At 42.6% G+C, this 71,172-nt stretch overlaps 5 protein-coding genes and 1 long non-coding RNA gene across 17 annotated transcripts in view; 4 read left to right on the top strand and 2 right to left on the bottom strand.

Annotated features, from left to right (window-relative positions):
• LOC147200776 (uncharacterized) overlaps positions 1–787 on the bottom strand; it is a 4,803-nt gene extending 4,016 nt beyond the window's left edge. The window contains exon 1 of the long non-coding RNA XR_015101770.1: positions 1–787. This exon is cut by the window's left edge and continues 3,322 nt beyond it. This is a non-coding gene — a long non-coding RNA (uncharacterized LOC147200776).
• Positions 1–4,509, top strand: part of smarce1 (SWI/SNF related BAF chromatin remodeling complex subunit E1) — a 15,750-nt gene extending 11,241 nt beyond the window's left edge. For 2 of the 3 annotated variants that reach the window (XM_086119369.1, XM_086119368.1), the window contains exons 7-11: positions 784–955; positions 2,390–2,562; positions 2,664–2,765; positions 3,152–3,404; positions 3,518–4,509. In XM_086119369.1, coding sequence (XP_085975495.1) covers positions 784–955; positions 2,390–2,562; positions 2,664–2,765; positions 3,152–3,404; positions 3,518–3,723 — 906 coding nt within the window. In that variant the 3' untranslated portion in view covers positions 3,724–4,509. The remainder of the gene's footprint in view (positions 1–783; positions 956–2,389; positions 2,563–2,663; positions 2,766–3,151; positions 3,405–3,517) is intronic. The other variant, XM_086119370.1, reaches the window with a different exon arrangement.
• A 7,440-nt stretch (positions 4,510–11,949) lies between these two features.
• ccr7 (chemokine (C-C motif) receptor 7) lies at positions 11,950–18,187 on the top strand. Its single transcript, XM_086121133.1, has 3 exons — positions 11,950–11,984; positions 12,610–12,659; positions 16,500–18,187. Exons 1-3 carry the CDS (start codon positions 11,969–11,971, stop codon positions 17,559–17,561), a joined length of 1,128 nt encoding a protein of 375 aa, XP_085977259.1. The 5' UTR covers positions 11,950–11,968; the 3' UTR covers positions 17,562–18,187.
• A 2,597-nt stretch (positions 18,188–20,784) lies between these two features.
• Positions 20,785–34,435, top strand: LOC147200773 (tensin-4-like). Of its 2 annotated transcripts, XM_086121127.1 has the most exons (13): positions 22,126–22,378; positions 23,530–23,806; positions 25,470–25,741; positions 25,836–25,931; positions 26,084–26,212; positions 28,307–28,402; positions 30,286–30,363; positions 30,684–30,743; positions 31,044–31,215; positions 31,286–31,354; positions 32,316–32,345; positions 32,480–32,612; positions 32,679–34,435. In XM_086121127.1, the coding sequence occupies exons 1-12, from the start codon at positions 22,126–22,128 to the stop codon at positions 32,610–32,612; spliced, it is 1,665 nt and encodes a 554-aa protein (XP_085977253.1). In that variant the 3' UTR covers positions 32,679–34,435. The 2 variants fall into 2 exon arrangements, with proteins under 2 accessions (XP_085977252.1, XP_085977253.1); XM_086121126.1 differs by having other exon boundaries at positions 20,785–22,378; positions 32,480–34,435.
• Positions 34,436–34,489: 54 nt separating this feature from the next.
• Positions 34,490–66,378, bottom strand: krt222 (keratin 222). Of its 8 annotated transcripts, XR_015101913.1 has the most exons (13): positions 66,310–66,378; positions 66,169–66,207; positions 61,002–61,083; positions 52,067–52,207; positions 49,406–49,488; positions 48,596–48,749; positions 44,285–44,557; positions 43,380–43,505; positions 42,553–42,773; positions 40,017–40,240; positions 38,729–38,831; positions 37,244–37,371; positions 35,685–35,831 (listed from the first exon to the last, which is right to left on the bottom strand). XR_015101913.1 is itself a non-coding variant. In XM_086121027.1 (12 exons), exons 1-12 carry the CDS (start codon positions 66,333–66,335, stop codon positions 35,618–35,620), a joined length of 1,683 nt encoding a protein of 560 aa, XP_085977153.1. In that variant the 5' UTR covers positions 66,336–66,376; the 3' UTR covers positions 34,490–35,617. The 8 variants fall into 8 exon arrangements, 7 of the variants coding, with proteins under 7 accessions (XP_085977153.1, XP_085977152.1, XP_085977154.1 ...); XM_086121027.1 differs by lacking the exon at positions 37,244–37,371 and having other exon boundaries at positions 34,490–35,831; positions 43,380–43,502; positions 66,310–66,376; XM_086121026.1 differs by lacking the exon at positions 37,244–37,371 and having other exon boundaries at positions 34,490–35,831; positions 66,310–66,375.
• A 4,326-nt stretch (positions 66,379–70,704) lies between these two features.
• The window catches only part of LOC147200771 (keratin, type I cytoskeletal 42-like), a 3,373-nt gene continuing 2,905 nt past the window's right edge, over positions 70,705–71,172 (top strand). Inside the window, exon 1 of one of the 2 annotated variants that reach the window (XM_086119795.1) lies at positions 70,705–71,172. This exon is cut by the window's right edge and continues 6 nt beyond it. In XM_086119795.1, coding sequence (XP_085975921.1) covers positions 70,792–71,172 — 381 coding nt within the window. In that variant the 5' untranslated portion in view covers positions 70,705–70,791. The other variant, XM_086119794.1, reaches the window with a different exon arrangement.

Genomic DNA, 71,172 nt, shown 5'->3' with positions numbered 1-71,172 from the left:
GTGTGAATAACTGCTCCAAGTGAAAAATGTTCATGTAAAATTGAAAATCGAAATTGTTATTTCAGTAAATATTTGCATTTTGCACATAGAAAACTGATTCATGATTCCATGTTGATGAGAACATTAAAATGGGGAAAAATAGGACAAAAAAATATAAAAGGAAATTCAGAAACAATTAAAAAATGCATGAGTAATCACGTTTAATTTTTAGTGAATTTGAGTTAATTATGACAGTTGCATTTTTAATTAGATTCAATATTTTAATCGTTTGACAGCTCATATATATAAAGCCTACGAGAACATCTGAACTTGATTGTGGGTTATTCAAAGGAACTTTAAATGATGGCAGATGTGTGTTGACTCACATTTATTGTCAGTTTAAATATGAATACATTACACTATAATACAATACATCTATAAATAGCGCTTTCACAGCAATGGTGAATTCTGAACGGGGTCACTCACCATTCGTGAGAGGGTATTCACTGTTTGCAACCACATTATTCTTCCTCTCTTATAAAATGTTTTTTCCCGCCTATTGTGTTGTGCAGGTTGTAGGTGGAAACACTTTTGAAATGATTGATAAAGGGTCTCCTGTTTTCTATCACAAAAACCTGGCATTTGAACAGGGCTGTATAGACTGATGTCTCCAGCAATTGTGGGTCCCTCCAGTCATCATTGCTTCCTGTGTAACAATCTTGCCTAACCTCTTTCCTTATCTTGATTTTAGCTGGTGTGTGCTTGCTTGCCTTCCCCTTGTAATTCCTATCATCTCCAACATAGATTGAATATAATGAAAGCATGAAGGCCTATCACAACTCGCCAGCTTACCTGGCCTACGTCAATGCAAAAAGCCGCGCTGAGGCAGCACTCGAAGAAGAGAGCCGTCAGCGGCAGTCTAGACTGGACAAGGGCGAGCCATACATGAGTATTCAGCCAGCTGAGGATCCAGATGGTAAGGCCATGCAGCGTAATTTGTTTTCCACCACACTTTACAGCACCATGCTGCAATTACTTCAGCGGGACCACACAAACTGTTGTCTTGTATTTTCCACTGGTACCACTAGTTTAACCAATTTTGGTTTGGTTTTGACAATTACATCTCTGTTTTTCAGCAGTCAAATGTCTTGCATAGCATGCAGGTTTTGCAAAATGGGCATTCTTTTTCCGACCCCCCCCCCCCCCACACACACACACACTAACAGAAAATGTTAACATGAGCTACGCCCATGTCAAGGAAATGAAGCTTGGCCAAAGTGTAGCTGTCTTACAGTGAAAGATAACAACAGTGAGGACAAATACAGATAACAGCATTTAGAAGCAAGTCAAGCCATAAAATGTCTGTGCCGTCCTGAGGGGTGTTGGTCACAGGAGATCTCATGCACACGTTGTTGACCAATTACAGTTTGAGCAAAAATATTTTCAGATAAAGAATTTAAATCTTGCACAAGTGTTTCCTGCTCCGATCATTTTTGCGAGAGAAATGTTCAAAGTTGAACCCTCTGACTAGTTCTACAGTACGTCACACTTTGTCATTGCAAGCACTGTTGCCACCAAAAGTAGGAAAATAGGTTTATGAAAAGTCAAATAAAATATTTTGATTGAAAGGATAAACAAATGTTCAAATAGTGTATGTATTCTGTGTAAGTTTTTGTATAAAATGCTTTCGTCAGCCTGGTCCTATTTTTATTTATTTACAAAATGCATTTTAAATTGCCTGTATTTGTAATTTGTAATTGATTTTTTTTCACGTTTAAACTACTCAGTCTGGCTAACACCACAGATTGTCAATTTTGTTGGCAATTCACATGAACTCTTAGATGTCCAATGCTTTTCCTGTGTTGCGAAAAAGGCACACTTTCTGGCAAATGTAAATTGCAAACCACAGGTATAGAGACAGCCAACAATTAATTTTTTCAAAGGTCAGTTTTGCTTATAATAATAATAATAATAATAATACATTTTATTTATAAGCGCCTTTCAAAACACCCAAGGACGCTGTATAATCAAAAAAGAGCAATAAAACCACAGATACAATGATAAATAATAAAAAAGCGATGAGTTTAAACTGGGTATACAATTTTAAATAGGTGGATTTTGAGATGAATTTTGAATATGGGAAGAGAGTCAATATTACGGATGTTGGGTGGGAGTGAGTTCCAAAGTTTGGGGGCATTCACTTAACCACTTATGGCTGTGGTTAAGTGAATTGTTTTACTATGTGCACACTGCAGTATACGGCAACGAATCATTGTCAATATTTCAACACTACTCTTCCGACATTCCTCATTTTCATCGCTGTTTGCTGAAACTGTTATGATTATTCTTTGCCCATCTTAGGCTTGGTTAACATCCAACTTTTTTGTTTTTTTTCCCCATGTTTTCCTAGATTATGATGATGGGTTTTCAATAAAGCACTCCGCAGCAGCCCGTTTTCAGCGCAACCACCGGCTGATCAGTGAGATTCTCAGTGAGAGTGTGGTGCCTGATGTGCGTTCTGTTGTCACAACTGCCCGTATGCAAGTCCTCAAACGTCAGGTCCAGTCTTTGATGGTTCACCAGGTATAGAGTAATTGCGTTTTAGACTTTGATACTTGCACACGTGGGTCATATTATGTTGGTAGTATTTGGTAACTGTTGTCTCTGGTTGTCTCGTACCACAGAGAAAGTTGGAAGCAGAATTGCTTCAAATTGAAGATCGCCACCAGGATAAGAAACGAAAATTCATTGAAGCCACAGATTCGTTCACAAATGAGCTCAAAAGAGTATGGCCTCTTTTTTTTTTTTTTTAAATTACAACAAACATTGTTGAAACACTTCCAAGTCAGGCTCATTTCACATGTTTACTAGCTGTTCAGTGAGCAGTTCTGGTAAAGTACCAGCCTACATCTGCCCCGAGGCATACACTTCCGTTAACTCCATCCACATGTTGTAGCAGTCACGTCTCTGAAATTAAACACAGCTTTTGTTGGCTGCGTTGTCAACATCTTACAACAGTATTGATGATGGCCTACAACAGTATTGATGATGGTATTATCCTCTGATCTACTACCATCAAACATTAAAACATGAAGCTCCATTCAGGAGTATGGGGTTTTTTGGTGATCCTGATTTGTTGAGTAATGCAAATATCTATATACATTTTTTTCAGCTTTGCTGTATGAAAGTGGAAGTGGACATGGAGAAGATATCTGCAGAGATTTCTGCAGCAGAAGAGGCAGCCCGCAAACGGCTGGCTGAACGGGAGAAAGATGCAGGCGACAGAGGAAGTAAAGAGGCCCCCACATGTGTGTCAGGAGCAGCAGCAGAAGAAGAAAAACATGGCAAATCCCAACCGAATTCTCTCAGTGACAGTACCAACAAGGGAGGTGAGAACAATGAGTTGATCAGCAAAGATCCATCAGGTGAGCCATATAACCAGTCATCGGTGACTAATTGAGATGTCTGGCTCACAAAACAAACAGTATAGTTGACCACTTTTTTTAACGTTCTTTTACCCACTGATTTCATATTGCAGGGAAGCAGAAGGCCGCAGAGGAACTTCAAGACCAGCCAGGCAGCGAAGAGGGGGCCTCAGAGGACAAGGAGAGTGTCCTCGAGGGAGCCATGGAGGAGGGAACCAGTGACAGTAACACAGGTTCAGAAACCACTTCTGCTCAGACAGAAGATGCTCTGACCAGTGAACCATCTGAGGGTTCCGGCAGGGCAAGATCAACCCACTGAGACGCTCGCCTGTCTCTGAACTATCGGACTGCCTTTTCATCTGCTGGACACTCAGGAAGTTGCCACCAACCATATCTTGTTTTACCCCAAAAGCAGACGAAACAAGTCTTTGCAGCTCAAGTCAACACAGCTGTCGTTTGTAAAGTAGTGAACCACAGGAGCCTGTAAGAGGTAGCCATATTTTTTTTTCACAGGAAGAACTGCCCTTAGCCCATTTCGGCAAATATCAATTCCTAACTCTCAGTCCACTGCAATAGAAATCTGATAACATGTGAAACAACCTCATGTGAATCAAGTGTTACATAGATGTAACAATGTTTTGTAGTGTGATAATTTTTTTGTATCTTTTTTTTTGTGCATGTTTCAATTCCCAAAAACTGTTAGTTCGTAGCAAGGAGCTGTGTGATCTTGGCAGAAAATGCTTTTTACTACTTTTGTTGGTATTATGGTGACTGTCTCTGGATTTTTTTCATGTCCTTAGTAGTATAGTAATATGAGTTATGTTAATTTCTTATATTGTTATCTTAGTCCATCAGAAGGTATTAGATATCTCACAGGAAACTGCTGTACAAAGATCAGATGAGAAGCAGTGTTCTAAAGATTGCTAGCTGTCGAATTAGTCAAGAGCTCAAAACCTAGACGTATTGAGATATTGTGCATACAGTGTATGAGGTTTGCATGAATAAGACGTCATTTTCTCATACAATAGTCCAGAATACACCGTTTTAAAATACATGTTATTGTACACGTTTATGCCAATAAACTTTTGTTTTACATTCCAAATCACATTTTTTTTCTCGTGGTATTTTATGTACAGTAATTACAACAACGGTGGCATAAGTGGGATTACTACATATCACTGATTCAAGAAGCCACCTACTGCGCAGCACTTTAAGGAGACTAGTTGGGACATGTTTAACTGAATCACTGCCATTTATTCGTTGGCACACCAGTTGGTTGAGCTGGATCGCCGGACTAATTTTAAAGAGAAGGGGTGTAGGCAGGATTTCTGTGTTTTGTGTGTGAAAAGGGGCGGGGGTTCACTTTAGACCGCTTTTAAGTATTGCTGCCTATTTAATTTAATCTACTTGCCTCTGTCGATCGTGGGTCCTTAGAGTTCCCACCCACGCACACCAACACATTTTACACGCCTTAAACTTGCTCACGACCACATGGTTCCAGTTGGTGATTGCAGGTTGGGCCGTGGTTGAGATTGGAAGAGCTTCACTTCTCACTGGCATACGTGTAAAAAATCTCATGGTATAGAATAAAGCCTTTTTGAGTCCTGTAATGGAGAAATTTAGGTTTTACAACAATTCAAAGCAAACAGTTGTATGCGACAATACATTACAGATAATCATCACCTAGAATTATATTGGAGGGAATTATGAGTATCAACTCATAATTTCAAGTCAAAAGGAAATGGCAGTACAGGTACATTGAAATGTATACTGTATAAACAAATAAGTGAGGTGTACCAAGGTGAATTCGTTTAAAATCAGCGTTCCTGGCCGGAGCATAAAAAGCGACGGACCCGGTCACAGCAACAGAATGTAAACAACGCCCGTACCAAGAACGGGTTGTTTTGTAAAAGTACTGCTGCTACAAAACACGTGCATGACTGGATAATCTAGCCCAAAGAGCCTGTTAGTAGTGATGGGTCCATGAGGCCTCATGAGGCGTGTCGACACAATGACACACTGTGTTGATACTGTACTGATACTGTGTCGCTGACCACTGCCACCTGCTGGACCTTCAAAATCCCTGCAGCCAACCCACTTGACAGACTGAACAAACTGATTTGATGATGACGTGTATACAATGCACTACCTCACTCTACCCACAATAGCCACAAGCGCCATTGTTTATGTTGTTTATGCTGTTTATATTGTTTATATTGTCTATACTGTTCAGATTACATGTCTTTTTTATACAGTGTAGCTGCTATCCTTTCTTAGCTGTGTGTGTTTAATGCACAGCATGTTTGCATGCATGTATGCACTGAGGATTGAGAGGAAGAAATTTCATCTACGCTGCATGTCATACATAAAGCATATTTGACAATAAAGATGCCATTGACCCTTGACAATATCATTCACATCCATGCATTCATATTGTATCATTCAATGTGTTTCAATAATGTGAAAATCATGTGAATGAGGATGCTTTTGGGCTTTGTCTTCACAAATTTTGATTTAGAAAAATAAGATGCTCCAGTGTTTTAAATTTCACTCTGTTGCGTTTAATGCATGCTATTTCCCCTGTTGTGGAGAACACACACACACAATGGAATAAGACATGTCAAAAATCCGAGAGGCACTTGGAGAGACAAGGAGATTTTAATAAATACCTTATTCTCCAAAAGGAGATCAACATGGCTCTACATGGCGGACAATTTGTATTTGTCCGGAAGCTGCTCCATAATATGCACATACTGTAGCAACGTCACTCGAGTGAAGCGCGTCTCAGCAGTCGATAGTCTGCTGCTCTCTGCTGTGAGCGCGTGAGCGCGAGCACATACTCGCGGCGCCGACCCAACCCACGCCACATATTAAGCTTTGAACTACGACAACAGCTAAACTAGCCTAGCCGATGTAATGATGGTCAGCAGACAAGGTTTACGTTTTATGTGACTTTTAATAGCAACGTGGCAGAGTGATCAAACATGCGGTGTGCTCACTCGCAGTCACTTTCTGGAACTCCCCCTAATAGGCGGGACCTCTCAATCAACTGGAGTATGACGTACAGTACAAACGTTCATAAAGCACTTCTCATATAATAATAGCCTATTATATGACAGCCGACATGACGCTCGAAGTCAGACGGACACATTATATGACAGCCGACATGACGCTCGAAGTCAGACGGACACATTTTTTCTGATAATCAGTGTGTTTTCCGTATTGCCCAAACATATATTTTTATTCGAGCGAGGGTGAGGTCTGGCTTGTTTCGGCAATCGGCATCGTGTCGCCAGACGCACTTCCTTAGGATACACTGTGCGGGCTTTTGCTGCGTCAACGCCCCCTGCACTGAGTCGACGCCCCCTGGACTAAGTGGCGCAGCTTGGACTGTGCCAAGCAGCCGATGCAGTCTAAACTGCACCGGTGCAGTTCACGTGTCAATTAGCAGCCTGGACTGTGTCAACGCAGCCGATGTGTCAATTAGCAGCCTGGACTGTGTCAACGCAGCCGATGCAGTCTAAACTGCGCCGGTGCAGTTCAAGTGTCAATCACGTGACGTAATGAAGCAGCACATGCACCGACACGTGGTTTGCTTTGTGAGCCCGGCGCAGGCGTCAAGGCATCGGTGTCGCTGGACCCATCACTACCTGTTAGTATAATATCATTTTAAGACACAGGCAGAGTGACGGTTTGCGTACTGGATGTAAATTACGTTGAATCGATTCTTGAGTGCCTGGGTTGCACAGTAAATACATGTTGAATTAAAAAGTTAAAACACAATTTTTTTTTGTGGTGATAGTGAAATGAGTAAATATATAAACGGGGCGTTGATTATGATATACAATTTCTCTTGCTGGGCGGCACGGTGTAGACTGGTGTAGCACGTTCCTGTGCCTGCCTGGGTTTTCTCAGAGTACAACGTTTTTCCTCCCACATTCCAAAAACATGTATGAAAGGTTAATTGATCACTCCAATCTGTCCCTGGGAGTGATTGTGAGCGCAAATGTTTGTTTGTCTGCCCTTGCTGCGAAGACAGCTGGGATAGGCTCCAGCAGACCTGTGACCCTCTTGAGAATAAAGCGGTTCCGATAATGGATGGATATGTGTTTGTGTTGCTACTTACTCTTACAAAAAAATATTTATATATTGTGTTATTTTTAGGGCTGCACGCTATGAAGAAAAATATCGAAATTGCGATATTGGCCCATGTAAGATGCATGTCATTTTGATTGTCCGTGATTGAAGTCGACTGAGATCACTCCCACAGCGGATCCGCCGGCCTGCGCTTGACACTAAATTACCAACATTGGGTTTAGCTCATTTCAGCACAGAGACATGCCACATGCCGCACAGGATTTCCAAAAATAGAGCCCTTAGTTGTCACTCATGTTTAAATATTGTATATATTTGATTAAAAAAAAATATCGGCACTGTACTTTGTATATCTTTGCGTGACTATTTAGCGTTGAGTTTTATCAAGTCGGTTGGAGGTTCGCGCTGTGGTGAACCCAATTCCTCAATTATTGTTGTTGACTGAAAATATGTGTGGTTATCATCAAATGATAAACAGCACAAAAGCTTAATATTTCAGATTTCATTATATACATATAAGTATGTACATTTGTATCTGCTGCGGTAGGAAAATCAATCCATCTATTTTCTGCACTGCTTATCCTGTTGAAAGTTGCAGCGAGCCGGAGCTAATTAGCTGACTTTGGGCGGAAAACAGACTACACCCATAGACTGGCGCCCGTGATCAATCACACGGCACGTATTACACTGTAGCCTGCAATTCTCTTCATCTCCCTCAGCAAACCTTCGTTAGACCATCTCCAACTAATGCAGCATTGTTTCCGCTCGGGTCTTCCATAATTGGATTGATCTCACATGAGATTAAAAAATAAAATTTATAGAGCCTTCTAGTTTTTTTGTGAATTTTGAAATGCACTTCCTGTTGAAGAGGCAAGATTGTGTGTGTGTGTGTGTATTGCAGCAAGAACACTCAACATCTGAACATCAGGTGATGAATGCATGATGATGATGAATACATGTTCAAACATAACACCAGACCACCAACAGGGGGGGGAACACAACCAGCAGAGACATCAGCTGGGAGAATTCACCTAAGATTTAGAGCTAAAGAAGGCTTTTGAACTGAATTAAAAGTGAAGTGTGTAGTTTTCCGTAATTAATTATTTGCGGACTTTCCCAGTTGGCCTTGGTTGAGCGGTGGGGCACACCTAGGAGCGGTTGCCACTAAATAACAAGATACATTAGACGAACAACATTACACTCTTACACCTATGGACAGTTTAGAAACTTCAGTTAACCTTACATGCATGTTTTGGGAGGAAGTTAAAGTACTCAGAGAAAACACACACAAGCATGGAGAGTACATGCAAACCCCAAAAGAGCGAGGAGGAGAGCCTAAACTGAGATTGGAATGCACACTGACGGTGGGACAGATGTACTGCATGTTTTAGACGGCTCCCTCCTTCAACACACGGGATTCAAATGATCAAGATCGTTCTGCAGAGGACGCAGGCTTAACTGCAACGTGCTTATATTGTATGTCACCTACACGCAAGGGACTTAGGCAGTCGAAGGAAGCTCGGGGTGACTTAGTTAACGCGATAACCGTCTAGCCAGCAACAAGCTTCGCTGGCTACCAGTGTGTCTAACACTGTTGCGGACTCACTGCCGAGTCAGTAATCATCACTTGCATGGCATAACCTACACATCTGACAACTATCGTTCTCACAATGGGATGACAAGGAAAGACGTAGTGTCACGTTTTGCGTGATGGTAGTTGTAGGACCCCAAAAAGCAGGGAGGAGCAGGCAGTGGCGGTTCTGGGGGGGGGGGGGGGGGGGCAACGGGGGCCAGTGCCCCTGTAGCACCGATTCTGGCCCCCCCTGTGGCCCCCCCTCCGAGCGCAGATTATTGTTTGTTTGTTTGTTTATTGAACATAAAACATACATACAGTAATAATTTGACAGAAAATAAGGTAGATAAAAAAAGTAAAAAGAAAGAAATCAATCTTCATTCAACACAGTTATTATGTTCAAGGGAGTAGGAAGAAGTAAAAAACGTATCTAGTCCTACCCCGTTATGTGATTGTATCTAATAAATCATTTTTATATCAATCAGAAAAGAAAAAAGTAAGAAGAAAGAAGTCTCCATTAAGGCTCATACTTTACCCTTAACCGTGATATTTTTACAATTTTTGGTTTGTATCGGGATTATATACATCCACATCCTGGCACTCTTGTGTCAATTTTCTCTTGTATTCATAATGGATATTTATATACCTTTCTCTATTTATCAACTTAGTTCTGATTTATCATTATATTTAATGTTTTGAATTTATCATTTTAACTGATTGATGTAGGTTGTTTGTACTATTTATTTGAATTTGTTTTTGAACAAATTACGCAGTCGTGCCGAGTCGCCGACGCGAAAGGTGGAACCAAAGTGCGTGATTTAACATTCTAGTCGGACCCTTTAGTGCGCTGCGCCATTTAAAAATGAGCGGGAAAATGAGAAGCAGTCCGCAGAGAAGGAAATTACCACGACACGAGTGCTATTTGCGTGTGAGTGTGTGTGTGTGTGCGCGCGCGTGTGTGTGTGTGTGTGTGTGTGCGTGTGTTTGTGCGCGTGTGTGGGTGCGTGTGCAACTTTTTTAGTCTCCCTTTTTATTTTAATTTTTATTTAACAGGATCAATATATAAGACATTGCCTTTTAAAATTTGGATAATTATATGCATGTAAAACATCTAGCTTCAGTGTATTTGCAATTTTTGTCCCCGGCAGGCTGGTACCATATCATCCCCTGGCTTGAATATTCTCAACAGACGTATTACAGACGCTTGCAGACATTTTAGCCTTCCTAATACTGTTTTTTTCTCATCACTGTAATGTTATGACTACAATTTCAAAGTCTGAAGAAATAAAAAGTCAAATAAGATTTCGAATCTGTCTTTTTAGCCCTGGGTTGAATGTGCCCCCCCCCCCCCCCCCCCATCAAAACCCCTGGCCCCAGCCCGGCCCCCTCAGTGAAATTGATCCAGAACCGCCCCTGGGAGCAGGGTGGATTGACCAAAATGTATTTAACAAAAAATACACACAGGAGTACAATGGAAAAAACACTAAGTCGAAGTACTCAAAAAAAAAATGCCTGGAAATCACAAGTATCAAACCAAACTACAACAGGAAACAAAACATGACAGGAGCACACGTATGCTCACATTCTCACAGCTCACATGACCCAACCAAGACTGGCAGAAACTCAGGAAACTAAATACAAGCTAAGTGACGAGACAACGAGAAACACCTGGACAACACACAAAGGGTTGAGGGAGCCAATTGGTTACACACAAGGAACACTGATAACGAGAACAGGTGGCGAAAAAAGGGCACATGGAGGAATCAAAACCAAACGTAACCAGATCGAAACATAACACGTAGAAGCCATGCGATTTGTTTGTTTTCCTGAGAGTCCTTAGTTTTGATTTTGACTTTTGAGGTCTGCCCATTAAATGTTCTCAAATTATATTGCAGTTCGATATTTCGCTTCTGTCTTTTTTTTTACATCAGTTTTGTTTTTCACGACAATAAAAATAGAATTTCCTATTTGTAAGAAATACAAATTCTTGATTATTTGTACATTCATTTGTATATTCAAAAAAACAATTGTTAATTTGTTATATTGCCATATTGTTTAATCAAGCCCTTGCTTCAGGTCCCTGGGATTAACCCCTACCCCCCAAAAAAATACTCTGTAAAATTAGAAAATTGCTCCTCAAATGAAGTCATTGATTCGCAAAACTGCGGCACAAAGAAAACAAATATTTAGAGCCTTGTATATGGTAAAATAAGATCAGCTCAGATTATCTTGATTTGACTACAGTACTTATTGCAAAATGGTCAACAGTTGATTTGTCTGGTGCACTTGTTATGTCTAAGAACTGCATTGCACCTTTTGTGTTTTGTACCTTGTGGTTTCGTGCTACCTAATGTGTAAGGCAAAAGCCACAACCACAGCGACAGGTGTATCACAATATGTAGTAGGTCACTGGGGAGAGTTGCAGATTTGATTTGCCTTCTCCTCTGTGCATTAGAAAAAGAGAAAAACTGATCTCAATATAAATCATTGCACTGAGCTGCATTATGCCTATACTCCTGAACTAATTTGCATAATAGTAACTTGCATTAACTTCCTAAAAAGACTCTCAGACTATCGGTTCTGCATCTTTGGTTCCCTATGGATGATTATTTGACTCGGACTGTCACTTAAAAACACAGATAGCAGTTATTGCCATTCTATGTTTTGTCACACTTGCTACTTGTCACGAGTGCTGCTTTTTTTTTTTAACACAAATATGAATAATATCTAATACGTAACTGTAAGACGATAGTTCATATTTTTTTGCGTGCCACTGGAGGGCTGATGAGAAGCTTATTCAGTCGGGGTTTTTTTTTTTTTGAAACCAAAGGAAACCACATGACATGGGCAAAAAGCTCATCTTGTTTAGTAGGTTTACCTCCTGCTCTCTGTCAACATGACTTTTGTCTGCTGTGAGTATCCCAACAATTCAATTCAAAGAATATTACTGTCGTTGTTTGTTGTTGTAAACTTTCACAACACAGGGAATATAAGAGTGTTCACAAAATGTTGATATTAATAGTCGTCATTTATTTGGTTCCAGAGGAATTTCAGATTTCGAAAAATTTTCAGGCACAGCCAAAAAAAACCCCCCAAACATTCGTGTTTGTTTATTTACTTCTTTATTTATTTGCATTGTAATATTGTAACATGCACAGGCATAATCAATTTATCTAAAGCTAGTTGTCTGAAGGTAACATCAGGTCTCAGTTCAAGGGTAGACTGTGGCTTCACTGACAAAATCACAATTATAATTCATGGAAAACGTAAAAATAACTCACAGAATTTGGCGGCTCTGCAGACTCTGCTGAACACCTTCGTAACTTTCTTCAGGCCAACTTGCCAGTCAGGTCACTAATGAATGTGCAATAGACATTTCATTATTGTTATTATTGCTTGAATTCATGAAATAAATGACATTGAGAGATACTCAAATACTTACAGGAGAGAGAGGAAAGTAGAGAAGTTGCATGCAAAAATAAGATCATAAAGAATCCCTGAATGCAGATGCTGAACGTACACACTTTCGATTTTCAGATGTTCAGAATCCTCTGCCTCTCTACCTCATCTGGTCGCTTATTTTTAAGGTAAGACGCATTCCAGATAAAAAAACAAATAGCACCCAGTCTTGAAAATGTGTTCACGAAGCTGACAACAATATTGAGCACTGTATTTGTTTTGTGTTTGTTTGTGGATCACACAACCAAATCATAGGTTTCAATTTCACCTGAGACCTTTCCATATGGAGTTTGCGTGCTTTTGCGGTGTGGGTTTTCTCTGGGTGATTTCTCCAACATTCAGAAAACCTACAAGATAAGATAATTGAAAACTTTAAATTGCTCTCTCTGTGAAATGTAGTTGTGAATGGTTGTTTGTGTCTACAACAGAGGCTCTCAATTATTTTCTGTTACCCCCCACACCCTACCTCAGGAAGAAGAAAACATTAACATTTTTATAAAGTAGTTATAACTACACCTGTGCATAACAAAAACAATAAACAAAAAAATTAAGAAATGTAGATCAACTTATAACAACGAATAACTTTCTCAAGCCCCTATTCCGCTGAGCAGCAAACATTTACTTCTGGCTGCTGCTGCTCACCCGCAATTATTCTTTTTTTTAGCGTTTTTATTTTATTTTTTTTAGCAATTATTCTTTTCTTTTAGCGTTTTTTTGCGGTTTGCTGTCGTTTCTGCAGTTTGCTCTCGTCATGGGGGAGTCCCTGCACTCCTGTCGCGGTTCGTTGGGGTTTTGGACCGTCGGTCATCGCACGGTTGTCCTGGGTCGGCTAGTGCTCCTCGCGACGGCGATGTTGCCGGCGTCAACTATTTAAAATCGCATATTCAGTTTAAATTCATCTCTCCTTTTATTATTTATAATTTTATCTGTGATTTTATTGTTCCTGTTTTGATTGTAAAGTGTCCTTGCATTATTATTATTTACGGGCGTTTGCAAAAGAAGCAGACGTTGCCTTCTCGTCAGGGTTCCTTCAAGGTCGCTTTGAAGTCAAGTCAAATCAAGTCAACTTTATTGTCAAATATGCTACATGTACAACATACAGCACAGATAAAATTTCTTTCCTCACGAGAGAGAGGAGCTGCTGCGGGCGCCTGCGCCATCAAAAGAACAGTTAACATAAAATGACAAAATAATACAACACAACACATAAGACACAGACAGTTGTGCAATCTTAACCACTTTTTCTGCATACACTTTGCTGTTGCGAACATTTACGACCTTGAACGAATCCTTATCTAAATGCACTTTTTTCTACGAGCGAATCAAAGTGTCCTTTTCAACGTGGATCAAAGACGTCATGCTGAAATGTGCACACATCTGCTACAAAAGTTTGAAAGCAACAAAAAGCTGTAGCATCCATTAACGAAAAAGAGATTGGCTCTTATCTCCTGTCCCATGTAAATCCGCTTCAATTCCAAGTCGCGACTCCGAGTTCCACATACGCATCGGCGCTCTGCCCTGACGCTCCTTTCTTCTCATCGTCTGCCCCTCAAGCCATCCATCCATCCAGCCGCAGACTGTCCAACAGCACCGACCTTTCCGCTGAACAAAGCGGGGCTGTGAAAATGCGCAAAACACAATCTCCCCGGGGCTGTCTAGCAACGACTGTCCAATGGCGCCGACATTCCTTACAATCAAAATCAGTGCTGGTACACGTGTGCTGCCGAGAAGGCGCAACCACCAAGCACAGATTCTTCTTCTTTGATGAATGTCGTGGCCAAAAATGCTGAAAACAATCCACATCAGGTCCACACAACGGAACAAAAACACCATGTGACAAAAGACAAAAACAACAAAAACGTAAGGCTCTTGAAGAGCACTTGCCGACGGCTGCCTACTCGGGTGCCTTCTTGGAAAAAAAAAATAATAATAATAATAAACAGAAGGGCAAAGCAAGAATGCACATTCGTGAGAGACATTCATGCTCTGTCCTTCTAATAGCCCACACACAAATCTAAGACAAAAACAGAAATAATATAGTGTGGTTATTTATGTTTTTGTCTTAGCAGCCGCATGTTTTGGACACTCGGGTGAAGAACTGTCAACTGATCACCACCTGGTGGTGAGTAGGCTCCAGTGGTGGGGGAAGATGCTGGTCCGACCTGGCAGACCCAAACGTATTGCGAGGCTTTGCTGGGAGCGTCTGGCGGAATCCCCTGTCAGAAGGAGTTTCAACTCCCACCTCCGGCAGAGCTTTTCCCATGTCCCGGGGGAGGCAGGGGACTTTTAGTCCGAGTGGACCATGTTCCGTGCCTCTATTGTTGAGGCGGCCAATCTGAGTTGCGGCCGTAAGGTGGTTGATGCCTGTCGTGGCGGCAACCCCCGTACTCGCTGGTGGACACCAGCAGTAAGGGATGCCGTCAAGCAGAAGAAGGAGTCCTATCGGGCCTTTATGGCCTGTGGGACCCCAGAGGCAGCTGACGGGTATAGACTGGCTAAGCGGAACGCAGCTTTGGTGGTCGCCGAGGCAAAAACTCGGGCATGGGAGGAGTTCTGTGAGGCCATGGAATCCAACTTCCGGACGGCTTCGAGGAAATTGTGGTCCACCATCTGACGTCTCAGGAGGGGGAAGCAGTGCACCACTAACACTGTGTACAGTGGGGATGGGGCGCTGTTGACATCGACTCGAGACGTTGTGAGTTGGTGGGCAGAGTATTTAGAAGACCTCCTCCACTGTACCAACACACCTTCCTTGGAGGAGGGTCTGGGGACTCTGAGTTAGGCTCTCCTATCTCTGTGGTTGAAGTCACCAATGTGTTCAAAAATCTCCTCGGTGGCAAGGCCCCAGGGGTGGATGAGATCCGCCCGGAGTTCCTCAAGGCTCTGGATGTTGTGGGGCTGTCCTGGTTGACACGCTTCTGCAGCATCGCGTGGTCATCAGGGAGAGTGCCTCTGGATTGGCAGACCGGGGTGGTGGTCCCTCTTTTTAAAAAGGGGGACTGCAGGGTGTGTTCCGACTCCAGAGGGATCACACTCCTCAGCCTGTCTAGTAAGGTCTATTCAGGGGTATTGGCGAAGAAGGTCCGTCAGGAAGTTGAGCCTCAGATTGAGGAGGAGCAGTGTGGTTTTCGTCCCGGCCGTGGAACAGTAGACCAGCTCTACACCCTAAGCAGGGTCCTCAAGGGTACGTGGGAACTCGCCCAACCAGTCTACATGTGCCTTGTGGACTTGGAGAAGGCGTTTGAGTCGAACCGCTTCTCCACATCGAGAGGAGACAGATGAGGTGGCTCGGGCATCTGATTAGGATGCCTCCTGGATGCCTCCCTGGTGAGGTGTTCCGGGCAGGTCCCACTGGCAGGAGACCCCGTGGACGACCCAGGACATGCTGGAGAGACTATGTCAACCAGCTGGCCTGGGAACGCCTCGGGATTCGCCGGGAAGCGCTGGAAGGAGAGGCTGTGAAGAGGGAAGTCTGGGCTTCCCTACTAAATCTGCTGCCCCCGTGACCCAATGCAGTGGAAAATGGATGGATGGATATTGTGTGGTACCGCAGGACAGCGGTCCAGACTGGTTAGCGCAGCGGCCTCACAGTGCAGAGGTGCAGGTTTCGATTCCGGCTCCAGCCTTCCTGTGCGGAGTTTGCATGTTCTCCGAGTGCCTGCGTGGGTACTCCGGTTTCCTCCCACATTCCAAAAACATGCGTGGCAGGTCAATGGAACACTCAAAATGTTCCCGAGGTGTGAATGTGAGTGCGGATGGTTGTTCATCTCTGTGTGCCCTGCGATTGGCTGGCGACCAGTTCAGTGTTTTCCCCGCCTACTGCACGAAGATGGCTGGGATAGGCTCCAGCATGCCCGGCGACCCGTGTGAGGATAAAGGGATCAGAAAATTGATGGATGGATAAATGATAATGTGTTTCAATACCATTGTAGACTTTATTTTAACCATTTAATCTGTTTTGATTGCAGCCTTGTGTGTGTCAACAAGAGGAGAATGTGACAGACTACATGGACTACAGCTCCTTCAGCTTTGATTATAGTGGCATTCCTCTGGCTTGTGACAAAGCGAACAACCACCACTTTCGCCTGTGGTTCATGTCAACCTTCTACTCCATCATCAGCTTCACGGGACTGGCAGGGAACCTCCTGGTTATCCTCACGTTCATCTACTTTAACCGCCTGAAGAACATGACAGATGTGTACCTGCTCAATTTGTCATTTGCCGATTTCCTCTTTGCATCGTCACTCCCCTTTTGGGCAGCTAATTCCATGGCTAACTGGATGCTGGGTGTGGCTATATGCAAGATCATGTACACTGTTTACAAGGTCACCTCTTACAGCAGCATGTTCCTCCTCTGTTTAATCAGTGTGGACAGGTACTTTGCCATCGCCAAGGCTGTTTCTGCTCACCGCCGCCGCTCCCAAGCGGTGTTCTTCAGCAAAGTGTCATCCGCAATTGTCTGGGCCCTAGCTCTGATTGTCTCCATACCAGACATGAAATACACCGCAGTCATCAAAGGAACCTGCACACCTTTCTCCAGTACTTCTGACCCCCTTCGCATAAGCATCCAGATAAGCCAGATTGTCGTAGCATTTTCCCTTCCGCTCTTGGTCATGAGCTGCTGTTACGTGAAAATTATCCAGACCCTTTGCCAGGCTCGGAACTTTGAGCGGAATAAGGCCATCAAGGTGATTCTTGTCGTGGTGGTTGTGTTTGTGGTCTGTCAGCTTCCTTACAATGTGGCTTTGTTTTGGTCCACGCTTGTCGTTGCAAACGGAGGCACTACAGATTGCACATATGAGAACAACCTTGTGTATACCATTGATGTCACTCAGTGTGTAGCCTTTCTAAGGTGCTGTCTCAATCCCTTTGTATATGCCTTTATTGGCGTTAAGTTTCGCCACGACCTTCTGAGGCTACTCAAGAAATCGGGTTGCCTGAGCCAGAAGATGTTCTCCAAGTTGAACTCTAGAAGTACGAGAAGCTCGGCTGCCTTAGACACCGACACCACCACCACATTCTCACCTTAGGGCGGCACAGCGACAACTTGCTCCCACACACTTCAAGTTAGAAAAAAAGTCTGAAATAATATTTACAAGTGAGCCTCGATTTAGAACTGAGCTCTGCTCCCATGGCTGTGATGTAAACCAAATTTGTAAATTAGTCTCAACATGTTGTTAACGTAACAGTAAAGTCAGAATTACAGTCAATATTTGTAGTGTTACGAAAAACCCTTTTCGGCACGTAATATAAAGCGTTCAAATGAAAAACAGCAACAGCAAAGGTTGGTGGTAAATGTGCATGACTTCCTGTGTGGTGTGACAATGTAACTGCGCGCAGTTTGAAACTTTGTACCTGAGGACCCCATTCGTACTTTACCTAGCAGCTATTGTATATAAGTCGGGTATATTACAGTTATTTTAGCCTTTCTCCCCGAATGGATTTGATTTTGTCTTCCGTCTCCCGATAAGTCTTTGTTGCATTGTATTTTTGGTCTTTAATGAATACACAGTATGCTTTTTTTCCCCAACTATAAATGCATACAGTATCTTTGACTATATACAGTATATCTAACAAAAATTTGTTTAAACTGTGCTTTATGTTGTAACTTCACAGGAACTATACACAATACATTACAAATAGTTCTATGACTAAATTGTGTGTTTTATGCTTTGCTCAATAACGGGTTAAGGTCTGGTGATTAACTTGGTCACTCGCAGATACTTCCACACTTTACTCTTAATGAAGTCCTTTGTTGTATGGACAGTGTGTTTTCATCATCTTATTGCATGATGAAGCTTCTCCTGATTAGTTTAGATGATTTTTTTTCCGTAAAGTGCCAGACAAAATGGTTTTGCAGACTTCAGAATTCATTCTACTGCGACCATCATGAGCTACATCATCAATAAAGACATCAAAAGAAGAAAAAATATACATAGCCAAACCACAAGATGCAAAACATTCATCAGCAAAAAGAATCGGAAAGCCACACCGGATTTTGCAAATAAGTACAGAGAAGAGCCACAAAAGTTTTGGAACAAAGAATTATGGACTGATGAGTCCAAGAATAACCCTTACCAATGTGAAGGAAAGGCCAAATTATGGAGGGGAAAAAAAGGAGCTGCTTATGATCCAAAACCACAAACTCATCTGTGAAGCATGGTGGAGGTCATGTCACGGCTTGGACTTGCACGGCTTGGAACGGGCTCACTCGACCGTATTAATTAATATAACCCATGATGTTAGCAGCAGAATGAATGCATGCAAATTAATCGAAAGAAGCTTCATCATGCAACAAGATCATGACCCAATTCTCACTGCCAACAAAACAAAGGACTTCATCAGCAGGGAAAAGTAGGTCTTCGATTGGCCAAGACAATTTAGCATTGGTCATTCAGAAACAACCCCCCCTCAAAAAAAAACATGTGGTTGTTATAAAATCTTCCATAAAGCACTATATTCGCAGTAATTGTTTTGAGCTACTGAACACGCCACCTCTATCATTCATGCAAGTGTAGACATTTACACCCCTGGGATGACATCATTTCTTTATAGCTCCAGGGGGCTGGTAATCTAGAGTTGCTGATAGGCTCACATGGAAAAGGGTGTGATTTTACAATAAAAGCATGAAGCACCTACTGAGTCCAAGTAAAAAAAACAAGGCCAGGACGTTTTATCTTTGCTCTGGAGTCATCGCAAGACAACAAGGTAAGGCAACATTAAGAATTATAAAACTGGATGAGGGTCTATGCACATGTCATTCTCGGTTGTGAAATATGTTTTCAATTGAGTACTTGGTTCCTCTATAAAGATCACAAACAAACAAACAAACAAACAAAAAAACCACTGCTTAAGTATTATCCATGCTTATTTATTTATTTATTTATTTATTTGGGGGTGGGGTGGGGGGGGGTGGGGATAGGGTAAAAGCAACTAGTTAAAATGTCCCAGGTTTAAAAAGTGACATTTGAGCTGTTGACAGGAATCTGAATGTGTTCTTTTTAAAAGATAAGGTCAACACGGGATTTCCACAAATTCAAAGTCAATATTTAGTCGAAAACACTGTGGAGTCATGACAACCGGCAGTGTATGCCCAGTGACTCACTGAGTGCCACTCCTTAGCTTGAAAGGGCGAGTGAGACGTGTTATGAGTTGGATTGATGATTCCATATAATCCACACCTTTGCTCTTGGGAGTTACTCAGGCTGAACTCACAGACGGCGACTATTTACTCATACTTAGTCAATATTCACTGAGTGTATAGCGCGTATGTGGCAACACATGTTAGATGGCAAAGTACAGCAGAACCGTTGAGGTTGAACCTCATGAATTTCGCCACTCTGGTCAATCTCTGGTGCCCCCTCAAACTGGTTGCAAGCCAATTGCAGACATTCGCAATATTCAATTAAAAAAAAAAGTTAACCGCGGTTATATGAAGACATAAATGGAACAGTCTTTCTAATCGCCCCTCCTTTAATAATGAATGGTAACTGCATAATGCAACGACGGCCTGTGCTGCAGATGTGCATTTAGCATTTTTTTTTCTTTTTAATATAGCCGACTGAGGTTAAGAGGTTCAGACAATGGATGGATGAATATCTATTTCTTCTCACACAAGGCACCACATGCTGTATGTATCTCTATGAGCTATATTAGCCTACTATCAACATGACTAAGTTGGCTACAAATACACAACGAACATTCATCATGAAACCTTTTTTCCCCCCTGCAGTTCATCCTGTAGAGCAGGGGTGCACAAACTTTTTTGACGGAAGATCTACTTTCCGATCAACCAACCTCCCGCGATCGACCCGTTACCGCACATGCGCGCATACGCACACACTTACACGCATGCCGTAATGAGCAACAGCCATAACGGCCGCTAAGATGAACGAGGCACGGGACGCACTTTCGCTGCGTGCTATCATAGCTCACGTGTACCATTTAAAATGCTTCTCTCGGCCGCCCTCAAGTACCCTCAGTGAATTGTACATACTAATAGAAAACGTGTGTCGCAGGCTATGACGCAAATCCTCGTTGACGAAATGTTGAAATGTAATATTTATTCGACACATTTTTACAGCATTGGAAAACTTTAATAATGTTTGTGTCATGTTTGTCTTCTTATAGAAACCATATTAAAACAAAAACAAAAAGATTTCCCTCCCCCCATCTTTTTCCATTTTCAAACATTTTTAAAGAAGCTCCAGGGTGCCACTAGGGGGCGCTAAAGAGTTGTATGCGGCTCTTGAGCCGTGGGTTGCCGACCCCCGGGTTAAACACTAGACCCAATTTTCGTGTCTGGCGCAAGCCTAGTGTAGTGAAGTGTAACTCTATGCATTGGTGGAGTTTTTGCTCTGTTGGTCTTTTCATCAGCGCCACGGTGGTAGACTGGTTAGCACATCCACCTCACAGTACAGAGGTCCAGGGTTAATTTCCCGTCCTTGTGGCATTTGCATGTTCTTCCCGTGCCTGCCTGGGTTTTCTTCGAGTATTCCGGTGTTCTCCAATATTTTAAAACATGCATAGTAGGCTGAGTGATCGCTCTAAATTGTCCCGAGGTGTGATCGTGAGTGCGAATGGTTGTTGTTTGTCTATGTGTGCCCTGTGACTGGCTGGCATCCAGTTAAGGATGTACCCCGCCTACTGCCCTATGACAGCTGGGATACGCTCCAGCACGCCTGTGACCCTTGTGAGGATAAGCGGTTTGGATAAAGAATGGACAAATGTGGTTTTTTTTCATACACGGGCACAGTGAGAAGTGGGCGTTTGTGCATATGTGGGAGTGAACACAATCAACTTGATTACTGGCCAATCAAAGCGGCTCCTTCTCATCCCCATTAAATTAAGCACAGGTGAAGCATCGGGGAAAAATAACAGACATTGCACTGGAGTCCATGCAGGAGATAGGTGCATGCAAATTAAATTTAAAAGGAACGACAAGAAGATGATGATGTAAAGTTGGACCCTTTCAATTGGGCGCTTGGAGACCCCCTTGTACCCACGATCAAACATCTGTCACCCCTGCCCCCCCGACAACACACAAACCATCCAGTTTTGCCGCTGACACGGGGCTAACTTCAAAAATGCATTCAAGATGGGAATAATAGGAACAACATATTAAATTACTTGATATTTACTGTATGAATTAAACACGATGACATCCACCACGCCTTGCAGCGGAGCGCAGAATCTGATCAAATCCACTAAACTCGCTTGACACTAACTGCACCACAACTTAGTCGATGATTCAGTCTACTTTTTGTCACCACATTGTCAGGGGGATGTAATAAAAAAACATCTTCGGTCAGCTGGAACACTGTAAACTAGACTTTCCCGGGCGCAAGAATGATGAGGCAGTTTTTATGCCGAGTGTACGTGCACCCGTGTTTGAAAATAGAGCCTTCCAAGTTACCTTTCAAAACGAGTGACAACGTGCACAAAGTTGGAAACAAATATTTCTGATTTGATCCCGTGATGGAAAAGGGAGAACCTTCCAACTGCTATTTAGGTCTGTAATAACGTGTAACTGATCTCTCTTTGTTGTGTCCATGTCTTCAGTTGCGCCAAAAGATTGTGAGCACTCCTTCGAACATGATGCCTATCGCCGAAGGCATGTCCCATATCCTACCCAATCACGTTCTGAGAGTGGGTCAAACTATACGTCTGGACCCCGAACAGGAGACGGTGACTGCGTGCTCACGGCCAAGCGAGCCCAGCAGCCGCATCGGGGATGTGGATCTGGACATTTCCCTGGATAATCTCAACCAGCTCATGCTTGAACTGGATCCGAGCTTTGAACCAATTCAGCCCAACAAAAACCATGCGTGCATCATTCCAGCTACAGGTACAAGTATCCTGGCATGGAATTAAATCTTGATCTATGATAACAGCAGAGCAATAAAGCAAGAGGTAAAACAAAACATAGGGAAAAGTGAATGGTATTCCAAATATAACACCGAGGTGATCCAAAGGCATGTTCAGACAAATTTTCAATGTTTAACGTTTTGGGAAAATACAACCCAGCCTCCAGCAGTTCCTTTTGTTTTCTTGTTTTTTTTCCCTTTTTTTTTAAATCGCAGAGTAATTGCACCAATTCAGGTGTTCTGGGACTGCTGCCCAGACTTTTATTATGAGAAACACCCTGAACCTCTCAGCCTACTCACACAAAGAACATTTCCATATAAGCCCAGTAGTGGTGTAGAGTTGTTTTCACTTTGTGCCTTTGCAGTAGAAATACATCAGAATCAGAATCATCTGTATTGGCCAAGTATGTAGAACACACAAGGAATTTGTCTCCGGTATAACATGCTGCATTAGCATCATCGTAGACAAGGACATGACAAATAAGTATGGAAAAATAAGTATGGAAGGACATTTCATAATGTAAGTGAACCGTAGTGCGGTGGTACCACCCAGTGACAACTGTGAGACAATGTGCAAAGTGTCAAGCCTATTCTATTGTATTGCCTATTCTGCTTGTAGCTATACTACAGGTTGTATGTGCATTTCTGTGCATTTCTGGAAGCAAAAATATTTACAATGATCAGATATGTTCAAGGAGTTATTTACCCCCATGTGCAAAACACAGCCTTTTCTGCGTACTTAAAGCACAATGCACATTTGCTATGTAAATTAGGCTGCACAAGTTTTTGGTTTGGCTCCTACGCCGACCGCATTTATTTTCCCCTGAGTGAATGAACTGAAGCCATAGTTCCCATCAGCACAGAGACGTTGACCTAACCTGAAGTGAACAAGAACAAGTTAGAACCTCTCTCGGATCGTTGAACAAATTAACACGTCCACCTTGAAAGGATTACTCTGCGCTGTGCAGGCAGTTACCTGCATGAGAATTTTCGGGCTGCAGTTCGTGTGCGTATACTCGCCAAGCCCTTTTAGTTAATATAAAACCAAAGCATGAAGTAGGAGCATGAAGACCAATCATTCCCCCCCTCACATGTACCCTTTAACAGCAAAACCTTTCCTGTTCTCCCTCAGAAGGATACTGCTTCTCGCCCACGGCGTCCTCCAGTGTTCCCGCCGCCAGACCCCCCAGTGTCAGCTTCAGTCCCCCGGGCACGCTGGTCTTTTCAGACTCCCCCTCCTTTTCGCGGCCTCCGCTGCCGTGTGGGGGCGCACCTAAAAGAAATTCCCCATTGAGGCATGACATATCCTGTTCCCAAGGGTCCCTTCGGTTGTCCTACCCAAATAGGAACAGTGCAGCCTCACTTCTCTCGACATCAACATGTTCAGATACCAGCTACATCCTTGGCAGGTACAACTCATTCGCTTCCTTCGTGAACAATCAATAATAATGAATAATTCACATGGGCAGCCCGTTAGTCCAGTGGTTAGCATGTCGACTTCACAGTGCAGAGGTACCGGGTTCAATTCCAGCTCCGGCCTCCCTGTGTTGAGTTTGCATGTTCTCCCCGGGCCTGCGTGGGTTTTCTCCGGGTACTCCGGTTTCCTCCCACATTCCAAAAACATGCGTGGCAGGCTGATTGAACACTCTAAATTGTCTCTAGGTGTGAATGTGAGCGTGGATGGTTGTTCGTCTCTGTGTGCCCTGCGATTGGCTGGCAACCGATTCAGAGTGTCCCCTGCCTACTGCCCGAAGACAGCTGGGATAGTCTCCAGCACCCCCCGCGACCGTAGTGAGGATCAAGCGGTTCGGAAAATGGATGGATGGATGGATGAATAATTCACAACCACGTAACCTATTTACAGTGGTTGCACTTTACAATGTGCGTACAACTGCGCTGCATCGTACTGAAAACTGTTCTGAATATTTGACAGTTGTCATGCTAATGATGTGTCCAGTCAATGAGCTATTCATTCAATGATAAGGTTCAGTGGGGCTTGTAGTTTGCACCGATCTAGATTTTTATTCTCTCGTAGCAGCTTGATTTTAGAACCTCTATATCATATTACATATTACATTTTTCTCTAGTCATGAAAGCTAAACTAAGAATTAAACAACACCACCTCAGTATGATAGGACTGCTAACTACAGCCATTACAACCACAAAATTGCAGCCACATTTGTTTGATGATGCATCCATCCATCCATTTTTGATCCGCTTATCCTCACGAGGGTCGTGGGTGTGCTGGGGCCTATCCCAGCTGTCTTCCAGCAGTAGGCGGGCTATACCCTGATTATATGACACGTAAAGTACAGTATATTTCAAAATTTTGAGTCAAAGACACTCGTCCATTTTGTTTTTTACAATGCTTATGTCCTGTTCAGGCTTACAGGGAAACAAATTCGCACCTGTACAGAGCAAACTGGCCATTACAATCCATTTTGGAAAAAACTTTCTTGTGATGGTGAAATGTTCATGGATCAATCTGACCTGCTACTCGTCTCATCATAAAAAATATATCTACTGGTCATCTTCTTTGTAGCTATATTTTTGTTTGTTTGTTTGTTTGTTTTACTTGTAAACATCACAATGAGTATATTTGGCCTGCAACATGACAGGAGGGTAAAATTACTTTTTTTTTCGTATATAATGCACAACATTGACCTAAAGGGCTATTTGCTGGTCACACTGATAACATTATGTGTACCTACTGCACAGTAAAAACAAATAAATAAATAAATAAAGTGTGAACTTAAAATTTCAACAATCAAAGTTGGGCAATTCATCTAAATATTTTAACTTTTGTTGTTGTGAAAATTAGCTTTCAACAAAAAAAAAAAGAAAAAAAAAGAAGAGACTTTACAGAATTGTCCCTTGTATTGGCCCCCGAACTTAAAGATATAAGAATAAACAAATCGGAAATTGTTTTGGAGTAAATAACTTGCTTGCTTTGTTGTGCTAACTATAGTAACATGACTGTTTTAGCCCCCCCCAAAAAATATATATATACCTGTATATACAAATGGTGGTCTTTTTTACAGTGTGTGTACTGATCCTCTTGTCCTCATATAGCACCCAGTCTTTGGCCAGCGAAGATGCAGACGGTCTTGGATCAGTCCTCTCTCTCAGTGATGGGTGTAGGACAAGGCAGTATATGGCCCAAGATGGGTCAGAGAAGCGAGGACAGGAGATGCCAGCCAACTGCTCAATGAGCAGTCCTGAGCAGTCACTCTCTGGGTCTTTTACTGATATTCCATTGTTGCTGATCAATGGCGTACCACATCGGGACAGTAAGAAATCTTCTTCAGACGACGAAGTAGCACAGAAGCCATTTACTTGTCACAGTGAGTCTCAAGCATTGTTGTTTGTGTCTATACTGGCTATTCCTTGGAACTTCATCCAACTGACTCCATTTAAACATTTTCTTGCCGATTTCAGGTTCCGAAGCCCATTTAAATGGGAGTCAGTCATCAATGAAATTTGTTATGGACTCTTCGAAAATTTGGTTCCGTCCTCATATAAGCAGAGCAGAAGGTAAGAGTCCCATCGTAGGGCATATTTCGCAAAACAGTTATGGAGAGCATTTTTATGAGAAAAGCTAACACAGCTTAAGTTCACTCTTTTGCAGTGAAAAAAAAAAGGAAGTGCATCAGGAATAACAACATCTTATGTCTGATCCACCTCAGCTGAGGCCTTTGTGAAGGACAAGGAACCAGGAACATTTGTGGTGAGGGACAGCACTACATACAGAGGAAGTTTTGGTCTCGCCATGAAGGTTGACCAAGCAGCAGCCAGTTCTGCAACTGCAGACATTGGTAGGTTTGAGGCCATGTGGTTATTTTCGGATTTGGTTTTTAAATGTAACAGCTGCATTTCTGTGACCAGTACATAATGATGTCAAGTTTTAAAAGGGCCTCATGACTCACTGACTTTACCTAACCCAACTGATGGGAATGGGCACACCCTTTCTGTGGCAAGGAATATGGGACCATTTTAAATAGGCAGGCTAATGGTCTACGGGTTCAGTACAGAGGTGCAAGGTTCAATTCTGGCTCCGCCCTTCCTGTTTGGTGTTTGCATGTTCTCCATGTGCCTGCATGGGTTTTCTCCGGGTACTCTGGTTTCCACCCACATTCCAAAAACATGCATGGCAGGTTGATTCAATGCTCCAAATTGTCCCCAGGTGTGAGTGTGGATGGTTATTTGTCGAAGTGGATTATAAAATTGATGGATGGATGGATGGATGATTCTTGTTATAAAAAAAATAGTTAAAATATCACATCAAGTTCTCTCATCCCTTTTCAGGCTCAGTTTTATAATATATATATATATATATATATTAGAGCTGTCAACCGATTAAAATATTTAATCTAATTAAAAATGCAACTTTCATAATTAACTCAAATTCATGAAAAAATTATTGTGATTACTCACGCATTTTTTATCATTTCTGAATTTCCTTAGATATTTTTTGGCCTATTTTTCCTCATTTTAATGCTCTCATCAACATGGAATCATGAATCAGTTTTCTATGTGCAAAATGCAAATATTTACTGAAATAACAATTTCGATTTTCAATTTTACATGTACATTTTTGGGGCGGCCCGGTAGTCCAGTGGTTAGCACGTCGACTTCACAGTGCAGAGGTACCGGGTTCAATTCCAGCTCCGGCCTCCCTGTGTGGAGTTTGCATGTTCTCCCCGGGCCTGCGTGGGTTTTCTCCGGGTACTCCGGTTTCCTCCCACATTCCAAAGACATGCATGGCAGGCTGATTGGACGCTCTAAAATTGTCCGTAGGTGTGAGTGTGGGCGTGGATGGTTGTTCGTCTCTGTGTGCCCTGCGATTGGCTGGCAACTGATTCAGGGTGTCCCCCGCCTACTGCCCGGAGACGGCTGGGATAGGCTCCAGCACCCCCCGCGACCCTAGTGAGGATCAAGCGGTTCGGAAGATGGATGGATGGATGGATGTACATTTTTCACTTGGAGCAGTTATTCACACATAATCTCTCACACAATATTACTGTCCATCAACAACAGTGAAAAAAATATTTTGTCACACAACAGCTGCTTTAACAGCTCTTTTTATGGAATCAAAACAGAGCAATATAACATTATAAAGTGCACATCAAAGGTAAACTAGAACTCAGCCCATCGTGGATTTAAGCCATGGTTGCATACTTCGTTTTTCTCAAGTTTGCTTTGAACACAGCAGTCAGGCTATGTTGATTCTGTTGGTCCTTCTTGCGCGGAAGTCTCTCTATGGTTTTGTGTAGACATCATTTCGGATGACTACACTTGGTTCGATGACAACACTGGAGACGTTTTATTTTCGCTAGGTCGCTACCACTGCAGCGCACCGTCACTGTCAGACGAACACAGAGAAGCTCCACCCGCTCCATTTATATGGACATGTAACACTGTAACCTTCCACACAAAATAGTTCCAAACAAGTAATAATCGCGTCAGTGGCATACATCGTATACCTGTATGATACAGGTAACTTTGGTCTTGTCAGTGGAGCAATCTGGCAACTTTTTAAAAGTAAACTTTTCATTCATAAACTCTTTAAGTATCCGTTTTCGGTGTCTCGCGCTGCCGTGGCTGGCAAAACAGACATGGGCATGGACTTCTGCAGCGCGCTTGTTGTTTTGTTTCTGGTGTATTTATAGAGCAACATAACATCCGCTTGTGACGTGTGCCGCGTTAATCTCGCAAGAAAAATTTTAATCCCGTTAAAATTCATTTAAATTAATGCCAATAAAAACGTGCTCAACGGACAGCTCTCATATATACATATACAGTATATATATATATATATATATATATATATATATAGAATTCTATTTGGCCAACTGAAAGGTAGACCCGTCTTTGTTGTTCCTGATGTGTTTGTTGTGTGTGCCAAACAGGAGGAGAGGGCGGTTCGAAGTTTGTCAAACACTTCCTCATCGAATCAACAGCAAAGGGTGTTCGCGTTAAAGGCTCTTCTCAGGAACCGTACTTTGGTAAGGTCAACAACACTTTGTTTGTCAAATAATCTTCTTGAGGAAAGCAGGAAGGTCATGAAAGGAAACTGTTGCGATTAACAGAAAAAAAAACTGAAGTGGGGCTAAGTATCTTACGCGTGCCTGCACAAGACACAGCAAAGTAGGTCAGCTTGATTGCTTCCATTTCTTTTCCTGCTACGTCACAATTAATCATAACTGCCCTTGCGTCTTACGATGATGTCATTGTTGACGCGGCTGAGCTGGAGCCTATCCCATCTGCCTCTAGGCCTGAGATGGGGCACACCCTGGACTGGTTGCCAGTCAAGTGTATTTCGGATAAATACAATAATTTACATTCTTTTTCATTCTGACATCCATCCATCCATTTTCCGAACCGCTTGATCCTCACTAGGGACGCGGGGGGTGCTGGAGCCTATCCCAGCTGTCTTCGGGCAGTAGGCGGGGGACACCCTGAATCAGTTGCCAGCCATTCTGACATTCTTGGAGTAATTCTGAGTACGCAGACACAAGCAGCGGGAGGAGAACATGCAAACTTCACATAGCCACAAAACCTGAGCTACAGAACCGTGAGGCAGATAAACCCTTGGGGTTTTATTTTCAGTTTTTTGCTCCATTGACTTGCCTGGCTGGTACAACTAAAGGTACAGTGGTTTGGACAAAACAGTGATGACAGCAAAACAGCGTGAAATTTAACAGCTAATATTTGCCATGTTTTTCTTCAAAATCGTTTCTTTCAAAATCACATTTTTCTCCTCTTACACTATGGCATAGTACTGACAAAAACAGTGCCTCGACAAAAACATGTTTTCTTTTCCGACTGTTAATTACATCACACGAGCAGCCCGGTGCTCCAGTGTTTATCGCATCGACCACACAGTGCAGAGGTCGTGGGTTGGGTCCTGGCTCTGGCCTTCCTGTGTGGAGTTTGTGTCTTCTCCTCAGGCAGCGTGGGTTTTCTCCGTGTTTCCTCCCACATTCCAAAAATGGCAGGCTGATTGAACACTCCAAATTGTCCCTAGGTGTGAGTGTGAGCGCGGATGGTTGTTCGTCTCTGTTTTGGCTGGCAACCGGTTCAGGGTGTCCCCCATCTACTGCCCCAAGACAGCTGGAATAGGCTCCAGCACCCCCCATGACCCTTTTGAGGATGAAGCGGATCGGAAAATGGATGGATGTAGTTACATGATACAGTTTGCGGAACATAGCTCGGGGTACTGGGCACTCAAATTATATGAGGAAACCCAGGTGGGCCAATAATTTTCTTCCAGGACTGTATTTTACATTAGAACAACCTCAATGCACACCACAAAAACAACAGTTCAAAAAAAGGATACTGGATATCCTGAAAAAATGATCACATGACTCACAAATGCAGTTAATCAGTATGACTGTTTCGTGGCACACAAAGCAGATATTCTGTGTGGAAATGAAAGAAAGGCAAATTGTGTGTTCTGTGGTATGACTGGCAATGGATGGATGCACAGGCTTCACGAATTTTACATATGTGGTTCGATTAGTAGTAATTCATTAGTTTGGCTTGAAAAAAACAGCATCAGTACATAAGTAGCATAAGTATTGGTCCTCCGGTTTCCTCCCACATTCCAAAAACATGCATCCTAGGTTGATTGAATGCTCTCAATTGAGTGTGAGCGTGGATGGTTGTTTGTCCATGTGTGCCCTGCGATTGGCTGGCTTCCAGTCTCAGCGTCTTGCATTGCAGCAGCCTCTCACGGTTGTGTGAATATATGGGTGAGGAGGGTGAGGCTTTGTAAAACGCTTTAGAATCCATATGGTGTGGGTAAAGTGTGATATAATTGCACTCCATTTAGCGTTTGTTGTGGTCATGAATTATTTTTGAAAATATAATGTTCTCTTTTTTACAGGAAGTCTCTCTGCTCTGGTGTACCAGCATACTATTTCCACTTTTGCTTTACCTTGCAAATTACTGCTCCGCTCCCAAGGTAAAGTATGTGTGTGCATGTGTGTGTGTGTGTGTGTAGGATAAATTAAAGATGACGTGCATTTTTTGAGGCGGAGCTCGGGTGTTGCGATAAGGCAAGAGGCTATTTGCTGTCAAGCAGTCCAGGGTCTGAAGAGCAAAGCAATCCCACATAAAGATGAAGTAAAACCATAATTTGCATTCTGATATGAGGAGGCAGCAGCACATCACCAAGCCACCAAATTACACTTGTCAATGAGTGTGCATGTCCTTTAAACACAAAAACCACCCCCCACTGTCTGTTTCAATAATGTCTCCTTCACTTGACTTGTTTGACAACAGGACCGAGTGGAGAAGAGAGAACAAAAGACAAATCACCCTTCGAGGAAAAGAAAGGAACAGGTAAGATGATGTGATATTAGACAGTTTTAGTTTTGAGAACTGCCAACTAATAGTGCGAAGGAAAGTGCAGTAAAGAAATAAAATGAAACGGCCGTGTTATTTTTTGCATTCTGTGTAGATAAGATTGAAAGGAAACATACCGGCGTTTTTTTTTTACATTGCAAAGCAGTTCCCAGGTGTCTTTAGAACATGCCTTTCTTTTGTCAGAGTACACCAATACAGTACAATAAACGCAAGAAGCAATCCTGTCTCATAAAAGTCATCATTGTGGGTTCTACAAATATTTTGTGTTTATTTCAGCCTGCAATTTCATCTACCTGAATGCTGTCCCCACTGAGATGTTGACAGGACCTTGCGCAGTGGAGAAGGCGGTCTCCCTCACCCTCCAACTGCCGTCGGGCTCCTTTGAACCCGTCATCGTCAACCTGAAAGTGTCTTTGAAGGGCATCACACTGACAGACATCAACAGGAAGTAAGACGGCACACATCCTGTCACGTTTGTCACAATGAGACATTGTGTGTGAAATTTTTTATTCTTCCAGGCAGTTCTTCAGACGCCATTACCCCGCTCACCTGCTTAGTTATGGTGGAAATGATCCAGAGGATCGGAGGTGAGGGTTCATTATAATGGAATTGCAGTGAATGCACACACATGACAAGACTAGCAGTGGGACTTGCTTTTCACACTGGTTATAATATTGATCATGTGATGTGAAATTCTATAGGGCTTCAAATCCGATTCCGGCCTTCCTGTGTGGAGATTGCATGTTCTCCCCGTGCCTGCGTGGGTGTTCTCCGAGTACTCCGGTTTCCTCCCACATTCCAAAAACATGCATGACAGGCTGATTGAACACTCAAAATTGTCCCTAGGTGTGAGTGGGAGCGCGGATGACAGATGGGACATGTTCCAGCACGCCCCGCGACCCTTGTGAGGATAAGTGGATCTGAAAATGGATGGATGGATGGATAATAAAAATAAAGGCTAATAGCATTAGCTGAACTGGCTCTCACAGCCTTCACATAGTACATTGATTTTTTATTCTCGCAATAACTGAATAGGTGTTCTTTGGGTGTTTTTAGATTTTGTATCAAAGCTGATCAGGTCGTTTCATTTCCATTGTCCTTTCTACTTACGTTTCCTGTCAACATAGCATATGGCCAGTGTAAAACAAATCACCTTACGTGCAGATTGTAGTATTTGAGGCATTATCCATCATTTTCTACACCGCTTGTCCTCATTTTGGTGGACACCTTAGACTGGTTGCCAGCCAATCACAGGGCACATATGACAAACAGTTACGCTCACATTCAAAGCTACAGACAATTTAGTGTTCGGGTAACCTAACATTCATTGTTTTGGAATGTGGAAGGAAGCGTGAGTACCTTGCCCAAACCCCGCATAGGACATCCAAACTCTTGAAACTCAGAACTTTGAGGCAAGTAAGGGGCTGCCCCTTATTTGAGGCAAATACTGTACTGGACAAAATAGCCACTTGTTATTCCATTGGGGGGAAAAAAAACCTCTGTCTTTTGCTCAAGATTTTCTTTCTTTCTTTTTTTTTCCTGTTACAGGTGGAGAAAAGGTTTAAATTTTGGTGCAAGGTAGGCGAGTTGTTTTGTATGTAAAGTGACAGAATAACAGCTAACATGTATAATTTGACATCAATATTCATCGTCTTTGAAATGATGTATGTCTTAAATTCAAAATAGTTTACAGTTATTCCTTTTGTTTGTAGGCTGTTTGGTTTTGTAGGAAAAGGTGTGGAGGCCGGCATGGAGAATGTTTGCCATGTCTTTGCTGAATATGACCCTCTGCAGCCCTGCAGCACAGCTGTCAATGTTATTCAGGCTGTCGTCGCCAAATCTTAGGTGCTCGAATACTGAAATACCATCAAGCATCGGGTTCTTCGCATAGACTGTCTCTATATTTTTCAGGTAAAACTGCTCAGAGTTGAAGCAACATCGACCAATAATCTTACCTTCAAGTAACAGCTTTCAAACCACGTGGATGGCAAACTGGCTTGTCATACGCAGAATAGCTTCCATGCCATTGTCACGGCAAACCTCGATTTGCCGACTTAAGCTGTCTGTAATACTGCTGGAGCAATCAAAACACCTTTTGTGTTTTGTTATTTCTCGTGTGGGCTTGCGTGCATGGTGTAAGGCTTGTATACGCACGCTAAAATAATCAGACGTGTTATGACATCAACACGCTCTGGGACTGTCTAGCACTTAAATCCACTGTCTTGGCTCCTTTGGCGACCATGTCTTTGCTGGTAACCAATCATTCCTGTCGATTTCAGTCGTAGTATTTGCCATAGTGGTTTCGAGTACATAAGATTTCACTTTGCAACTGTATGGGAAGCCCTTGGGCAGACAATAAAACAGGCTGCGGTACTTGAACAACCTTTAAAAACAAATATTCAAACTATTTGCCTGGGATAGGGAAAGTCAAAGGTACGATCCAAGAGTCAAGAGAAAATTCACTTGTCAGCGGTTTAGAGGTGTTGAAATCCTGGCCCGGCATGATTAATGTCGCTGTTTTTAACACAGTATTATTCCCACATTTATGAAAAAGAAACAAATCACATTTTGGGAAAATCTGGGACCAAACATCTAACCCAACCGTAAATGTTGAGCCAAAGATTGAATTGGATTCAGAAAACAAACATCGGCTAACCGTATTTTCTGGGAGAATGAAACTGCATTTCGATACAGCAACACCTCTAACGTACACATTAATCGTATTGGTGTACATTTTTTTTCTCTGGAGTAAACCGGCCACTACTAGTACTAAAATACCAAAAGTAGAACTCTGGACTTATGTTTGGACGGTTATGTGAGATGCAATGCACAACATGTAAAACACTTGAACAAAACGTGATTTTATTTTTTTAACACTCGCTCTCTTTTTGTGTCCTAATATGAGTTAGAATGGTCACGGGCATCCCCTTAGCCTGTCACGAGCACATTGGCTTTAACATGAACATATGCACACAATGTTCGTCTTCCCCATCACCATGATTGATGCCCATGACTGGAACGGAGCATACATTTCAACAAAGTACTTTATGGGAATACACTTCTCCACATTAAAAAGTAACAATCTCTCAAACTATAGGGGCACATAGATTAAATTTATGGGTGCTTGCGCACCCTCAAAAATGGGCAAGAAAGTCCTACACATGGGACCAATCAAAACGCAGCAGCAGCATGATCTGTCCGGATAGGCACATTTTGACTGATTCATGTATGAAGATACAGTGCATCTAAGACGGTTTGCAGATTAGAGGAACATTTGTTTGTAACAAACAAAAATATATTTTTAGACAGCTTTTATTAAGGCAAATGCACAATCTTGAAATGTATAGGCTCCAAATAATCTGTGGAATGAAACTAGCACCTTTCTTGTACAGCATGATGTTTTATGGTATTTGATAATCAACATATACAAATCAGTGTTGCTTTGCTTCATTATATCGATTGTATAATATTGTGATGAAACATTAGAAGGTTGAGAAGAATAAAATCGAAATTGTCTGGGTCACCTCGAAGCAAAAACATTGCAGGGATGCACTATAGATCATACTATTTATTGCACTGCCTTGTCAACAGTGTATACTGTTTATTCTTGTCTGTTTACTTTTTGTCATGATGAATAAACATGTTGACCTTGTGTCAACGTACACCAATGTGAATGTATCATTGTCAGGTTAAGTCACGGTAAAAATACTGAAGCGAAGCACTTTGAGGTTCAACATCAGCATATTCGTTTTATTTGGAATTCGAAAACAAAATATTTGTAAGGTACAGAAGTAGTGCATTTTAAGGCAAAGTACAGTCAAGCAGAACGGCATCGACAACAAATTTAAATGCTTGAAACAGGAAAAGGAATTTATCGAAACTGAAATGCATAGTGGCTCCTAGGCGGTAAAGCATTTACATGTGACCGCATAATAATACAAAGTAAATAGAAGTATAGTATATAAGTGAATACGAATCATTGCATTAAAAGGTGTAAGCATATGTTGAATTTCCACAGTTGGGCAAAATATATCGTTATCCAGTACCTACGGTATTGTGTTGTGACACACCACATCGGTAACTATGTACAAATGCTGCTACCGTCTGGTTAAAAGGGGTACTGAGCACGGACCGCGACTCAACTCACTGGGGCGTGAGGAAGTGTCCGACTTTATGCTTTGAGTCGGAGCAATAGCCCAACAATGAGTATTTAAATTGGGTTTAGATGTGTGTCAGGGACACTATGACAATAAATGACACAATATCATGAGTTCCCCTTGACTAAAATTACCACAATATCGAAAGTTCATGAAAGGAGTTGACTGCCAATTGTAATGGGCAGGTTTTTAACACGATCTCTCCATCAGAGAATGTCAGTGGTGTAATGAACAAATGAGACAACAAATTAAAATGAGCACTTTAAAACATCTTCAATTACAGCAATTTCACACATACAAAAAAAATAGAAGACAAGGCAGAGAGGTCTTCTGTGTGTGTGTTTTTTTTTGTTAGGTTAATTTTTGCGTCATCATAAAGGATATGTGACTTTTTATTTGGTCATATGAGGTTCGTTAATTGAGTTAATTTTGTCAGCACCTATTTTTAATTTATTGTTTTACAGTGAAATTAATTGCGAATTAATTTCAGTTTTCCATGGATTGCCCCCCCCCCCCAAAAAGCCCAGGTGCAAAGACATGTAACCATCATTTCCTGTGCAAGTGAATTTTATCATCCAAAATGGTGTTCCACCAACTTCAGTGTTAAATCAATATGCATACTGTATATCTACCAATGTCAGTCAGCTGCATATGGTAGGAACTCCAAAATTCACTCATGTCTGAAGCCACAATTTATGGAGTGATAGTTGCGCTACTGCGAGATCTTTTCATGATGAGCCGCACCTCGACATCCGGGAGACTGTCTTGTCTAGTCTGGGCACAGCCTTCGTCTGCTGCAGCCATGTGTAGGTCGAAGCGCAAGGACACAGACTTCTTACGCAGTTTTGGATTGCCCTTGAAGAACGAGCTCTCCCACTGCTTAATGACCTTGTCAATCTTTTCAGTCCTGGAGAGAGGGGGAGAGAGGGGGGGAGAGAGAGAGAGAGAGAGAGAGAGAGAGAGAGAGAGAGAGAGAGAGAGAGAGAGAGAGAGAGGGAGAGAGAGAGAGAGACACACACACACATCGTGTTGTTTTGTATTAGTTAGTCCTATTTTTGTTAACTTTTCTTTTGATAGCGGCGCGGACACCCGCAGCGGCTCATCTTGTTTTATGTTGAGAGGGAAGAAATTTCATCTGTGCTGTATGTTACACATACAATACATTTGACAATAAAGTTTATCCAATCCAATCCAACCCAACATTACCACAAGATGGCGCTAAAGCTATCATTTTCTTGCTTGCAGCACTTGAATTGCTTTGGCACGTCGACTAAAACAGGTTTACATTTTTTTTTAAATGTATTATTTTTTTACGGAAGATAGGATTAAAAATATATGTAAATAGATTAATCATCTATTCGTGTAGAGGCAGGAAACACTGTATTCCATTTAAAACTTGGTGGAAACTATTATGGATGGTTCAATTTGGACAGCGACTCTGATGATGAACGAAAAGATTGAACAGCGTTTTCCCTTGCCTGGACCGGGGGCAATGGAGCCCCCCTCTGGAGCCAGGCCTGGAGGTGGGGTTTGCTGGCGAGCGCCTGGTGGCCGGGCCTACACCCATGGTGCCCGGCCGGTCTGAGTCCCAAAAAGCAACGTGGGCCACCCTTCCCTTGGGCTCATTGACATAGTCGGATTTGACTCCACAAAGAGCCTGGGCTCTGGGACCAGTTCTCTTGAGAAGGGTTGGACTCCCTTTCACTCTGGAGTTGCCCATGGTGAGAGTCGCAGAGCATGTGTGGGCATACTCATTGCCCCCGAGCTCAGTGCCTGTACATTGGGGATGGGTCACGGGTCCTGACTGTTGTTTGTGCCTATGCACCCAACAGCAGGTCAGAGTACCCACCCTTTTTGGTGTCCTTGGAGGGTGTGCTGGAGAGTACTCCTGCTGGGGACTCCCTTGTTCTGTTGGAGGACTTCAATGCTCACGTGGGCAATGACAGTGACCTGGAAGGGCGTGATTGGGAGGAACACCCCCCCCCCCCGCGATCAGAACTAGAGGGTTTTTTTGTTATTGGACTTCTGTGCTCATCACGGATTGTCCATAACAAACACCTTGTTCAAACATAAGGTTGTCCATACGTGCACTTGGCACCAGGACACCCTAGGCCGCAGTTCGATGATCGACTTTGCAGTTGTATCATCGGATTTGCGGCCGCATGTTCTGGACACTCGGGTGAAGAGAGGGGCGGAGCTGTCAACTGATCACCACCTGGTGGTGAGTAGGCTCCGATGGTGGGGGAAGATGCCGGTCCGACCTTGCAGACCCAAGTTTCTTGTGAGGGTTTGTTGGGAGTGTCTGGAAGAATCTCCCACCTCTGGCAGAGCTTTTCCCGCGTCCCAGGGGAGGTGGGGGACATTGAGTCAGAGTGGACCACATTCTGCTACTCTATTGTTGACCCTGGGTTGAGCCTGGGAACGCCTTGGGATCCTGGAAGAAGTGTCTGGGGAGAGGGATGTCAGAATAAGTGGGAGAAAATGGATGGATAGATGGAATTTGGCCAATAGTCTATTCATTTAAGGTCTAACTGCATGAATGAGGCAGTAAATACAGCAAACGGTGACTGTTGGGTTACACTGTTGAACCTTTTTTTTTTAAACTTAGAAGTATATATTTGTACCCAGTCATACATCCATCCATTCTCTGATCCGCTTTATCCTCACAAGGGTCACGGGGGGTGCTGGAGCCTATCCCAGCTGTCTTCGGGCAGTAGGCAGGGGACACACTAAACCGGTTGGCAGCCAATTGCTGGGCACATAGAGTCGAACAATAGTCCATGCCCACACTCACACCTTGGGACAATTTTAGAGTGTTCTATTTACCTGCCACGCATGTTTTGGGAACGTGGGAGGAAACTGGAGTACCTGGAGAAAATCCACACAGGCACGATAAGAACATGCAAACTCCACACAGAAAGGCCGGAGTCGGGATCGAACCCTGCTCCTCTGCACTGTGAGGTCGACGTACTAACCACTGGAATACCGGGCCACCTTCGTAATCATTACTCGACTAAATGAATTAAGAAACAATCATTCATTTTATCAGCATTTTTGTTATAAGAAGTATTGTTTCATGATTTTCTTTAGTTGCTGTTCGTATGTTGGTTTGGCATTGAAAGAGACGGTTTATACTCATACAAATCTTCCAAAATGATTTGCATAACTGAAACATACTGAAGCCCATGACATGTCTCTAAACGACATCTCAGTCAAGCAAAACAGTGTTTAAACCGGTGTTTAGAAAACTTAAACATTCTGAGGTGTCAAGATAAGTACACGTGGGAGATCCTGTGAGTTGTTGCACACAAGTGTGTACGTGGCATCTGACGCCTTAGGCATTTACAAAAAAAAAAAAAAAAAATTAAATTCCACTTTCCACTCACGTCTGGTCTGACAACAACAGGTGTCACACCTTGAAGACACCATGCCAGACGGGACTTTCAACATCAAACAAAAGTCATTTAAGGGTGGAACAGTTCCCAAGCAGCTTGAAGATGAATAAACCATGGGAATCTAAAGCAGTAGATGTTTATACGCTTCACAAATTGTTCAGGGTGTATAAAACGGAGTGGGGAGGACGTTGGTGATTATTGCTTTGTAGGCATTTGACTTCATAAAATCGCAGTGAATCAGTGCTTGACAGTTTGCAATTTTGAAGTGTTATGACATCAGTTTGTGGGGAAATCAGAAAACTCCTTTTTGAATTTAAAAACACTATCTGTTGTTATGACAAAGAGCCTTCAGTGGAAACTGATGTCTTTGTATGACATAGCAGAAAAATAATCTTACAACCGTACTTACTCAACAGTGCCATGGCCCTCTGCGCTCTCCTGCACTACGCTACCCTGAAGAATCTCCTGGGTCTTCACAGTGGAAATTGGTAAATGTTTATCTTGCTCTGGTTCTGCAAGAAAACTTGAATGATGAATCGGGTTTCGGAAGTGATCATTTTGTGTGTGTGTGTGTGTGTGTCATACCTGTCAACCTCGGCTAATAGCTCCCTTATAAATGATTATGATTCCCCTTACAAAGCAACAAAAAGAACTTACAACAGCTTACCGCGCATGCGCACATCATGCTTTATCAATCCTACCATACGCAGCGATGAAAAAAAATCTACGATTGAGGATTACTTTAATTGCTGGTTTGCCGTGACAATAGTCGCAATCGACGACGGCATTGTCGTTGGCTACTAGCAGGTGAGGCGAAAAAGGTCTTTGTGAGATCGGTTCACAATTTTTTAAAATAATAATAATAATACATTTTATTTGTAAGCGCCTTTCACAACACTCAAGGACACTTTACAGGCAAGAGCAAACAATAAAACCACAGATAAAATTATAAATAAACAAGATAAATTTAACCGGAATAAGCCAGTCTGAATAGGTGGGTTTTGAGCTGGGTTTTGAATGTGGGAAGAGAATCAATGTTACGAATATTGGGTGGAAGTGAGTTCCAGAGTTTGGAGGCAGAGCGGCTGAAGGCTCTGCACCCCATTGTGCTGAGACGGGCAGAGGGTATAGAGAGGTGGAGGGAGGATGAAGACCTGAGTGAGCGAGAAGGAATAGAGATCTGAAGAAAATCTGATAGATAGGGGGGGCAAGGTTATGGATGGCTTTGAATGTGTAAAGAAGTATTTTGAAATTGATTCTATGTTTAACAGGGAGCCTGTGGAGCTGTCGGAGGATGGGGGTGATGTGATGGAAGGAGGGGGTTCTCGTAATGATCCGGGCTGCTGAATTCTTAACAAGTTGAAGTTTATGGAGAAATTTGAGATGGACGCCGAAAAGAAGTGAATTGCAGCAGTCGATGCGGGAGGTGACGAGGCTGTGAATAAGGATAGCAGTAGTGTGAGGGGTGAGAGAGGGACAAGAGACGGTTGATGTTACGGAGGTGGAAATATGCGGACCGGGTAATGTTATTGATGTGGGCGTGGAAAGATAGTGAGTTGTCGAGGATGACACCCAAGCTCTTTTTTTCCCGTATAAAAGTTGTAATACGCCATACATGATTTGAAATGATAAAAAAAATGTATAAAATACGGGGAAAACGTACAAGTTGACAGGTATGGTGTGTGTGTGTGCGTTACCTGTGAGTATCGCAAGACTTTGTGGCCGATGGAGTCCGGAGCTTTCCATCATCTTATTGACCATTTGTAGTCGTGAAGCTGTTGTAGGTAGAGGCTCTGATTTTGGTTCATCTGGAGTGATGGTGTGGTCGCTGAAGCCATTCTCCAAACCTTTTTCATTGGGTTCCAGCAAAGACGATCTCCAGAGCTGCAGACGCATCTGCTGATCACTGTGGGCCATGTATCTGCAGGAATAAAGCAACACATCGAGGAGGGTGGGGGCGATGTGAAAAATGCACGTGTGCATTGAAACTCATACTCATATCAAAAGTTTTGGGCATGGGACACTTTCCAGGAGTAGTTGGCATCCGGCCTTGAAAAATTGATCAAGGATTCATGTAATCGATGCCATTGAGGGTCACAAGCTAAAAGACATTGAAGGCTGACTGAAATTGTTGACGGCCTACTCCCAAAGCCACCGTTATTTGGATTTTCCCCTGGATGAAAAATATGCTCTGACGCTAGCAATCCCATCAGCCCCTTACCCCTGCTTCCCTGGCATGAGACTGATATGCCGAGGACGTCTCCACGGAAACAATAAGCTTGGCGATGCAGTTGTGGATACTTGACACGCATACACACCCATGACAACAACGTGCTGCACACCTGCTTGGATGTTACCGCCTTTGTTGGATTCCTATTCGCTCCGCCCTCGTGACGCAACTTGACTGACAGAGCGCTCCAACGGTCTGAGCTGCTAGTCAGACTGGTTGCATTGCATTCCCCCTCTCCCGTCTTCCATCTTCCCCGTTCATTACTTGTACTTGGCCATTCATTCATTCATCTTCCGAAACAAGTTCATCCTCACTAGGGTCGCGGGGGTGCTGGAGCCTATTCCAGCTGTCATCGGGCAGTAGGCGGGGACACCCCAAATTGGTATCCAGCCAATTGCAGGGCACACAGAGACCAACAACCATGCACGCCCTCACTCACACTCACACCTAGGGACAATTTAGAGGGAACAATCAGCCTGCCATGCATGTTTTTTTTGGAATGTGGGAGGAAACCGGAGTACCCGGAGAAAACCCACGCTTGGCCAATGAATTTGATTTAATATTTATATTCAATATTACAACTAATATTGCAACAGACTTTTTGAAGGACAAGTCTGGCATTGAAACTTTGATCTTCAGCTCAGTGGTGAACTACAACTCCAATTAACTTCTTCGCTTAACTCACAGGTGTCAAGTTCCAACAAGACACATAATTTTTTTTTTTTGTGGTAAACTAAAGCAAATAAAATGTGTGTACTAAGTGTGTGGCAAATAGTTTTGCTCTTTTGATAGAAAATCTGTGCCCAAATTGCAATTTCGCTTCACTTTTAATTGATTTAAAAAATATTGTCCCACCACGACTCTTTTTTAACATAACAGTAACACTGAATTCATATTTGGTTGCCAATATATTCCAGGAATTTCGATTTCAAATTCAGTTTATTAAAAATATCTATCTATCTGTCTATCCATCTATACACACACACACACACACGTGTGCGCACGCACACACACACACACACACACACACACACATACATAGATACAAATATATACTGTATATATATCGTAGTAATTGTTTCCCTACAATTCTCAATTCAACTCAACTTTATTTAACTTTATTTAAAGAGCACATTAAAAACCTTTCAAAGAATGCAGCCTGCGGTGGTTTTCAATGTGCTCTTTAAATAAAGTTGAGTTGAATTGAGAATCGTAGGGAAACAATTACTACGATGTGGCCCGATGGTGAAAATGAGTGACACACCTGTCCCAGCTTGCTCACCGCAAAATGTCACTGTGATCAGTCGGTCTGCAAGCGGTGACATTTTTACCTGAGACATTAACAAAGGAACTTCATGCAGAAATCATTTTCCAAAGATTACTGCAATGATCAAAGCAAGTCCCAACAGGCCGATGTAAAGAGTCAGGCAACAAAGGACCGTGGTCTTGTATGACGTCACCTTTCACAAATCAACTCAATGCTCGATGCCGGGAAGTATGTAGTCTACCAAAGCTGTGAATCCCAGACCACCCACTTCTGCTCCATCGAGGCACTTACTACACACCGTATGTCTCTAACGCCGTCATAGAATGCACGTTCTATTTAAAAGCCGCGAGAACAAATGCTGTGATAATTAGTGTTCTCTATGAACTATGCTTGCTATGGCATGCCAGTGACATTACGACATCTGAAAACACCTTTCAAGATAAGACAGGCTTTCTCCTGAGTCTGAGTCTAAGGACAAGTTTTTTTAAAACCTATTGTTTCCAAGAGGGGGAAAAAAATCCCTCGATGAAACAGGTAATTGCAGGCAGTGAATTGTGTTGTATTATTCCGTCATTTTATGTTATCAGACAGGATGTGTTGCCTGTCTGAATCCAATGAAAAACATTGCTTTTACAGTGTGTGAGTCGTGACTGTGCTTGATTGCTGAAAAATGTTCCTCCTCCCTGTTTCCTACAGTCATTTAATTTAACCATCCTCTGTGCCTCTCATCCCTGACCTGCCCTCCTCCTGTTCCAGCATTCGTCTGTAAGTGGAGATTTCTCGCTCCAGTCGTAGCTTTGTGTTGAGCATCTGGCTGTGTCGCTGACGCTGTGTGGCCAGTCCATTCCTCACTTGCTCCAGCTCACCCTCCAGTCCAGTGATCACCTGGGAAAGTTCCTGCAGCTGGCTGGAATACAGCTGCTGGGTGTTGTGTAGGGAGTTCTCAAGGCCTTTCTCCTGGAGAATCAACGAGAACAGAAGCCACTGGTATTTTTGAAAAATTGCTTTTTTGGGGGGGTTGTCCACACTTCTTTGACACTGAAGAAGCATTGAGTCGACCGAACCCTCGTAGTCTAGAAAATACAATAAATGTGAATGTGGGCCTTCACAGCTGCACAGTAGAACATTTGGTTAGCTGCCTCCAAATGACTTTCGCTGTTTCGAAGTCTGGTTTACTGGTTTGCTCAACCATGTCACATTGTTGAAAAACTATGGCCATAGTTGAGTGCTCAACACTTTGGTCCTCACTGAGCTTAAATGGAATATTTTGTGAATGCATGTGTCTTCAATGTTTGGTGTTGGGAAAAAAAAGTGCTATGTGCTAATACGAACAGGTAGACTGGTTTTTAGAGTAATCCCCCAGGGAATACATGTGCAGGTGAGTCGTCAAAAGAAATGAGTCACAGCTCAATGGAATAATACTCGCCTACAGAGCTAATGACGTGACCGGATGAATTGCGTGTGATGATGAGTATTTCTTGTTCTTACTTTCATATGTGATCACATCTGCAAAGTTGTTGTACCATACGAATACTGGTGGCTTGGATGTTTGCGCTTTCTTACCAAGGCATGCAGGGTCTCAATCTCCACCTGAAGGGAGTGCCACTGCTTCCGGGCCTCAGCTAAATCTGCCCAAGCGTTCCTCAGCGCATTGCTGCCGAGGCTAACCTGTGTCCATGCTGCTTCCTGCTGGGTGAGATGAAAGTAAAGAAGGTACATAAGGTGTGTGTTAATGGAGTGTCTGGCGGAGATTCTTTGAACAGATCTATTCAAAAAGAAGGAAAAAAAAAGGCACAATGGGGACTAATTCCAAATAGCCTGCACAATTGCAACTGTCACAGAGTCAAAAGAAAAAGAAGTGATAGGCTGTGTGGCTTGTATATTATATGAACAAGCAGCAGTGCCGACCTTTGAGTTTGTATTCACACACAGTTGTGCCAGCTGTGTTGACACACTGCACAGCTGCTGGGCGTTTCAAACACATCCACACCCACCAAGATGCAGTGAAGCATTCATGCTATAACAATGTTGACACATTGGGAGGAAAAAACAAAACTAGAATACATCTTGAGTGTGACTCTGTTTCAGTGTTGTGTTTTATTTAAGTGATATGAATATTTACTGTAATAGAAAAGCAAAATCATATACCACAGATCAAAACGAAACCCCATATAGTATGACGGGTTAATTTACATTCGAAGTTCTGCTGAGCAATCGTAATTTACAGCCAAGTACTCATGGGAAACTATGCATCTTACCTTAAGTGACCCTGAAGTAATCATACACAGATGAACATTTGCACAAAGACATTTTCTATCCAAGCAGACAGAGAAAGAGCAAGCCCTAGAACTCAAACTTTGACTGTGCATTCATCTCCTACGGGCCAGCTTTGAGTCTGTTGGCTATGGGCCAGAACAACACTGCAGGAAAAACAAATGATGAGCGAAGATGCAGGAAGAGATGTGTACCTCGTTGTAAGCGCCACAATGTGTTGTTGTTGATGCAGCTGCAGCTCCAGCTTCAGACTGGCTCGCCCCAGGATAGCTGTGAAGCCAATGTGAGCTTGTATGCCTCTCATTCTGGTTAGGAGGTCTGTTCAGGTTGCACTGAGCTCTGATTTGGTCGAGGAGTTTGCTGAGCTCCATCCCTGTGCCATCCTCTTCCTGTTTACCTGCTTCCGTAGTGGCTGCTAACGGAGCATCACATGAGGGGGATCGCTGCAACTGCAGAGCTCTGGCTGCCTGCAAGCAGGCAACCAAAGGGGAGGGGGCATGAGGGAAGGAGTGGGATGCAGCAGAAGAGATGGAGGAACAAAAAGACTGTTAGTGAAAGATGCAATGACAGGACAATGCATACTGTCAACATGACAGGGAGAAAGAGGAGTGTGTGTGTGTGTGCGCATATGTGTGTGTGTGTGTGTGTATGTGTGTGTGCGTGCGTGCATGTGTGCGTGCGTGTGTGTGTGTGTGCGTGTAAGATGAGCTTCATATTCAAAAAGCATCTGCATTTGGAATTCTGCATGCGGGAGATCAAAATGTTACGATTATATTTTGATCAATCACAGTGGTGTAAAAAGTTAAAACCATAAATACACACACAAAATGGCATGTACCATGTAAGAATAACGCCTATTTTATCCAGACTGTCTTCATTTTGAGGGTTTCAAAAGAATATTTGGACAACTGAATCACAGCCTTTTAAAGAGGGAGATGATGGAAAGTGAACATTAATGATCCAATGCATTCCACATCATAGGCATATGGAATAGGCAGGTATGGCTGATAATAGAATAGAATAGAATACAATACATCCTGATTTATATAGCGCTTTCACAACAGCTACAGCTGTAACAAGGGCTTAATAAAAAAACAGTTAACATAAAGTAAAATAATAAACACAAGACATAACATAAAACATGGACCGCATGGTGTTCATTACCTCAGCCAAAAGTGAAATCAAAGAGGGGAATTGTTTTCAACCCTTTTTGTGTCTTAGTTTAAGTTTCTTAGCACGTTAGTTAGAAGGATTACACAAAATCACACCAGGTATTTCTGTTAAACTTTGTGGGTGATCATATCAATTATACAATGCTTCCATGCTCATGTATGAGAAAATCCTCTGTGAGCAATTCATTATCTCACTGCAGGCAATCCCGCAGGACAGCACCAACATTGAGGCATCTGATCCCAAAAATGAATGTGGTCGCAACTTTATACATCAACAAAAATGTATTTAATTATATTTTCTTCCATGCGACAAGCAGCTCCACAAATATGTCTCCATTTTGTTTCAATGGATCGGTTTATCCCCCTACCCAAGAATACACACAGGATGTCTTCGTACACATGCAACCAACAAACAATGTAAATTTGTGGAGTTGCTTGTCGCATGGAAAAATAAATTCTTTAAACTTTTGGTGATGAATGAAGATCAGCATGCAAGGATTTTTGGCACTTCAGAGAACAAATTGGCCCTGCCTCATTGTTGGCGCATTCCTGAGTAATTGTCTGCAGGGAACAAATGAGTCACTCGCAAAAACAATTTCATGTAACTTGCATGAGTGCCTTAAATGGAAGCATTGTATAATCAATGTAATCATCCTAACGATAGTTATTAATGATCCCTGGCACATTGTGTAAGAGAAAGAAGCAAACAATCTGTCCAGATCTGCGCTTCCTACTTTTCTATGTGATGATGGGAGTCATTACAGAATTCATGAAATTACCTCAAGTCAAAGTACGAAGTATAATGCTATATATTTAACATGGTCCAAATACCTTGTGTAATTCCAAAATATTCATCCATCCATCCATTTTCTGATCCATTAATCCTCACAAGGGTTGGGGGGGGGGGGGAATTCGGGGGGGGGGGGTTGTTGGAGACTATCCCTGCTGTCTTCGGGCAGCAGGTGGGGGACACCCTGAACCGGTTGCCAGCCAATTGCAGGGCACACATAGGCAAAAAACTATCCACGTTCACACCCTCACACAACTTAGAGTGTTCCATCAACCTGCCGCACATCTTTTTGGAATGTAGGAGGAAGTCGAAGTACTCGGAGGAAACCCACGCAGACACAGCGAGAACATGCGAACTCCACACAGGAAGGCCGCAGCCAGAATCGAACCCTGTTCTTCTGCACTGTGAGGCCAATGCGCAAACTAGTTGACCACAGAGCCGCCATTCCAAATTATCCATCCATCCATCCATTTTCCGATCCGCTTTATACTCACAAGGGGTGCGGGGGTGCTGGAGCCTATCCCAGCCGTCTTCGGGCAGTAGGCAGAGGACACCCTGAACCGGTTGCCAACCAATCGCAGGACAATCATCGAACAACCATTCGCACTCACACTTGCACCTGGGGGCAATTTGGAATGTTCAGTCAACCTGCCATGCATGCAAAGCGAGGCCAGAGCCGGGATTGTACCCACACCCTCCGCACTGTGAGGTCGACACGCTAACCACTGGACCACCGGGCCACCCATTCCAAATTATTGAATGCCATATTTCAGTGAAACTATTAAAACTGAACATACAGTCAAACCTCGGTTTTCGAACGTCTCGGTTTTCGACCAAAATTTTTGAATTTTTTTATGCCTCGGATGACGAACAAATTTCGGTTCTCGAACAAACTGAGCGCACTTGAATGCACCATTTGACTCCTCTCGCCTTCCTTACACGAGGAAGTGACACTTCCTTGGTAGACGAGGAAGTGACGCTTCCTCGTGTTGCATTCCATTGTGAGCAGACGTGTTGAGTAAACATTTTTATTTTAAAAAGCGTGGTTTCAGTTTTCGAACAGCCTTCTGGAACGGATCATGGACGAAAACCGAGGTTTGACTGTATTAAGCACGTCATGACTGTGTTCGTTCATATGCATTGTTGTGGTGTAGTTAGGCAAAACCATGAAAAAAAAAGCAACTTTATTTCTTAAAACTTTATTATACATACAGCTGTGGACCTAATGGTGAGTCCATCAAAACATGAGACATATTTGGCAAATAATCCTTTTCAAATTCATAATGTATGTACCACTCAAAGGTTTGGGCATGCCTTCGCATTCATCATAATTGATCCTACAGCATAATAAAGTGTGTCCAAACCTTTGACTGGAATTGTATGTCATATTTCACAATCATTTATTGTTCAATGGTCATAACATTGAGCTGATGCTCAATGAACACTGCATAATTATACTAGAGCTGTATCAAAAATTATGTCAAGTTGCATTTATTTATATAGCCCTGAATCACAGTCTCAAAGAGCTTCGCATGCTCACAGTTGACAAATATTAATGACATTCCCTGATCTTAACCCCCAGGAGGGAAAGGAAAACTTAAAAAAACCCATCTGGGGGAAAATGAGAAACCTTGAGAAGGGGCCGCAGATGGGAGAATCCTCCTTCCAGGATGACCAAGCTGCAATGGATGCCGACTGGGCAACATCTGACACATTATCCTTCCTTCTGCCACTGCCTGGGTGTTATTTGTTGAATAATACTGCTTGTACCATGCTTTTAATTTGCCGTAGTGCATTAAGAATGGGGTCAATTGATAAGTAATTTATTGAATTCAAATTACAGTCAAACCTCGGTTTTTGAACGTCTCTGTCCTCGACCAAATTGGTTTTCGACCAAAGATTTCGAGTTTTTTATGCCTCAGATCACGACCGAAAATCGGTTCTCGAACAAACTGAGCGCACTTGAATGCACCACTTGACTCCTCTCGCTAAGTGACGCTTCCTCGTGTCAGCGTGTTCCTCCATTGTCAGCAGATGTGTTCAATCAATTTTTTTTTTAAAAAGAGCGTGGTTTCGGTTTTCGAACAGCCTTCTGGAACTGATTATGGACGAAAACCGAGGTTTGACTGTATTTGAAAATATACTGAAAGTACTCTTCTGATGCTTCTTTGTCCTTATTCCTAATACTCCTCATCTGTCGATGAAATTATAAGGCTTCAACGATGTACATAAAGTATTTCATTAAGACAGAAAAAAAAATTTGACAATTGTGGCCCTGTGATTGGGAGGCAACCAGTTCAGGGTGTACCCCGCCAACTGCCCGAAGAATGCTGGGATACGCTTCAGCACACCCACGACCCTTGCGAGGATAAAGCGGTTCAGAAAATGGATGGATAGATTGTCTGGCGACCAGACCAGTTCAGGGTGCACCCCACCACCCCTGCCTGAAGACAACGGATATAATCTGCCTACCCTTGTGAGGGTAGGCGGTTTGGATAATGGATGGATTATGTTATTTTACAAATGTACAGAAATCGAATGACCTGATACTCTTGGTGTATATCCTGGAGCTCTGTCATGGAGTGATCAATGTCGGCCTGCAGAATCATGTTGCTCTCATCAGTCTTCTTCTTTGACTCCCTCAGCACAGCCACCTGTTGCTCCAGATCCAGCGTGTTACGCTCTTCCATGTCACACCTGTAAAATGAATGGAGAACACTATTAATCACAAGGTACCGCTGTACAAACATTTGGAGAATGGTGCATATCGTTTTATTTGTTTATTTATTTATTTTTACACTGTATGTGTAATATCAGAGATATTAAGACCATAATGCTTTCTGACACACGCCATGGGAGGTATTCAAAATGGCTCTATACTCCTTTTCCATAGCTCTAGTTTATTGAAATAAAAAAGAAATATGAAAACAAATATTTACTATCTCAACCAGAATGGATACTTGTTGCTCGCGTCAAATCAACCAACTAGTACTCACAGGTTTTTTTTTGTACATGCTTTACACTACCAATGTCACTTGCTAACAAATTACACCTACTGTTATTAGGACTCATTCATGTCGACATTTGTATCTATTCATTGAAGCAAATAATTAATAGAAGCATGATATACTTATGATTGCAAATTAGATCATGTACTTTTGAATTATTTATATATGTATAAAATACTGCAGACAGTAAAAATATTTGTCCATTATGGTGTACATTCGCAATCTGGCCTCGTGTGGGTACATTTGTGACACCTGCTTTCATAAAAAATGCCCGTGCATGTGATGGTGAAAAGGCTAAAAGATGGCTTAGAACTTTCAGGAAAGTTACAGACAGATAGAGCTGACCTGGCCTGGATGGCAGCAGCTCTGGACTTCATGCTTTCAGACTGCAGTGCCAACTGGGCATTCTCCATCAGTAATTTGCCAACCTAACAAAAAAACAAACGCAATAACAACCCCGATGCAGTGTTCCGTCCATCCATCCATCCATCCATCCATCCATCCATCCATCTCAAGCTCCCAGCTTGCTTCTTTTCTACTGGGCTCTGAAAATGTTTGCACACAGAACAAGTGTAGTCAAGCCAGTCAAACCTTTTTCTATAAACTTGGGGTCACGGGTGTCGCTGTAAATTTGATGTTTTTATCATTTTTACTTATTTTGGTTGTGTACACTTGACATGAATACAAGATGCATGACATTTCTGACCTTTGATGCATGACCCGAAAAAATTTCAGATACATGGAAATATTTGTCTTTTTCATAATTTTACTTTTTTTGCTGTGACATTTAACTTGCATTGGGGCATATCAGGTCCAACAAACGACTGCCACAAAAAGATTGCACCGCGTAGCAGTTGGCACTCACTTTGTGCATCACTGTGCTGCCATGAGTTCTGGAGTGGAATAATTGTGTTCCACACACCAAAATGTATTCTATTTTTGATAAAGAGTCAAATGCACATGGTTAATTGGCCAGTCTTCTTCGTGCCATTCCATTTATCTGTGTCAATCCATTTTTTGTGAATAAAGTGTGTGTAAGATCTCATTGGATTGAATGAAAACATGAAGTACGGCGTACTGTTGCCCTTGAATTTAGTAGCTGTAAGTAGAATTCATATTCCTTTTTTGTTAAGTGTTTAAAAAGAAGAAAAGCAAATCAAACAAAATCGGAAATAACAGACGATGTTTTCAACCTCATTAAAAAAAAAAAAAAAAAAAAAACCACTTCCACATTTGTTTTAGCATGGCTGGAAAACATCTCCGGGACATGACACAACCTTGCTTAAGGAGAGCCAAATATAGAACAACAAGGAATGTGCAAACCATTTATTGGATTTAGAGTTTGTTGCGCTCAATATGTGTGGATTTCACTACACTCGATACTCCTGAGCCTTTGTAAGCCCCTGTGAGATCAGTGGATCAAAAACTACTTAACGTTTTAGCAGATTATTAGAATACATGAATGTGCTCCAAATAAGAAAATCTACTCTTATGCTTTGATATGAAAGGCACAAAAGAGGAGAAAGCTGTCAAATTTGATGTGCTTACAAAGACATGACACAATCTTGGCGTTGCGAACAGAAAAATGTCACGACAACCTTTTTTTTTTTTGCAGAGTGCTATGAAAGAAAATCAACAGACATGTAATGCCATAATAAAGTTAATCCCATAAACTGAATGATGCCATAAGTCCTAATTGTTTTCATGTTTTCAATGATATTCTCACATATAATTTATTGCTTCACAAATGGGACACACACAACAGAAACTGCACTAAAACCCATCAAGTCTCTCTTCAAAAAGGCAGTTAAAATCCTAGATAGGAAACCAATGCAATAGCACAATTGTATCATTCTAAAAAAAAACCTTCACATTCTCAACCTGGATAGCGATCAGATTTTTGTGGATGCCTGTCTCATTTACAAAGTTTTAAATGCACTTGCACCTCCACCTTTGGATAAATTCATTCAGAGGAGAAACAGTGAAGGTCTGAGAACTCGGGCCTTGATGAGAAGTGATTGCAATATAACAAGATATAGAACAAAATTCGTAAAAGGAACGCAATTCTGGAATAAAGTGCCAATGCACAATAGAGAGTGTGATTTCTTTCCACTTTTCAAAAAAGAAAAAAAAAACATTGGCTAAACATACTTCGGACATGCACCCAGAAACACCTTTTCCAGACTCCAGCCCGCTTCAGTGGGCTTCTGGCTAACCAATTTGTAGATCTAAGTGATTTGTCTGTCCTGGTTTTTGGTCTTGTAATTGAGTCCTGCAACTTTTAGTACCGTTTCTTTCATTATGTCTTCCCTATCTAAAGTTTTATGTGTCTCACTGTGCTATTTTAGAATTCTGCCTTGGGACTATGGCTGAAAATGAGCCTTTATGCTAAGTCGGGGTGCATTTACACTGTTTATTCTTGTGTTGATTAATGTACGCTGTCCTAATGAATAAATAAATAAATAAATAAATAAAATGTGTGCCTCTCTCGTTCAGGTCCAAGAATATGTAATAATGAGTCTCGTAATTGCATATCAAAGTTTTAATTCCTTTCTTATTCTGGATTCAAAATGTATACATTGCAGTTCACACACTCGTAAAATGCACTTGTTACAAACTAGAAACTTCACGTTTACTTGTAGATGAAATATTGTGACATATTTCAGTGTTCAGAGGTTAGCGACTGGCTAGCACTCAAAAACGCTCTATAACATGAGCCTTTCAACACCTTTATGGCCAGAGAAGAGATGTTATTTGCATGGTGTTTCTAAATGGCTATGTTCCACTGTCATGTCATGATCATTAACTCTACAAATAGCGAGTCCCTGTGTGACAGCAGTGAATTTTATACAGTCACACAGCCTCGGTATTAGTCATAATAGTCTTGCATTTGGTCTTTTTTGGTAGGAAATATGTCATTGCGTTGTTAATTTTTAGCTCGCAAACAAAGCATGAGGTGGATCCTATATAATCATACACTCTTGATGAATTATTAATTCGTCTTACCTGAGCACGGAGTTCTTTCACGGCTTCTTCCTGCTTGGACCAGTCCTGAGTGCACAACGTGTTTCTCATGCCCTTGACAGCTATCTGAACTTCCAATTGTTGGTTGGTCTCCTGCAGCCTGTTCACCTGTTCCAGGAAGCCCTTCAAACGAGTGTTCATTGCCCACATGATCTGACGGGAGTTCTGCAGCGAGTCCATGCTAAATTCACTTGTGTGCACTAGGAGACACTGATAATTTCGGTCAGAGGACAGACATTATTGGTCAGGCTATTATTTGTCATTTTAAAAGAAACACAGCACACGTACTTACTTCGTTCCCAGCAGATGTGATAATTTCTACACCCGTAGGTACAGCTAACAGTCACACTTGTTCTAGGGCACGCAGTCAGAGGCGTTAACTAAGTAAATGTTTACCGAGTGATACTCACGCGAGGTAATGTGACTTCCCAAGCATAAAAGACAATAATTGCAGTCAAAAAAATTCTCCCAGTCTGTTTTAGTTGGTCACAAGAATCCAAAGAACCTCTCCTCTGTGCAGGGCTTAGCACATTCCTCTCGAGAGTACCCGTCAATACTTTCTTCTTCCCACTGTGTGTGAGGTCATCATCAGGTGGCCCCTGAGATGGACCCAATGAACTGCGATCAAACTACTCAGAGAAAAGGTGTGGCTGTATAGTCTTGATGGTCAACCAACAGTTGCAACCCTCTACTGTTACAAACACATAGAAAATAGGCGAGTGGGGAGCAGTGGGGGTCAAAACACAGTGCTTACATCACGAGCAGCACTCCGGGGCCCTTTGTCCACTCTGATCCAGGATTACTTAGCTGCTTTCAAACACACTGAAACACAATGTTCAGGGAGCCCTAATAACATGTCGTGCATCAGACACCGAATTCCGTATTTTTGTGTTGTTTCTTTTAAATTAAATTCTTTACGCTCACATACACTGCTCTCACATCAGTAAAGATTGACTTGTCGATTTTTAGAGCCAAATTTGGTTCTGACTGTCTGGGCAAGATTAAAATCTCTGTTTGGTACTGCAAATGCTCCTCAAATTCATCCAGCAAGATGGTTAGTGGTCTTTCTCTTTTGTAGCGCTTTTCCACCGACAAGACCCTCAAAGCGATTCACACTGACTCCTCGTTCGCTTGTTGATGACATGACATCAGGAGCAACTGGGGGTTCGGTATCTTCCTCAAGGACACTTCAACGTGGTCACAAGTGCCAGCGATCAAATCCACAACCTCGGGGTTGGGAGGCGACCACTCTACCACTGAGCCGTGCCCCTCATCTTCTGACAACAAAGAAAAGGCATGTTATCATCTCAAGAATACAAAGCTAAACTGGATTGACAAAAGCAGCCAAATGGCCATTCCACCTCCAGTAACTGAAACTGGTTGAAAATAAATGATATTCACACCAAACACAATCAAGCATACCCTAATTCGCCTTGCTTTGTGTACCCGGACACAGTCATGATTTAGTGTCATCGGGTTCTTTTTGAGTGTTGAGCTAGAGACAAGCAAGCGCTCACCTATGGTAGGCACTACACCAGAGCTCGGAGGGGCCTGTCAGAAATCTGTCTAGCCCCCCTTCCGCCTCCACAGAAAATTTATTTATGTCCATATTTATTTAAATTTCAGTTTTTTTTTTAAAAGTTTACAATTAAGTAGCCATTCCCTTGCAATACAATTCCTGTTTACGTGTTTGGGCTGCAGCTGTATCCCATGTCTGTTGGTGAGGGCAGAAAAGGGTGGGATGAGTCTTTCAGTTACTTGTGCATTAATTCGGAAAATAATCACAGACCGTGCACTGGTTCACTGCGACCGTTCGTAAACTTAATGTTGTTTTTCCATGAGCCCCAAAGAGCCCCACAGCACACCACTCCATGATTCCCAGCACCGCACCGCACGGCCTCCATTGTTTTTCCATTACAACAGGCATGCGGTGGGATGGGGGCGAGAACAACTGCATTGTGCAAGCTTGCGCTGCGTTATTCACACTCGCAGCGTGTATACCATTTTATAAGCGGTGTATCTCACTCACTGTTCTTTGGAGCAATTCTAAATATGAATTGCTGTTGCATGATGTGGGGGTGACACAAATTGCAGCCCATTAAATGCACAGAAGCTTTCACATTGATGAAAAATCAATTTCCGGGTTTAAGACACCGGTCAGTTGCCTTCAAGGATTGCATGGCTTTTGCGTGGCATGAACTGGTAAAAATGGAGCAACCAGATAGCAACTAATCCACAAAGCACACGCAGATGGTTAAATGAGTCACTAACTGAGGTGCCAAGCAGAATGACTCTCGGTGCGCCGGTGGTAGTTGCACATATTTAAATGAGGTAATATTTGTTGGAAAATTACATACCTCTATGCAAATGAGCCTTATTGATAAACAATGTCAAATTGTGCTAATGGCCGCCCACATTTTGGGGGCGCAAACAACATCCACAGAAAACTGGTGTGCAATTGTTATTACTCCGTGTAATCCTTGTTGAGTGAGCTGGCGTATTGCCAGAGCAATGCGAGTGAACAGTTTGATATAAACAAGACACGTCATCCAAAATTATCCCCCCGCCCCAGTGTCCACACTGCACACATTTTGTGTTGTTCCAACAGTATTAAACCATGTTTACAATTTCATATGTAACATGGATGAAAGTGAGAACTCAAACGTGCTTGTTTACCTGCCAGTTGAGTAGAAGCACCTGTGGCAAAAGCCAGACTGGGTCAGCGTTTTTGCTTTCTGGATCTGGATTCGACGCCTCTGCACATCACATCTTTACAAGGAATTAGATCAATCATCAATATCAATAATGTAGCGGGAATTACAACATTGTTATCAATTTCCCTACTCCTGGGTGATCTTTTCCACCCCTTCCAAGATGTTCCACCTTCCTCAAACTCTGCCTTGACTGATCGACTGCAGGTGTGCTTTGGTTTTCCTGGCTCTCTTTTACCCTGGGGTTTCCAGGAGAAGTCGTGCCTTGTCGTGTTGAAGGGAAATTATCTCCTGATCTGTGATTCAATTTCTTCTTGTTTGATAATGATCCACAGGTGTTCATTATTTATTATTTCTGGCTTGTGATTTCCCATAATATTTTGCAAACATCTGATTAAAAAGGGCTGAAGATAAACGGTTGTTGTTTTTGTGATATATATAAGATAAGACATTTATTTGTCTCACAATGGAGAAATTCCCTATATATATATACAGGTATATACTGAATGCCTGGAGTTGTATAAGGTGAACAGGACCCTAAGAGCCTTTGTTGCGAATTCGAGTGGAAAACCACACTTGAAGCCAATGGCAAGCCACTTACCCAAGTGTCCATCAAATGTGGCATATACTAAGGTGATGCACTCTCCCCACTGCTGTTCTGCCTAGGACTGAACCCCCTAAGCCAAGTAATCACCAAGACAGGCTATGGATACCGCCTCAGAAATGGAGCTACGATCAGTCACCTCCTCTACATGGATGACGTAAAGCTGTAAGCTAAGAGCGAAAGGGACATAGACTCCCTGATCCACACAATCAGGCTCTACAGCAGCGACATCGGAATGTCATTCGGGCTTGAGAAATGTAGGCGGATGGTGACTAAGAGAGGAAAGGTAGACCGCACTGTAGGGGTCTCACTCCCTGAAGGAACAATAGCAGACATTGAGGACAGCTACAAGTACCTCGGTATACCACAAGCCAATGGCAACCTCGAACTGGCAACAAGGAAAGCGGCTACGGCCAAATACCTCCAGCGAGTGAGGCAAGTCCTAAGAAGCCAGCTCAATGGCAAGAATAAGACCCGGATAATAAACAGCTATGCCCTGCCAATGATCAGATACCCTGCAGGAATAATAAAGTGGCCAAAGGAAGAGATTCAGACCACGGACGTTAAGACCCGAAAGCTCCTAACCATGCATGGAGGGTTCCATCCCAAATCCAGCACCCTGAGACTGTACGCAAGCCGAAAGGACGGAGGCCGGGGACTAGTGAGTGTGAGAGCCACTGTCCAGGATGAAACATCCAAGCTCCATGAATACATCAAGGAGAAGGCTCCAACGGATGACGTACTCAGAGAATGTCTCAGACAATGGGGAACAGAGGATGAGGTGCTGGAAGAGGGACCATCATGGGAAGACAAGCCCCTACACGGGATGTACCACCGGACCATAACTGAAGTGGCTGATCTCAAGAAGTCCTATCAGTGGCTAGAGAGGGCTGGCCTGAAGGAAAGCACAGAGGCACTCATCCTGGCTGCTCAGGAGCAGGCCCTGAGCACCAGAGCCCCAGATATACCACACCAGACAAGACCCAAGGTGTAGGTTGTGCAAAGAGGCACCTGAGACGATCCAACACATAACTGCAGGGTGTAAGGTGCTGGCAGGGAAAGCCTACATGGAACGCCATAACCAGGTGGCTGGCATAGTCTACCGAAACATCTGTGCGGAGTATGGACCGGAAACGCCAAGGTCAAAATGGGAAACACCTCCGAAGGTGGTGGAGAATAACAGAGCAAAGATCCTGTGGGACTTCCAGATCCAGACTGACAAGATGGTAATGGCGAACCAACCTGATATCGTGATCATAGATAAAGGGCAGGGAAAGCCGTTGTAGTGGATGTAGCGGTCCCAAGTGACGGAAACATCAGAAAGAAGGAACACGAGAACCTCGAGAAATACCAAGGGCTCAGAGAGGAGCTGGAGAGAGCCTGGAAGGTAAAGGTGACAGTCATGCCTGTGGTGGTCGGAGCACTCGGGGCAGTGACCCCCAAACTAGATGAGTGGTTGCAACAGATCCCGGGAACAACATCGGGCATCTCAGTCCAGAAATGTGCAGTGCTGGGAACAGCAAGGATACTGCGCAGAACCCTCAAGCTTCCTGGCCTCTCGTAGAGGACCCGAGCTGAATGAGGGGTGAGACGAGAGTTTTATATATATATATATACCTCTGCACTGTGACGTCTACGTGCTAACTACCGGGCCGCCTATATATATATATATATATATATATATATATATATATATATATATAGGCCGCCTATATATATATATATATATATATATATATATATTATATAGATCAATTTCCAGCTCCGGCCTCCTTGTGTAGAGTTTGCATGTTCTCCCCTGGCCTGCGTGGGTTTTCTCCGGGTCCTCCGGTTTCTTCCCACATTCCAAAAACATGCACGGCAGGCTGATTGAACACTCTTAATTGTCCCTAGGTGTGAATGTGAGCGTGGATGGTTGTTCGTCTCTGTGTGCCCTGCGATTGGCTGGCAACCGGTTCAGGGTGTCCTACTGCCCGAAGACAGCTGGGATAGGCTCCAGCAACCCCCGCGACCCTAGTGAGGATATACAGTATATACATATAAATCATAGGTTTCTCCAAATGCAATGCTGAAAATTACTGCTGTTTCAAACAGCAAGAAAACAAGTTATAGTTATATAGTTGACCTATTTAATACTTGTATAAACTCGAAAACGCGAAAAATATGATGTGCAAGAGTTCGACTCATTTTTCAAAGTGAATCTGCAAGTTTTTGTGTGTAATGTGACATGACAGGTCGGTAAAATATGTACATATTTGTAAAACGAGAGCTGAGGACGTTGCGGTAAACTGGCACACGATACAGTCTAAATATAACTCAACATCAGCATAGAAAAAGTTTACTCTGCCTTTAACATTGAAAATTGCAATCCCTCATCACCAAAATGTATGTGGGAATCTCCACTCCTGCCCACATCAACCTCTGAAAATCCAACAAAGAACACCATAATATTTGGGATTTTTTTTTTCAGGGGGACGAAGCGTTTTTCACATTTGCTTCTGCAGTGAAAAAAAAACCACCATAAAATTGGTCTAATTGGTGTGATCGTTATGGTATTTTTGGAGATTAAGGCCAGCCGTGACTCAAAAGCTCAAGCGAGTCATTTGGTAACTGGAGGGTCCACTGTTTGATTCCCGCTCTGTCTGAGTCATGTGTTGCCATGTCCTTGGTCAGGACACCTCGCCCACCTCACCTCCAGTGTGACTCACACCGGCGTATGGCTGGGTGTGAATGTTTGGTGGTGGTCTTGGGCGCCATAGGCGCACACAGGCCATACTTCCATCAATCTCCCCCAGGGCAGCTGTGGTGACTGAATGTAGTTTACCATCACCCAAGATCGAATATATAAGGCGTCTTCCAGTGTCTAGAAAAGCACCATATAAATCTGATGCATTATTATTATTTCCCCTCTGAAGGCTCCTGCGTGTGGTTGCTGACACAGTTTTGTTGTGAAAGTCTGTTGAACAAGAATTATATAAACACGGAATGACACCAAGCCTGTTTTCAGGTGTCATTTGTCAACCTCTACAAAGATATAGAATGCAGATGAAAGTTTGCTGAGGGAAATGACCTAAATGAAACCGAGGTGAAAGTCAGCAGATGATAGTTCGGTTGCATTTCTGCACCAGAAAGGGAGGCTGCTGAAATGGACATTGCCTACCATATAATGGAAAGAGACACTTTGCCTAGATTAAAGGTCAAGTGTGAAGTAAACTTGGCCAACCATCTTTTGAGTAATACCTTTTTAAGCATACTTTCATCAGTTTTTTAATTTTTTTTAAACACAATCCAACCAGGTTCATAGTTGAAACCATAGCAATGCGCTCAACAACGGAAATACTTTTTTTCGGCAATCTAGGGCGAGTGACGTCATTTACAGAACGCAGAGTCGCCAGTGAACCATTGTAATGCCTTGTTGATTGTCCCGTTAACTGCTCTTAGCCATTTTTATCGTGTTATTCGGAAAGATGCCTCTGTGTTGTGCGGTGATACAATGTTCACATTCAGGCAAAGTGTTGTTTCAATGGCCAAAAGAAAAGAATAGCGCACGTAAATGGATCAGAAAATTAGAACGGTGCTGTTTAATTCTCACAAAGTGAATGAATTTCACGAGGTGTTTATGAGCAGTCTTTGTTAAAGCACTTTTCTCAACCGGATTTGCAAAAAAAAGGTAGGTGTGATAATCAATGGATAACTCTGTTTATGAAAACATTCGATTCAAAGTACTATGCATGTACATGGATGTAATCCTGTACGAAAACATTCAAACTATATGAGTGCATGGATAGAATCCTCTGTAATGGTTTGCAACTAACAATGCTGCCGCTATCCTGTGCGGAGCGGCCTAGTGCCCAACAGAACTGGTTTAGCAATGACAATGTGTAGGACACCAACCCACTAGAACGTGGAAATACATGGACCAAGTAGGTAATCCCATCGTGTGCAATTTACAGCAGGGCACAGCATCATGTTACAAACAATAATGCTAGACAAATAACCGCAGCATATATAGCTGACCGTTCTTCCAATCCCAATGGGTTTCGTCTCCACTCCATGTCCGTTTTCCACATCCTGAGCATCTGGCTCGTACGTGTATAGTACAACATACATCTTGCCCACAATCTCCTCTTCCTCCAACTCTTCAAACACCTGGATCCCCTCAGATAATTAGGAAATGTAGCATTCCGAATCGATTTCTATTGTAACTGTGGTGTTTAAATAGTAACGCTGTGGCTGGTTTGTGACTGGAGGCTTGATTTACGTCAGCTCAGCCATACGTAGCAGTATTGGCAACAGCTCATCTGACTTGTTGAATTTGCCTCATGTCAAACCAGTTTCTAATTATTTTTAATTATTTTTACACAGTACTCAGAAGCACCTCAAGGTGTAAAAAGCAGTAAAAAGTTGTCATCAACAAATCGAACTTTTTTTTTAAAACTTTGAAGACATTGCAAATGTCATTCATATACTGTAGACTATAAATAGACCAAGCACAGATCCTTGGGGTACCCCATGAATGATCTTCAAGTTCATCCATCCATCCTTCTGATTCACTTATCCTCACAAGGGTTGCCCGGGGTACTTGAACCTATCCCAACCGTCTTCGGGCAGTAGGCGGTGTACACCTTGAACTGGTTCTCAGCCAATCGCAGGACACACACAGACAAACAAACATTCACGCTCACACACACACCTAAGGACAATTTTGAGTGTTCCATTAACCTGCCACGCATGTTCTTGGAATGTGGGAGGAAACCGGAGTACCGGGAGAAAACCCACGCAGGCACGGGGAGAACATGCAAATGCCACACAGGAAGGCCAGAGCCGGAATTGAACCCTACACCTCTGCACTGTGAGGCAGACGTGCTAACCAGTGGAGCACTGGGCCGCCCTTATCTTCAACTCGTTTGATTTTAATTTGTTAAACCATACATACAAGTCACTCATGGTATAGTGCTAAACTCGCCTGAATTGTGTGTGGGCAGCAGAGGATCGGTTCCCACTCAGTGACGGTGTGAATGTGGGTTGAAACAAGTGGTGGTGTCAGCTGAGGAGGTAACTAGCCTTGGACATGTGTTGTTGGACTGTGATTGGCTGGTAACCAGCTCAGGGTGGACCTGCTGCCCGAAGACAGGTGGGATAGGCTCCAGAGCGCCTGTGACCCTTGTGAGGATAAGCGGATTATAAAATGTGTGTGTGTGTGTGTGTGTGCGTGTGGGTGTGTGTGTATATATACTGTGTATGTGCATGGATGTTAGTTGGTGTGAATTACAGTATTCTGCAAAATGTTGTGGGAAACACAAAGTTTAAACATGGCTATTGTCTTTTGTGCAACAAAAGAATAAGTGAAACTCATCTGAACAGTTTCTATTTTACTGGGAAATTAACTGGATGATCAAATTGTAGACAAAACCAGGAACTTCTTTCAACAAGGAAAAAGAAAACCTTTCCCCATTCTTGTTTCTTTTTTCAAACAAACAAACCACACCTTAGAGTGTACAGATCATATCAGTGGGACAGATGGGAGATTTGTTCTTGCAGCCATCAAGACTTCATTCTTTACATTTCATCAATAAGTGCAGAAAATGAGGAAACGCTGTACCTGAAAAACCTGAAGGGAGTTGGCCAATTCTTCGAACACTTGCTTGTCCCCTGCAGTGAGGTTCCACCTGAATGATGAAAAGCTTACCCCACAAAAACAATTGCAGTGATTAGACAATAATAATAACAACAATAAAAGTCTTGTCATTCAACTCAGGCCCAAAAAAATAAAGGAAAAGTCAGTGCAATGAATTGTTGAAAAAGTACTCAAAAATGAAAGGAATTAAGGCAGGCGCTACCGATCCATGCGCACCAAATCCAGCAGACGCTTAAACAGCTTCTTCCCTCTAGCCATTAACTCCCTAAACAGTCATACGTATACTCCACCGCACCAGACACTTCAAAGCGCTCAAGGACATCTGCACAATTGCACACTTCTTGTACTACAAATACTGCTACTGGTCACTTTAAAATGGTTCAATAATTTTCTGCACCAACTGTACCACTGTTATAGTATTGTATTCTTCCACTGATCACTTTAGCTCTGCTTGATACTTTGCACATTGTCTCACAATTATCACTGGGTGGTACCACCGCACTCCAGTTCACTTACATTACGAAATGTCCTTCCATACTTATTTTTCCATACTTATTTGTCATGTCCTTGTTTATGATGATACTAATGCATGGTGTTATACCGAAGACAAATTCCTTGTGTGTTCTACATACAAAGATGAGTCTGATAAAGGGATCTAATAATATAGATTGTGCCGCATTAATTATTTTTTGTTTGTGTATTTATGTTGTTGTTGTTTTTTGCATAGTTTCTGTAGTTTCTGCACTTTAATGTTTAGAGTCATCAAACAAATGTTAACCCAAGTAATTTGATTTCTAATTGTGATATTATTTGACTTGTTGGTGTGTTGTGGATGGTTTTCTTGATGCAGAACCCAAGTGTGATTCAGCTCGAAGTCACAAACTGATTGTCCTAACACTCTCTCTCAGGATTTTCTGTCCCCGAGTGTTCCAATCACCACAGGCACGACTGTCACCTTTATGTTCCAGGCTCTCGCCAGCTCCTCTCTGACCCCTTGGTATTTCTCGAGTTTGGCGTACGGGAGACGGTGGTTCGAATCCCGCTTGGGGCAAAAAATGAGCACATAACACCATCCAGTGTGGGTCCTTGGGCAAGATCCTTCACGCTAATGCCTACTTCATACAATGATGAGAGACAATAAAATGAATGACATGACGTGACAAGACTGTAAACTGAAAGGTACTGGAAAGGCATATGGGAGAAGGAGGTTGCACATAACAGCAGTGCACAATGGCTGGTGACCCTGAGAGAGGAGCACAGCAACCTCCCTGAACAGAACCCAGTTACCATAACAGTGGCAGACATACAGGAAAGAGTCTCAGATATGAAGAACTGGACAGCACCAGGCCCGGACATGGTCCACACCTACTGGCTAAAGAAACTCACAGCACTCCATGAGCGCCTAGCAGCACAAATGAACCAGCTGCTGAGGGATGGGACTCACCCAGGATGGCTAACCGAAGGGCGAACGATCCTGATCATGAAGGATCCCTCAAAGGGTGCAGTCCCATCCAACTATCGGCCAATAACCTGTCTCTCCACAACATGGAAGCTCATGTCAGGCATCATTGCGGCTAAGATAAGTGAACACATGGATCAATACATGAGCGAAGCACAGAAGGGCATTGGTAGAGATACCAGAGGAGCCATACATCAGCTCCTGGTTGACAGAACAGTCGCACAAGACTGCAGGTCCCGACATACCAACCTGTGCACAGCCTGGATTGATTACAAGAAAGCCTATGACTCGATGCCACATACATGGATCACTGAATGCTTGGAGTTGTATAAGGTGAACAGGACCCTAAGAGCCTTCGTTGCGAACTCGATGAGGATGTGGAAAACCACACTTGAAGCCAATGGCAAGCCACTTACCCACGTGTCCATCAAATGTGGCATATACCAAGGTGATGCACTCTCCCCACTGCTGTTCTGCATAGGACTGAACCCCCTAAGCCATAGGTGTCAAACTCAGGTCCTGGAGGGCCGCTGTCCTGCATGTTTTCCAAGTCTCCCTGTTGCAACTCACCTGATTCAAATGAACAGGTTCAATGTCAGGCTTCCGCAGAGCTTGCTGATGATCTGATCATTTGAATCAGGTGTGATTCAAATGAGCCAAGTAATCACCAAGACAGGCTATGGATACCGCCTCAGAAATGGAGCTACGATCAGTCACCTCCTCTACATGGATGACATAAAGCTGTATGCTAAGAGCGAAAGGGACATAGACTCCCTGATGCACACAACCAGGATCTACAGCAGCGACATCGGGATGTCATTCGGGCTTGAGAAATGTAGTCGGATGGTGACTAAGAGAGGAAAGGTAGTCCGCACTGAAGGGGTCTCACTTCCTGAAGGAACAATAGCAGACATTGAGGACAGCTACAAGTACCTCGGTATACCACAAGCCAATGGCAACCTCGAACTGGCAACAAGGAAAGCGGCTACGGCCAAATACCTCCAGCGAGTGAGGCAAGTCCTAAGAAGCCAGCTCAATGGCAAGAATAAGACCCGGGGAATAAACAGCTATGCCCTGCCAGTGATCAGATACCCTGCAGGAATAATAAGGTGGCCAAAGGAAGAGATTAAGACCACGGACATTAAGACCCGAAAGCTCCTAACCATGCATGGAGGGTTCCATCCCAAATCCAGCACCCTGAGACTGTACGCAAGCCGAAAGGAAGGAGGCCGGGGACTCGTAAGTGTGAGAGCCACTGTCCAGGATGAAACATCCAAGCTCCATGAATACATCAAGGAGAAGGCTCCAACGGATGACATACTCAGAGAATGTCTCAGACAATGGGGAACAGAGGATGAGGCGCTGCAAGAGGGACCATCTTGGGAGGACAAGCCCCTACACGGGATGTACCACCGGACCATAACTGAAGTGGCTGATCTCAAGAAGTCCCATCAGTGGCTAGAGAGGGCTGGCCTGAAGGACAGCACAGAGGCACTCATCCTGGCTGCTCAGGAGCAGGCCCTGAGCACCAGAGCCATTGAGGCCCAGATATACCACACCAGACAAGACCCAAGGTGTGGGTTGTGCAAAGAGGCACCTGAGACGATCCAACACATAACTGCAGGGTGTAAGGTGCTGGCAGGGAAAGCCTACATGGAACGCCATAACCAGGTGGCTGGCATAGTCTACCGAAACATCTGTGCGGAGTATGGACTGGAAACGCCAAGGTCAAAATGGGGAACACCTCCGAAGGTGGTGGAGAATGACAGAGCAAAGATCCTGTGGGACTTCCAGATCCAGACTGACAAGATGGTAATGGCGAACCAACCTGATATCGCGATCTTAGATAAAGGGCACAGGAAAGCCGTTGTAGTGTATGTAGCAGTCCCAAGTGACGGAAACATCAGAAAGAAGGAACACGAGAAACTCGAGAAATACCAAGGGCTCAGAGAGGAGCTGGAGAGAGCCTGGAAGGTAAAGGTGACAGTCGTGCCTGTGGTGGTCGGAGCACTCGGGGCAGTGACCCCCAAACTAGATGAGTGGTTGCAACAGATCCCAGGAACAACATCGGACATCTCAGTCCAGAAATGTGCAGTGCTGGGAACAGCAAGGATACTACGCAGAACCCTCAAGCTTCCTGGCCTCTGGTAGAGGACCCGAGCTGAATGAGGGACGGACACCACCCGAGGGGTGAGATGAGGATTAATTATATATTAGAGCTGTCAAACGATTAAAATATTTAATCTAATTAAAATTGCATCTGTCATAATTAACTCAAATTCACTAAAAATCAATCGTGATTACTCACACATTTTTTGTCGTTTCTGAATTTCCTTTTGTATTTTTTTATACAATTTTTTCCCGTTTTAATGCTCTCATCAACATGGAATCATGAATCCGTTTTCTATGAGCAAAATGCAAATATTTACTGAAATAACAATTTCGATTTTCAATTTTACATGTACATTTTTCACTTGGATCAGTTATTCACACATCATCTCTCACACAGTATTACTGTCCATCAACAACAGTGAAAAAATATTTTGTCACACAACAGCTGCTTTAACAGCTCTTTTTATGGAATCACAACAGAGCAATATAAAAATTTAAAGTGCACATCTAAGGTAAACTAGTACTCGGCCTATAGTGGATTTTAGCCATGGTTGCATACTTCGTTTTTCTCAAGTTTGCTTTGAACACAACAGTCAGGCTATGTTGATTCTGTTGGTCCTTCTTGCGCGGAAGTCTCCCTACGATTTTGTGTAGACATCATTTCGGATGACTACATTTGGTTCGATGACAACACTGGAGACGTTTTATTTTCGCTAGGTCGCTACCACTGCACCGCTGAATTTTCGTTGTCATGTCACCGCCTCAGCGCACCGTCACTGTCAGACGAACACAGAGAAGCTCCACCCGCTCTATTTATATGGACACGGAACACTGTAACCTTCCACACAAAATAGTTCCAAACAAGTAACAATCGGGTCAGTGGCATACATCGTGTAACTGTATGATACAGGTAACTTTGGTCTTGTCAATGGAACAATCTGGCAACTTTTTAAAAGGTGTCTCGCGCTGCCGTGGCTGGCAAAACAAACGTGCGTGGACCTATGCAGCGCGCTTGTTGTTTTGTTTCTGGTTTATTTATAGAGCAACGTAACATCCGCTGTGACGTGTGCCGCGTTAATCTCGCGAGAAAATTTTTTATCCTGTTAAAATTCATTGCAATTAATGCCAATAAAACGCGCTAAACTGACATCTCTAATATATATATATATATATAATATTTATTCAAAAAAATAAATGGATCAAAAACTGGTGTACTCATATGGCATCATGAACACAGCACACCACAAAATCTGAGTATTTTTTCCAATCTCACACCGCACAGATTAATTTACTGGTAATCATTAATACAGGTAAGTATTGATGTGGCTTGACATCCTCTTCCCAAAACGATGCATGTGTAATCTACTATCAGTTTGACGAAAGAATCTAACACACGTCATCATTAGTTCTACCAACAGTTAACATTAGCATTACTACACCTTGTGATGAATGGTTTATTCCTAAAGTTACCATGCTACAACCAGTAAATTATACAATAACCAATACTGTTTCATAATATTTTTCATAGCGATTAGCTTATAGATCTAATGACCAACTTGCCTCGTAATCGTGCCTCCCGTCGTATTTCGCTCTCGTGTTCTGTGCATACATCACAGGTGAGTTTAGTGATACGTCCTTCGGACAATTCAGATGAAAAATTTGACTGGCATTCCCATTTCTTAAATGTCGTAATTAGTAGACCTTTGTGAGTTTCTTTTCGCCGCCATCTCAAACGTTCATCCGCACGGTTCATCAGTTTGTGGACTAAAATAGCAACCCGCATGCGCACATAACGTTATCTGTTCCGTCCCCCCCAACACTGAAAACAAAACAAAACGAAAGTAAATTAGAAGAAACACACTCACACACCACACCACAAACACACATACAGGCACAGTGAAATCGCGTTGATCACACAGAAGAGATCTGATCGCGTACAGTCAACTCGTATGCAGTGACTTTTATGGTTAAACGATTTTTCGGTACTGTCAAAATGACGCCACGGAAACAACACGCTACCGGTAACGATCGTTACCGTGCAATCCTTAGGCCTGCCGTCGTTTTTTTTTTTTTGTCTTGACTGAGAAATTTTCTTGCGTCCCAAAAACGCACATTATTTGGAACTGTGCGTCCCGCGGGAAATTATGCGTCTAGGACGCAGAGGTAATGAGATGGCTGATATATACAGTGTGTGTGTGTGTGTGTATGTATGTATATATATATATATATATATATATATATAGAGTATATACTTTTTTGGGGGGGCGGGGGGGGGTGTGTGATCAGCAGTGGTTTTCGCCACAGACCTCTGCCAAGATGGTTCCTTCCAATCTCTTTCTTATTGTTGAGTAATGAAGAGTGACATTAATTGAGGCAAGGGAGGCCTGTAGTTCTTTAGCTCTGATCCTGGGTTCATTTGTGACCTCCTGGATGAGTCATCACTTTGCTTTTGGGGTAATTTTTCTGCTCACCACCATTCCGGGTTTTCTCCATTTGTGGATCATCTTTCTGTTGTTTGCTGAAGCCCTGTAGGAATGGCTTTGTAACCCTTTCCTGACTGACAGCTATCATTTACTTGAGTTCTCATGTGTTTTTGAATTTCTTTGGATTCTTGCATTTTCTTGCAGGTTTTGGCCAATGCAATTTTCATACAGGTTCTATTTATGTAATTTCTTGAATAGGGTTGGAGGTACTTAGGTTTGGGTGTGATCAGTAAAAATGAACTCAGCTTTCCATAAAATGGGATTCGCCACAGTTAAGTGAGGATTAAAAAGGGGTGCAAGTACTTTTTCCACATTGGGCCAGGAAGCCTTCAGTAGTTTTTATTCCTTGAATAAATTAAATCACCATTTAAAATGTGTGTTTTATGTTTATTTTGGTTATTCTTTTCGGATGTTAAATTTGCTTGAATTTTGAAAGCATACTATGTATACTGTATATTACCACTTTCCATTTTTTATTGCTCCTGACAAAGACTTAAGTGACATGCTAAAAACTGTTGTCCTTGTCACTATTTGATATTTTTCTAAGCGCCTGAGGGTGACATAAGCTCACAAAACAATTAAACTAGGAGTGCCACTGTCTCACTGCCATTGAGTGTTATGTGGAACAGGGTTAGGCAAACAGGTTTTCATCTGAACAAGTCAGGACCAAGTTAGTTAAACAAGTATCAGCATTTGCAGCAGGGCTAGTGATGTTTGCACTTAAGCAATCCAAGAATGCCATTTAAAATAGTTCTGAAAATCAACTATTCAAAGACGATATACTATGCAAAACAAGCATTGTGTACATCTTCTAGGAAAATGAGAACATATGCTGCGAGTTCATGCACATTTTCTTTCCGAGAAGTGTTTCTGTAACTGCAAATTTGTGAACTGTATAGTGAAGTGGCTCAAACCTGCGTGAATTCAGAATGACGGGCACGTGGTACTCATACATAAATTAACTTAAAGCTAGTATCGGATTGGTTGCCACACTGATCCGCAATACAATCACAGACCGTCACCTTTAACATCCGTTTTATCAGAGTAAGTGTGTTTTATGGCAAGTTTCCAAGATAGAAAGTGTTTCATACAGTTCAAGGCTACCTGGCAGGTGCAGTGACACTCTTTCAAATTTTACATTTCTAATCGAGTAGTGGTGTTTACCTGCCAGTGGGAGTTAGCATAATTTGCATTAGCCACTGCAGGTGGCTGTGTGAATATTATATTTTGTGATGAGAGTGAAGTGCAGTTAACAAGAAGAGGCCAACAAAGAGAACTTAACCTACTGGTCACAGAGGAAGGGCGAGAGTAAATAACTAATTCTACCAGTTTATCCAGCTGAGGAACAATCATGGGCGTCATCCATCAGATAATGGACCTCCTGTTATCCACAGGCAGTTGGACACGGCAGCACAGCCCAAACAAGTATTGTGGCTGTTGTCATCAACTGTAAACTGGTTTCGCCCAAGATATGGACGAATGAATTTGTAACATATTTCAGAGAAAACGTTTTGGAAGACCAACTCAACAAACAAAAACTAAACTATGTCTTTTACTGTGTGCAGTACAAAAATGTGTTGCTTGATTGTTAAGTTTATATTTGGTTTGGTTTGTTTATTGAACATAAAACATATGCAGTAATAATTTGACAGAAAATAAGGTAAATAAAATAGTAAAAAGGAAAGAGAAATCAGTCATCATTCAACACAGTTATTATGTTCGAGGGAGGAGGAAGAAGTAAAAAACGTATCTAGTCCTACCCCGTGTTATGTGTTTATATCTAATACATCATTTTTATATCAATCAGAAAAGAAAGAAAGTAAGAAGAAAGAAGTCTCCATGAAGACTCATACTTTACCCTTAACCGTGATATTTTTACAACTTTTGGTTTGTATCGAGATTATATACATCCACACCCTGGCACTCTTGTGTCAATTTTCTCTTGTATTCATAATGGATATTTCAATACCTTTCTCTATTTATCAACTTAGTTCTGATTTATCATTATATTTAATGTTTAGAATTTATCAATTTAACTCTGATTGATGTAGGTTGTTTGTACTATTTTTTTAAATTAGTTTTTGAACTCAGCAAGCGATTTACTCATTTTCAGGTCCGTTTCGAGATTATTCCACAGATTAACACCTTTGATAGATACACTTCTTTGCTTGACGTTTGTTCTTGTTTTGAGTTTTTTGAATAGGTTGGTACCTCTTAAATCATAGCTGCTTTCTCGAATTTCGAAAAACTTCTGAATGTTTTGGCAGAGCAGGTTATTGTGTGCTTTGTACATTAATTGGGCGATTTTAAAGTCAACCAGGTCATAAAATTTCATCGTATTTAATTTGATAAATAGTGGATTTGTGGGTTCCGTATATCTTGATCTATTAATAATTCGAATTGCTTAATGCAGGTCATAAAATTTCATCGTATTTAATTTGATAAATAGTGGATTTGTGGGTTCCGTATATTTTGATCTATTAATAATTCGAATTGCTTAATGGATCAAAATATACAATTATTGTTATATATATAATTATATATATAATTATTGTACAAAGCACACAATAACCTGCTCTGCCAAAACATTCTGAAGTTTTTCAAAATTCAAGAAAGCAGCTATGATTTAAGAGGTACCAACTTATTCCAAAAAACTCAAAACAAGAACAATATGTAGGCTGCTGTATTTTTTTTTTAAATCTGCAGTCATTTATTGATTGATTGTTAGGTTCGATTTATATCATGTGAGGATAGGTGTTCAAAGATTCTGCTGCTTAAAGTAATGGGACAAAATAAGAAATAAAAATGATATCGTAGTTCCAAGTTCAATCACATTATGAGGGATTTTAAACAGTTCTTTTTCAAGATATTGTACAGTTATTCTGAAAAATCAACTGATGCAATAAATACCTTCACCATAAATCATTCGCAATCACCTTTACAGACAGCGCACAGTATGAACGAGCCTCTCCCTTGTGAACCACACAGCCATGACTTAACTAGGCCAAGCGTGGAATGATCTTTTGTTGTTAATTGTCATGAAATTTATTCTTCATGAATAAATGTATTCTTTAAATGAGTAATTTTCGAACTGTAAATAATCTACCATTTCAGTTAATTTTCTTCATATTGACAAAAACAGATTCTTAAATGATCTTATTTTTAAAATGCTGCTACACTTAGAAACTAAACGTTTTTCTATTCTATTCTATTCTTACCTGCATTGCATTGCACGCTAACATGCCCCCCCCCCCACACACACACATTTGATGTTAAAGGAAAACAAGGAATTCCTAATGATAAATTTAAATGGAATGGATTTCATTTGCAATTTGAGTCGCATCACTAGGCAACTCCTCTAAGGTTAACATTTCGTTTTACGGTGGTGGCCCAGATGGGGAGTGAGACAAGTTTAATGATCAGTTAGTGGGTGTCTCGCACGCCTAAACTCGTCTCAGTGATACGTGCCAGGGCAGCTGCTCCACGCGTGACACGCCCGGTAGACGATGAAGTCACACCACATGTTTGGCGTGGAAGCAAAGACGAAACTGTCCTGGTATCAACCCACCTGATGGACCACACCCTCGTAGCGCACTATAAAATCCATCCTCCAACCTGGCTGCAGACCGTTTCCACTTCGCCTTTCTTTGGGTTTGACAAATTTCAGGCAAGAACGCAGCCCGAGCCAAAGTAGGTCATTATGGCATCCTCAATCCGCACGGGAATATCGTCAATGTCCCTGTCCTCTTTCCCCGTGTCCGGCCCACGGCGGGCTGCCAGCCTGTACTCCGGTTCTGGCAGAAATGTGAAGATATCCTACGGCACCGGGTTAAGTTCAGGCATGGACATGGGCTGGTCACTCGGCGGGGGCGTCATGGATGGCAGCAACTTCGCCTTCGCCGCAAGCGAGAAAGGGACCATGCAGAACCTCAACGATCGCCTGGCCACTTACCTGGACAAGGTGCGATCCCTGGAGAGCGCCAACGCCAAGTACGAGCGTCAAATCCGCGAGTGGTACGACAGGCAGACTCCCATTTTGAGAGATTACACCAAGTACGAGGCAATCATCGCTGACCTGCGC

The sequence above is a fragment of the Hippocampus guttulatus genome, chromosome 9 (genome assembly GCF_054856545.1).
Source record: "Hippocampus guttulatus isolate MCC_2025c chromosome 9, RoL_Hgut_1.0, whole genome shotgun sequence".
Classification (NCBI taxonomy): Eukaryota; Metazoa; Chordata; class Actinopteri; order Syngnathiformes; family Syngnathidae; genus Hippocampus; species Hippocampus guttulatus.
The sequence above is the reverse complement of the archived record's forward strand: the minus strand, read 5'-3'. Positions and strand labels throughout refer to the sequence as shown.

Coding starts and splice junctions, on each gene's coding strand:
- krt222 (XM_086121026.1), bottom strand. CDS start 66,335: ATGGCGGCGAAAAGAAACTCACAAAG. Junction 61,084..66,168: donor ACGGGAGGCACGATTACGAG/GCAAGTTGGTCA, acceptor TTGTGGGGTAAG/CTTTTCATCATTCAGGTGGA. Junction 48,750..49,405: donor GCTGCTGCCATCCAGGCCAG/GTCAGCTCTATC, acceptor TTCATTTTACAG/GTGTGACATGGAAGAGCGTA.
- ccr7 (XM_086121133.1), top strand. Junction 12,660..16,499: donor TCTGGTCGCTTATTTTTAAG/GTAAGACGCATT, acceptor TTTTGATTGCAG/CCTTGTGTGTGTCAACAAGA.
- LOC147200773 (XM_086121126.1), top strand. CDS start 22,126: ATGATGCCTATCGCCGAAGGCATGTCCCATATCCTACCCAATCACGTT. Junction 26,213..28,306: donor TTCTGCAACTGCAGACATTG/GTAGGTTTGAGG, acceptor TGTGCCAAACAG/GAGGAGAGGGCGGTTCGAAG. Junction 28,403..30,285: donor TTCTCAGGAACCGTACTTTG/GTAAGGTCAACA, acceptor TCTTTTTTACAG/GAAGTCTCTCTGCTCTGGTG.